This window comes from Micromys minutus (genome assembly GCF_963924665.1).
Source record: "Micromys minutus genome assembly, chromosome: 13".
NCBI lineage: Eukaryota > Metazoa > Chordata > Mammalia > Rodentia > Muridae > Micromys > Micromys minutus.
The window spans coordinates 5,340,767-5,411,439 of NC_137982.1; the positions used below are offsets into that span (position 1 = coordinate 5,340,767).

At 51.7% G+C, this 70,673-nt stretch overlaps 1 protein-coding gene across 11 annotated transcripts; it reads right to left on the reverse strand.

Moving 5' to 3' along the window:
• Nucleotides 1-582: 582 nt before the first annotated feature.
• NTNG2 (netrin G2) lies at nucleotides 583-59,036 on the reverse strand. Of its 11 annotated transcripts, none has more exons than XM_080928063.1 (12): nucleotides 58,566-59,036; nucleotides 54,840-54,974; nucleotides 53,914-54,606; nucleotides 33,875-34,518; nucleotides 13,042-13,214; nucleotides 10,742-10,768; nucleotides 9,755-9,892; nucleotides 6,652-6,726; nucleotides 4,977-5,078; nucleotides 3,163-3,330; nucleotides 1,966-2,100; nucleotides 583-1,427 (listed from the first exon to the last, which is right to left on the reverse strand). In XM_080928063.1, exons 3-12 carry the CDS (start codon nucleotides 54,124-54,126, stop codon nucleotides 973-975), a joined length of 2,130 nt encoding a protein of 709 aa, XP_080784189.1. In that variant the 5' UTR covers nucleotides 54,127-54,606; nucleotides 54,840-54,974; nucleotides 58,566-59,036; the 3' UTR covers nucleotides 583-972. The 11 variants fall into 11 exon arrangements, with proteins under 11 accessions (XP_080784189.1, XP_080784193.1, XP_080784192.1 ...); XM_080928067.1 differs by lacking the exon at nucleotides 58,566-59,036 and adding an exon at nucleotides 57,963-58,066; XM_080928066.1 differs by lacking the exon at nucleotides 58,566-59,036 and adding an exon at nucleotides 57,422-57,536.
• Between the last annotated feature and the right edge of the window lie 11,637 nt (nucleotides 59,037-70,673).

The window sequence follows — 70,673 nt, forward strand, 5'->3', positions numbered from 1 at the left end:
CAGTGACTTGTTGGGTCCTCACATACCAAGGCAAGCAGGTGTAGTGCCAACCTCAGGAGGCACTGGCCAGGCGGGCAGCAGCTGGGAGTTCTAAGTAACTCACATTGGGCCTGAGGCTCCTGAGCCAACACATTTATCCCAGACAGCCACGGAAGCAGGTTACAAATCAGCATGGAGTTCAGCAGAGAACTCTAAGAATTCTCCCTGAATTATCTTCCTGGGGCTTCCTCAGCAGATACTCTGGATTTGGAGGAGCTGTGGGAAAGTGTGGGACACCTCTGTTTGGAGAACAACCTACCAGACTGGGAAGAGTGGTCCCAATAGAAAGTCTTTCAAGCTTTTTTGTGGGCTCCGTTTTTTATCCAAACCTTTGGCGTGTCTATCAAAGCAGAAAGCACACAGGCAGAGGCAGCTGTGAAGTCGCTTTACTGTGGGCTTGTACACCATCAGCCACGCTCGGCGACCAGCTCCCAACCAGTCCGTCCTCACAAGGGACAATGGATACAAACAAAATAGTTCTCTAGAAAACAAGGTTTCCACCCCTCCCCGCCCTTTGTCCTACCCCTCCCCCAGACAGTGAGTTCCTCTGTCTCCAGGCCTCCTTGGGGGCCTGGGGTCTGGTGAGTGCAAAAAAAAAAAAAAAAAAAAAAGATACAAAAGAGAATCAAGTCAGCGACTAGAGTTGTAGGCAACTGGAGTGTTCCGGGTCCGCTGGCTAGTGGTGGCAGCCAGGAACAGGCGCTGGGGTGTGCGCAAGAGTTCTCTGTGTATGTGTGTGTTTGTGTGTGGCAGGACCTGCGGGTGTTGGGATGAGCAGCGTTTCTCCCCAGTCCCTGTCTCACCGCCAGCAAAAGAAAGGAGGACGGAGAGGAGAAGGGAGGAGCGGGAGGGGGGAAGAGGGAGAAGAAGAAAAAAGTGGAGAGCAAAGAAAGAAACGTGGGAAAATGGAAAAATGATGGAGACATTAGGTCATTAAAAACGAAAATCGCAGTCCGCCGGGCCAGGGCTCCACAGCGCCCCCTGTGGCCGGCGAGGGCAGTGCCGGGCGGGGCTGGTGTGCGCGGGCGGAGCAGGGAGGGCGGGAGGACTCTGCGAGTAGCACCTGGGAGCAGCTCGGCCGCACCCGTGTCGCCGCCGGGCCCGGGACCCCCGGACCCCTAGAACGGACTCAGCAGGCCAGACGGGCGGCCAGCCCGAGCAGCAGCAGGCATCCGAGCAGGGTGTCGGGGCGCGGGACGGTGCCTGGCGCGCGGTCACAATCCGGACCAGCGTCGTCGAGGTCACAGCGGGGCTGCTCACAGCGTGTGCCGATGTAGCCGGGCGGGCAGGCGCAGCGCTGGTTCTGCTGGCAGGTGCCGCCGTTCTGGCAGAGCAGTTGGTCATCGTCGCACACGTTGGCTGCGGGCCGGAGGGGGCAGTTGAGGCAGCTGTGGGGATGGACTGAGTTTCTGCCTTAGGGAGCAGGGACACTCCCCACCCCCGGGTGGGGGCGGTACTTAGGACGTATACCGTGAGAAACATCCCTGCAAGGACCTGTCCCCGGCTTGTCCCCCGCCATTGACCCCCATTCTCTTCCGTCCCTCCCCGGCAGTGGCGCGGCTCTCCAGAAGCATCTGCTATCTGCCCCCAGAGTTCTGCATACTCTGCTGCGGCTACCTGGAGCTCTTCGGATCTCCCCAAGCCTCCATTTCTTGAGCATAGTCTACAGCGTTCCTAGCCAACTTTAGTCAGCTCCCTTTGAAGCCCTAGCTCCCCTCCTCCCTGGCTCCCACTTGCCACGGACTCCATTCACTGAAGACCCGGCAATACTTCCCACCCCACACACACAACCAATCAGATCGTTCTCACTGCAGTCACGTGTTCAAAGCCCACGCCCAGGCAGCAACAGGCCCACGTAGGTCCCTCCCACCATGCTGGACCACGCCCCCAGCCTAAAGGTTCTGCCATCAGGGCGAGTCTACTCACGGTAGCATCCTTGGCGCCAGTAGTGCGTGGGAAGGCAGTCGTCGCACTTGGGCCCCACCGCGCCCTCCCTGCACTCGCAGAAGCCTGTCTCGTTGCAGCGATCGTGCACGGAGCCGATCTGGTTACAGTTACATTCTGGGAGAAAACAAGAGCATGGTGCAGCCAGAGTGACCATGAACACCTCCAAGTGGGTCCTGCCCCAGGCCCAGCTTCTAGAACCCGCCTTTATATCCTTTTCAGCTGGGTATCTTGCCCTCCCTGAAGATGCTCCCCACAAGGTTGGCTGTACTGGGGACTGCTGGCACATTCACAGGGCAAGAGAAGGCTCTGTATAGCTTTTCCTCTCTTGGCATCCAACACTTTTTCTAGTTCCGCTGTGAGGGCTGGGCCAGCCCCATTCTTCTTTCTGGCTACCAATACAAAGCTATGAGTGTGATAGGTGACGGATGTCTGACCAGGAGACTATAGTGTGTGTGTGTGCGCGCGTGTGCGCGTGGGTATGCGAGTGTCCTTGGCCCCCAGTCCTTGAAGCCCAGTGCTTGACCTAAGATGGAGGCACAGACAGACAAGAAGGGGCACGTCTAATCAGATCCATTGGCCCTGCCCTGTCACTGCAGCTGGCCCTGTGTCACACTGGCAGCACAATTCTGCTTGATCACTTTAGAGTTGATGGAATTATCTGAAGGCCTCAGCTGTGATCCAGAGTGACAGCTCCAGCTTTGCAACCGGTCAGGTGGGGGGTGGGGTGGGCGGTGGTTCTGCTGACTGCCGGCTAAGACCTGAGACCTGCCTGGCACTTGTCCCCTTTCCAGGCCCAAGGAGGTGCCATGGGGTGTCTCTACAGAAAAAAGCCAACGCTGGACCAGAACACTGAAGAGTGGGTGCCTATGAGAGCTTTAGCCGGCTGGCTCTGAAGCTTTGAAGGACAGCTTTAACAACCGAGGAGAGAGAGAAACTGCTCACCTAGTCTTCTGCCAAGCTTTCTATGAGCCCAGAGAGGGCAAGGGACGGGCCAACTTCCCAGAGCAAGCCTTCAGCTCTACCTAGCACCTATGTTTCCAGTGTCTGCACAGTTGGAGGTCACTGCGTGGATCAGAGGGCTTCTGTCCCCTTGAGATGCTCAGATGGAGAGGCCTCCCTGTGGGTGTCCCCAGCTGACTCTGTGGGTCTGAGGCCCACCCCTGCTCCTGTGCTCACCAATGCAGACGTTCTCGTCATCCAGCTCAGCAGAGCCGTTGCGATAGTAGCCCAGGCGACAGTGCTGACAGTGCTGGCCTCGAGTGTTGTGTTTGCAGCTGACACAGGTCACCACGTTCAGGAAGTCAATGTAGCTGCAGCGGTTGGAATGGCCGTAACACTCACAGTCTGGACCAGCCAAGTGGGAGAAACAAACACCCGTGGTCAGTGAGCGTGTGTGTGGTGGGATACAGAGAAGGACATACCCAAGAATATAAAGGGAAGGTGACAGGAAGCATCTTTGGAGGAGGATCTGGAAGGGGCTTCAGGTCAGGGACACTTCTGTAGCATGTGGATAAGGCTCACCCTGTCAGCTTTGAGTCCCCGGGAGGCCTGTGGGCCGACGATCAGGGAGGGAGGCCAGGACATGCTAGCTTCTGACTGGGTCACAGGGCGAGGTGCTGTCTGAAGGATGCCCACATGCTGGGGCTGATTAGGCGGGCAGGGTCGTGCTACAGCCTGCATTTACGGGCGGGGGGGGCGGTGCAAGGGACCCATGCTTGCTATAGTGGTCTCAAGGGCTTGTGATGAATGGAGTCACATACAGAAGGGGACATGATGGAATGGAGCAGAACCTTCCTCCCATGCTGCTTTGGAAGAGGGAAACTGGCTACTGTCTCTGCAAGTCCCTATAAGACCCTTCTTACCAGCTGAACGTCTCCCAAATTTGAGTGGCATTGAATTGCTAGTTTCGGTAAGACTCTGGGCACCTATCTCCTGGTTTCCTCTGGTCTCAGCCCAGCTTTTGAATCTCATTGTTCAGTTGAAACCAAGGAAAGCCATCCCTGGGCCATTGTGGGACCTTTTACTCTCCTTCCCACAAATGTTTTTGCTTTTGTTGCTTTAAAACAAACCAAAGGAAGTTTCAGGTAGCTCAGGCTGACCTTGGACTCAATAATTGGCCAAGAATGACCTTGAACTTCTGGTCTTCCCACCTCTACCTCCTGGAATTACAATCATGCAAGTCCTCACCCAGTTAATGCTGTTCGGAGACTCTGGCACAGTTTCTTTCTGTGTGTCAGACAAGCACTTTACCAACCAAGCCACATATTCAACCCGCCACACATGGTTCTCAGGCTGACCTTTCGAACGACTCTGTCAACTCCCATGACTGCCTAAGTCAAGGATCTGCAGTAGCAGAGGTCAATGTGGAGGGTCACTTTTCCTTCAGCAGGATGGACCATCATTGTGTCCCTTCTAAGGGACTCTATACCCCCTTGCCATTGCACATGAAGGCTGGTCACCCTCTGAGCAACTATCCCTTCAGCTCTCTTTCTCGTGATGAGCAGGGTGGTGCTGACCTGGTCTCCATATGTTCAAAGACACAAGAGAGCTAGAGAAATACCTTTGCGACACATCTGGGAGAGCTGGTGGATCCACTCATGGGTCTGCATGACTCGACTCTTTACCTTGGCCCTCCAGAGACACCAGGAAGCATCCTCCAAATGCCCCCAAAGAGCATTGCTAGTGACCCGGGTGTCCTAGATTCCATTCCAACCAAGACAAGCCCCTGGGCCACACCTCCCAGGGGAGCCAGGACAGGCTATTTGTGGCAGCTGCTTCTCCTGCCATGTGCCTGCCCACTGTGCCTGAGTTGGCTTCTGACTCATTCCAGCTTTTAGCTCCCTTGGGGCTGGAGAAACTCAGCTTAACCTTGACCCAGCTATTCTGGGAGGGTTTTCTGAGTGGGTTCCGACTAGCTAGCTCTGTCCTGCATCCTCTTTCTCCAGTGAACTGGGGAGGAGGAGGGAGGCTGACTCAGGCCATCTCCTTACCTTGAAATTCTTCAATGGGTATCACCTGAGGAGATCTGGGTTTGAGCTGGAAAAGTGTAGAGTCCTTGGCTTGGGAAGGGACGGCGACAGAGATAGCCACAGCTTAGAGAGATGAGAAACTAGTTCTTATACCTGCCACAGTCCAGCTACCAGGGAAGCCATTTGTACTAAGGGAGAAGCTAGACCAAGGTTTGAGAGTGACCTGTTACCTGTTCACATCTGAGGTAGGGAGGGACTACATGGCCCTCAGGTGTAGGGTGTGGCTCTTCTCAGAGTCCCAGTGAAGCACCTTGTAGCCATGACAGTGGGCACGTACTGCCTCTGGTCCCCCAAGGACACCTACACATCCTCTGGTACAATTTCCAGGTACTTTCTCTATCTCCTAACACCCTCTACCTGCTGCCAAAACATTTGCTGACACTGAGAGATATGTGGCTGTTTGAAAGCAAATGACACCACACTTCTGCCCTTTCCATCTCCCAGTCTCCCCTGGTCAAACTCCCAGTTTGAGCCTGGCATTAAAGACTGCATCTTGGGGCTGGAAAGATGGATGGTTCAGTGGTGAAGAGCGCTTGTTCTTAGAGAGGACATGGATTCAGTTCCCAGCACCCATGTGTTGGCTCATCACGGACAGTTCCAGTGTTGTTCTGACCTCCGTGGGCACCAGGCACACATGTAGTACACAAACATACGTGTGAGCAAAACATACTCATAAATATGTTAAATATTTTTAAGACTGCAGCTCTTCCCTTCAGAGGACATCCTTTTGCTCTAGCTATGATGGTCTTTTGCTATCCTTGAAGTGCTATCAAGCCAAGAATGTATCAGCAGTACCCTTCCCTGCCTGGAATCCTGCCAAGGCCCAGCTCCATTCTTTAAGGCAAGCTCGCTATTATCATAGAGAAAACAGGCTTCCCTCTAGGACTCTTGGCTCTTCAGCAGGCTCAGGGCAGGAGATGACTCGTGTACTCGTCTCTAGAGAGGATGTGTTGTTGATTGAGGAGCCTCTAGGATGCTAAAAGAACTTCTGACCCCACTAGTTGTTCAATCATTTGCCAGTAGAGGGCGCTCAAAGCCTGGCTCGATGCTCATCCATGGGGAAGGGTTTGAAGGGGAGCTTTTGGTGTTGGATGGGGTGGGGCAAGGACAATAGGACAGAGAACAGGTCAACTGGGGACAACTTAGGACAATCTTCCTCTCTGAGGAGTTAAACTATCCCAGGTACATCCACATCCATCTATGGCTACTACATCCTGGGTGTTTCCCCACAGTGGGAGAATAATTACTTCTCTCGATCCGGTCCTGGGGGGCTTCTACATGGCTCACACCCTCACTTAAGTGGTTAGGCTGACAAGTCTTTACCTCAGGCTTCCTCTGCCACCTTCATTTACTCATAGACCCTCTCTGGGCTCCATCAGCTGCCTAGGTATCCCATGTGTGACCCAGAGAAGGTTTAGAGGTGTGACCTATAGGCTTCCAGTAGGGGCAGAGTTGGGAGAAGGTGAGGCTAGCTACAGGTCCTTCACCTCATTGCTTTGACCCTAACTTCTGCCTCCCCACTCCATTCAGTTCTTGGGTCCCCGTGCCATATAAGCCCTGCTACATCTACTAGAGGGGGAAGGTCTAAAATGGAGCTCCTGGAGTCTCAGGCCTGGCGTTGGCCCTGCCCCCATACCTTCTGCACTGGAGGACACCTGGGGCCAGACGGAGCTGTCCCCAAGTGGGGCCACAGTAGGTGGTTTGGTCTGTCCTTGGGAAGAAGAAGAGAAGAAATCAAATCATTTGAGGGTTGATGTCCCTACCCTTCAGAGGCTCCTGTAAGAAGCAACACTACAGGCTCTGTCTACACTGGCCTTGAACCAGGGTCCAAGCTCACTACAGAGGCAGCATCTATACTACCACAGCAGCTGCAGCGGATATGCACACACTTGAAGCCTGAGGAGAGGGGGCCCCCTGCCGGAGGCTCTGTGGGCTTTGGACATTTCTTCCTTTATCCGGCACTGCTTTCAAAAACCCTTCCCTCGTGTGGTTTTTGTTCCAGTTTAAGAGCCAGCCAGAACAGGTCCTGTGTGTGAAGCCTCAGGCTAATGCTGTACTGGGGGATGATGCCCTGGCCAGGATGCCAGACACATTGAGAAAAGTTCTAGAAGGCTCCCCAGCGTGTTCTCGGAAGTCTAATTAATTCTCCTTTTTGATCACTGCCCTTCCACCTCCTGGTCCTTGGCTTGAGTCACCAACTGCCTCATTCCCAACATTCAGTTCCCAGAGCTTGACACAAGCAAGACGCACAGGCAGCAATTGCTGTGCCAAATTCAAAGGACAGAACTGGGAGGGGATTGTGGGGGTGGGGGTCGGGAAGTTGATGTCTTCCCCTCTGGAAAGGGATTATTCGTGGTGGTTGATGGAAAAAGAAATAGAAATTCTACCAGGTAAAAAATGGCAGGAGATTCCCAGCTGAAGCCTTTGGACATCAAATTGATACTAATATGGTATTCAGCGAAGAGACAAGACCGAAGGACCCAAATTGGCAAGGGCTTAATTAGAGCCCTGGTAAAACCACCCCCAAGGCATCTTGCTTCTGAGCTTGCTTCCCCCACCCCCCCACCCCCTTGAGGAGGCTGGGAAGGATTAGGCTCTCTAGCCTGGCTTTCAGGAAAGCACTGCCTTCCAGACAGCATCTGGGGCTGCGGTTTCAAGGCCCAGCTGAGCTGTGGGTAAAAAGGCCCGAGAACCTGGTAGAAGGCACTGGGTCCAGGAAGAGAAAGCTGCTGGCTGTGGTTTGCTAGGACATGCTTGGGTGTCCTGTGTTGTGTGCCAAGACCAGACACGGAGGGTCTTTTGGAACCAAGAAGCCATGCTAGCTAGGTTTTAATGGTGGGACCACCTCTAAGCACTAATACTTCAGGACAGGATCCCTGAATGGCAGAGGGGGCAGGGAGTGAATGGAGCAAGTCAGCTCTTGGACTTTGGGTTTCCTGGGAAACTTAGGAAGCTGTCTCTCTGTCTGTCTGTCTCCCTCCCTCTCCCCTTCTTAAACAACTGCTTTATTGTGGTATAATTCACATACCATACATGCAGCAGCTTCTTCCTAAGCCTTCATCCCCTCCCCAGTAAGACTAGGAAGATAACACTGTCCAGCCAGCTGAACACTTGCATGCAACTGGGATCTGACCAGAGGTATGCCAAGTGTCCCGGAGACTCTGGGCACAGGCCACACAGGAGCTAAGGATGTCCTAGATGCAAAGATGCAAGCTGCTGGCTGTTACTTTGAAGCCACCTCCTTCCCTTAATGCTCAGCCATCCAGCACAGGGCTCAGAACTGCAGATCTGAATGTCACTGTAAGTTTGTTGTTGCTGCCTGGAAGATGAGCATGCCTCCTGCTCACTAGCAAAGTCCTGGAGTCAGCCAGTCCTGTACCCCAGGGGGAGTTTCAGACTACAGACCCCCATTTCCGGAGAGAGCTCTCTGGACTTCCTCTGCCTTCTCTGAGGCACTTACACACTTATACAAAGACAGCTTCCAAGTGGGTCCAAAGTTCCTCAGTACCTGACAGTCAGAGCCTGTCTCCCACCCTGATGGACCACTGGTCAGTGGCAGGTGGAAGACCCCACCTCTCCTGCTTATTTCTGCTCCCCTCTGCCCATCACAGGTTCAGTAAAGTCCAAAGGTCTCTGAAGGAGGCCCAGGATGCTAAGCCTCAAGCCCAGATTCCTCCACCTCAAATGGGGCCCCATACACAGAAGTTTCCCCTAAAAGTCTTCATCTCCTGGTCCAGCTCCCTACACAATTCCCCACAGAGAGGTCATGGAGAGTCCCTGTGGTGTGGCCCTGGGAAGGTGACTTTCTCAAGGCTGTCCATTGACCTGGAGAGGTTACCCTGTGAAGCAGAGATAGGATAGAGTGTGGAGTTGATCTCTTCCCCAACTGCTAGAGGGATCTTTAGCCTCAGATGTCACCCACTATGGGGCAAGGAGTGTCTGGGCAGGGACAATGAATGAACGGGAAGAAAGGTCAGGACTATCCAAGGAATAAGGAGCCTCAGCCACATGTCCCCTGAGAAGGTTGGGGAGGAATAGGCTGCTGGAGCCAGTAGCAAGTTACTTGGCCACCATCTTCCTAGTACCCTCTGGCAGGAAGAATCTTTTTAGATTCCCAACATCTGCAGTGGAGCAGGCCCTGGCAAGACTTTCCCAGGTGAGTCCCAGAGGGCCACATCAGGAGCCCACACCACTTGGAAGCACAAATCCTCTTTCAGGAAGGCAAACAGCCAGTCAAGTCTGTAGGCCTGTGTGTATCTACACATGTAGTCCTTCTGTAAGGCAGGAGTTTGCCTGGGCCTGTCTCTCGTCATGATCTCCATGAATCCAGCCCTGTCTTCCCACTGGCCAGCACCTGGACAGAGATCCCAGTAGGTGACCATCTGGGGACAGATCCTGAGCCAGCTCCATGGACGAACAACAAACCATGTCTGAGTGACACGGCACCATCTCTGGCTGAATGTCTGTGTGCACTGGCTGTCATGGGCACCCTTCCTACAAGGTCCCCTGTATCCTTGGCTACACTGGCCTCCAGACCCTTCTTTACAATGCTTGGAGGGACAGCTGGAGACAATTCTGGGAGCTTCATCCTTGGCTAGGATTCCTGATGGAATGGTTTCTTATGGCCTGGGGACCCCCTCAACTTATAGGGCTTGCTGCTAGCAGTTTCTACTCTAAGAGGCAAGCATCTGCTCTCCCTGGGTAAGGAAGGCAAGAGGGGAAGGGACAGGCATACCTACCTGTGGGCTGTGGGGTGCTTAGGGCTGTAGGGACTTGGATGGTGGACGTGAAGGGGATAGAAGTGATAGGACCCCTCCTTGTGGCCTCAGTGACCATAGGGGCCTTGGGGGCAGGGTTTTTTCTGGACCTGCTGATACCTGGCAAGACATGGAGAAAGCAAGAAAGAGTAGGGTGGAGCATCCCAGAGAATCCTTCCCTTACTCTGATGTTGGGGCCAGTGTTGCTTACGAAGTCCAGTTTCCTTCTGCCCACTAGCATCCCAGACAGGAGTCAGCCTGGCCGAGACAACATGATGAAGTCCCTGGAAGCATCCTTAAGGGTTGGGGTCTGCCACAGTTTGACACTGACGGGCCCCTTCCTGCTGACTCTTGGGAGTAGAAGATCCTTTGGGGTAGGGGCTGAGTTTACATGTTTAGACGAGATGCTACCATGCATGCCCTGCACAGCCACCTGGCCCCTCTCCATGCTTGGGAGGACCAAGTGGATGGGAGTCAACGGGCACCCACATCAGACACCATCCTCAGGATTTCTATGACACCTACACTCTTGCAGATGCCCCTCCCCAGCCTGACATGCCCTAGACGTCCAGAGGGTAGGCATCAGAGTTTGTCCCCTCCAGCCTTACAGCAGAGCAGACCGACTTTGGAGGCTGCCTGGAGGAGATACCAAATGGTCAAACTCAGGGGGCAGACATTGCTCTAGTAGAAAAGGCCCTGGCTGTGTACAAAGGACAGAACAGAGTGTGATGGGACAGGGGAGTCTGTTCACATGGTCAGGGAACCCAAATCACACAAAAAGCCCCGTCCATCTTTCAAAGCAGCGTAAGAAAGCTCCCAGGAGACCTGAGATGAGGTGGAGAGGCCGATGCGTGCACTTAGGGAACACGGAGAGAGACAGAGAGATAGAGAGATGGTCCCAAGAGATAGCAGCCCCTTTATGCCCTATCTCCAGGCCTGGCCGCAGTCTTTTCCGAGCGAGGTACTTACTGCCAAAGGCGGAGCCCGCAGCTGCACCTGTAGGATCACAAGAGGGTTACAGTGTTAGACACGAGGCCTGGCTGCCTCCACCCAGCACAGGCAGTGCACAAGGAAGGGGGAGCCACAGAGGTGTCCTCCAGCCTCGCTAAAGAGAAGGAGGGCCGGAGACTGGTCACAGGGGCAATGGGACCATACCTATGGGAACTCTCACCGCTGAGTGCCTGAAGGCTGCTTTTAGTCCATTTTACGGATGGGATACAGTAAACTGTCTCTTCCCCCAGGACACTGTGACAAGCCCTCCCCCCTCCCTCCTGTTTAACCTCAACCCTCAGGCTCCTTAGGGCAGTAAAACGCCCTCATGGACAGGGTCATCAGCATGGAGTTGGGGTGTGGCCTGCTGGGAGATATGGTGATGGGGAGGCTGAGTTCAAGTCTCTAGGTGTTCTGGGCCTCTGTGGGACAGGGAGCCTGGGTTGTGTTTTGACCAAGGATGTCACCGTCCCAGAGTCACAGTCACGGAAGGAAGGGGTGAAGGAAGGTCATGGCTTCACTCTAGATGGTTCTGAGAAAGGCTTTACTATAATAGGAGGGGACAGTGGGCTGGGTGGTAACATGGCTTCCTTACATCTATTCTGGTCTTACACACCTCAGCAGGTACGCATGTGACATGGACAAGAACTAGGGAGTGTGAGCACTGAGAGCAAGGACTCATAGATGCTGGGAGTGCCACGCAGAGGCAAGACTCTCTCAGAGTCTGCCCCCTCAAGAGACAGGGCATAGAGGATTTTGGCTTTGGGGATGGGGAACATGGAGGGAACAGGTAGGGTGATCTCACAGAGGCCTTGTACTTGGGGGAGGGGGGCTGACAACTTAGGGTTTCATCCCCAAGGCTTTCGGTAGTGGGCACTAGGAGGGGGTGCCCCTGTGATTATGAAGCAGAGGTCCCTGAGAGGAGGTGGGTAGAGGGAAGTGGCGGTGAAGTAGGGGGGGCAGGCTCTCACGGCAGGGGGGAGACAAGACACATAAAAGCCACTTGTCTGCTGTTTAGGCAGGGCCTGGGGACCTGGAGGCTGCAATAAGTCCATTTTACAGAGCCCTAGGTGTTCTGCAGGTTGGAGTCTTGGTCTGTGATGGTGGAGGTGACAGTCAGGAAGCTGAGGACGGAGCCAGGCAGAAGTGCTGGCAGTTGGGTCTGGCCTTAGGACGGAGGGAAGGGAGACAAGCCCACCAGTGAGAGACAGCCACAAGGACTAAAGGAAGATTCAGGATACAAAGAGATGTAGAGTCACCCAGGATGAGAGAGCTAAACAGGGGGCAGGCCAGCAGCCCGCCAAGCCCCTTCTGTGCCTTTGAAGACCCTTGAGTGCCTGGAGGTGCCAGGCAAGCCACCTCTTCAAAGGCTTGTCACACTGCTGGCTGTAGCCCACGCACACCATGCCTGTCACTGTCTGCCTTGCTAGAGCTTTTAGCTTTGATCAGTCTAAAGCCTCATGAATCTTTTAGGGGTAAGGGAGGGTGCCAGATGGGACAGGTGGTTTAGGAAATATGTGGGCCCTGGTTTTGTCACTGGGTCCTGGAGCCAGGAGGGCACTGTGCTGTCTGGGCCTCAGGGTGCTCATCTGGAGGGTGGGTTTGTCATAACACTCCTGTGGTATTGTAAGGACTTAGGGAAGCGACATATGGCATCTGGTGCAGCCTCAGCCTGGAACAGGTCGTTTGGTGTGTTTCATGTGCTAGCCTAGGCTCTCCTCTGCTCACAGCCTAGAGACTTGTGGGAGCGGTGACTTCATGAAGCATGTTCTGAGGAGGGGAGTCTCTCAAAGGGTGCTCACGATGCAGACATGTGTGGACAAAACACGAGCAAAGGGGAACAAGACTGGGCTGGGAGCAGGGGCTCAGACCAAGAGTCTCAAAGGACATATCTACAAAATGTGAAGATTACACTGAGAGCTGGCAGCTGGGCTGGGGACACAGTGCCAGATGTGACATGTGGCATACACCCTATAAAACTCATCCTTAGGGTGCATTCACCATACCCCCTCTTCTGCATCTCCACGGGGTCCTTGCCCTACCCCCAGAACAAAGAAGGGTGGCAGACAAGATGCTGAGAGAGGTTGGTCTGCCTGCAACTAGGGCTGAGTACAGCCTAGAGACATGGAGGAGGAGAACTGGAGGGGAAACGTGTATGTATCTATGCCAGCTGTCCCCTCCCCTCCTCTGTGTGTGTGTGTGGTGTGCGCACGTGCACATGTGAGCTGCCGTGCTGGGGAACAGAAGGAGGACTGCAGCCGGCCAGGCTACATACGTACAGGCGTTGGGAGAACCATGGGGCAACGGCAGGTAGGAGCCAGCTCGCCAGGCGCGTGTGCGGAAGTTCTTCTTGCACTTGCCACAGTCGGGACCTGTGGTGTTGTGTTCACACTCACACTGCAGGCTGCCCTCACGCACGGTGCACAGATTGGCATGCAGGTTGCACTTGCACCTGAGGAGAGCAGAGGACGGGGGTGTTGAGGAGGAGGTCAGCAAGCTTCAGGGCAGGAATGGGCAGGTCTGTGCTGGCATGTCCTATGAGTGAGTCTGGAGGCCAGTGGTTCGTTGCACACTTAGACTCTCCTTCTGCACAACGAGTTCAGACTCCCTCTCCCATGGTTTGGAGACCCTTCCCAGCCATGGGAGCTCTGGACGCCCCCTGAGGTTGATTCTGGCTGTCGTCTAGCTGGATTCCTAGACTTCTGCTAGGAGAGACTCTCTGATCTCAGATGTTTCAGCAACCTGACCACCTTAATTCCTTCTTATTTTTATTTTTATTTTTATTTTAAAAGAGATCTCACAAAGCCTGGGCTGGCTTTGAATTAGCTACATAGCCAAGGATGACCTTCAACTTCTGATCTTCCCACATCTACTTCCCGAGTGCTAGGAGTACAGGTATTGGTTATCACATGCATTTTAGAAAGTTTGTGTGTGTGTGTGTGTGTGTGTGTGTGTGTGTGTGTGTGTGTCGGTGTGTGTGTGTGTGTGTGTGTGTGTGTGTGTGTGTTGGAGATTGAACCCAAGGCTCTGTGCACACTATGTAAACTCTTGACCCACTGAGCTACACCCCCACACTTCTCTCTTAACTGAGGTGGGCAGACAGGTGATGGGTCGTGAGCCATGCCCTTGCGTGTACTGTACCTTCAGAGTCCTGGCTGAGAGCTGCAGACCCAGGCACTGGGGTGACAGAGGAAACCCCAGCTTCTCGTCCTGTCAGTTCACCCACACATGCATTATTCATCATTGTGCAAGCTGGTAAATAAAGGGAAAGGAACTTGCACAGGTCCCACCTGTCTTGCACAAGTTCTACCTTGTGGAAACCCAAGATCGATGAGGGCACATTTAATAGAAGCATTTCATGGTAGAGTTGGGGACCCCTAAGACTGGAGGGCTCCAGGCACTGAGCCCTGACAGCCTGGAAGATCAGAGATAACACAACCAGAGCGGGGCCTTTCTAGATCGCTCACGCTGGCATGGGACTTGAATTAGACCAAATCTGGGCCACCAAACGCAGAGGTCGGAGCAAACACTGAGTAGTACCAAGTGGGATGCAGCCCGTGCGGTGCTGGGGGGCACCTGGCTGCTCAGAGGTGGATGCCGGAGGGTGCCAATTGCTGCAAAGGTGGGGGGGACCCCAGTGGACCTCAAAGGTGTGTCAATCCAGGGCCAAGTGTACACTTGGCTGGGCCTTGGTGGAAACACACCCAAGAAAGCCAGCTGTCCCATGGCCCTTGATACTAAGGTGTTTATCACATTAGTGCAGCCAGCTGTCTCGACGCTGTTGCAAACTGGCTCTTAGGAAAATCCAGAAATATTTTTAAGTGCACTTATGGGACAGTTGAGAGGTGCTTTTTGGTGAGACAGGACCACACAGCAATGACACTAAGGAAAAGAGGACCCCAGATGGTAGTTGGAACAGGAGGCACTCTTTGTGTGTGTTTGTGTGTGGGGAGAATGTGAAGTTCAGAGCAGTCCAAAGTTGGGGGAAAGACCTGGACACAATTGCCTACACCTGCAAGGCCTAGTGTTCAGGAGGCTGAGACAGGAGAATCTCAAGTCCCAGGTCATCCAGGGCTATAGAAAGTCCCTGTCCAGAAAACGAAACCAAATTCACAAAATTAGTAGGGAGTGGGGGAGGCAAGCCACTGTGTGTGACTTTGCCTCATTCTGAGATGGGCAGACTCCCAAGTTATATTGTCAATATTTGCAAAAAGCAAATTGTGACTGGTATGCTGAGTGAAATCTTATTTTTATTAAAATATGCAAGGAAAATCTTTATAGGGCACCGGTATTGTAGCAGGCTTTGAGCTGGAGGTTTAATGAATTAGGTAAGTTTAATGGTTGGCGAAGAAGATGGGCAGAGCTCTGCTCTCATGGAGCTCCAGGGAGAACTTCTCCAAACCCAGATCTGCAAGACAGCCTAGAAGCAGGGAACCTTCTAGAAAGAGCAGGAGTGTGAGGAGGTTCCTGCGATACAAAGGAGGCTCAGATGGTGGCAGCTGGCAGCACCCTGCTGGGACACAATGGGTTGGTTGACATTTTACAACAGCGTGGTTTCTCTGAGCACATGGGCTTGTCTGGGGACAAAGCCCAGGCAGGGTACCAGCAGATATCTGGAATCCCTGTCATACCTGGAGAACAACATTGTCCCCAAAAGACTATTGCTGGGATCTGGGGAGTAGCCTGCCAGGCCCGAGGTTCTACCCCCAGCATGGGGTTGAGGAATATGTTTACTGACTCCTTTTCCACCCCCATGGCTCCCCGACCAAACTGCTGGGTGATGTTCTGTGTTCCCACAGCACGCTCCTTCTATCCTCCCAGAAGGTAAATCGCTACTTGCCTCCTCATGCTCACATCATGCATAGCTAACACCCCTGTCACCTTTCATTATGTCTTGTCTCTGCCTCTCTCTTCCTGTGCCTGTGTCCCCTCACTAGAAACAGTCTCAGCAGGGGACCCCTTTTGGGGCAGGAATATGGGAGGCAAACCCCACCAAATATCCACCATTGCTGGATTGGCCAGGTTGTCTGCCCTCCACGGCCTCCTCCTTGTTTTCCTGATACATAAAGGAAATTAAGGGACAAAACACCCCACTTATAGTCTTTCCTCACCATCTTTTGACTTTATGATGGTGTAGAAGCATACCTAGGTAGCCATTCTTTTTACTCTCATACAGAACAAAATAAACTACACCAGCTGGGGTTTTCTAGAAGATAAGCCACTAAGTGTGGCAAGTCTATCGAGCCACAGGCTAGTCAGTGGGAATGTTAGGGAAGTGCTTAAGGTAGGCTGTGATTGGTAGATGAGGATCCATTGTAAATTAAAGTGCTGTACATCCAATCACTCAGTCATGAACGCACATGCCAAGGAATGCTTCCAGCTGCCAGGAACATTTTGAATGTGGGGCCCAAAAGCCACAGTTCCCGAATGTTCTCTTCAGAGATTAGAACATGGGTCCAGACTCCAACCTCTGAGGTCACAAGGCTCACACAGCATGTCGAGCATGGAGAATGACAAAGGAAGATACCCGAGTGGACACAGTGAAGCCCTCAGTTCTATAGCCCAGTGGGGAGCTCACACCTGTAATCAGCACTGAGTCAGGAGGATTGCCACAAGTTTGAGGTCAACCTGGGCTATGAAGTGAGTTTCAGGTCAGCCTGCACTACACTGTGAGACGCTGTCCACCTTCTCCCAAATTATACACACACACACACACACACACACACACACACACCGGTACCCTAAAGAAAGGCAAGTGGTAGAGAGATGGGTAGCATTACAAATGATTTTTACCTTTTTCTGTGTCAGATCTTTTTCCTGACACAGTCCTGTGCATCCCAAGCCTCCAACTCTTTAAATATGTCCCTGAATTTTTATCCTCCTGCCTCTACCTCCCTCCACCTCTGGAGCGCTGGGATCACAGGACAGCACCAGCACCTGGTCTGTGCAGTGTGGGGAATGGGAGCAACAGTTGAGCACTATACTCACTGGGTCACATCCCAGCTTTTAGGGTCCCTAGGTTCACACTGACACACTCTTTGGCAGAGCAGAGGATTTGGGGGGTGGTATGGTAATGGCTTTCCAAATGATCATACAACATGAATCACACGTGACACATAGGTCTAACTCCTTCCAAGGTCGAGACTGGTTTATAACATGGAGTGGGGATTGTCTTAAATGTTAATGGATGCAGAAGGCTCCATCTATGGCGGACAGCACCATTCCCTGGCCAGGCAGTCCTAAGCTATATAAGGAAACTAGCTAAGTGTAAGGTGTTTGAGCCAGCAAGCATCCTCCTCCGTGGTTTCTGCTGAACTCCTGTTACTGTGTGTGAGTCCTGGCTAGAGGTAATGTTGTGTGAAATAACAAAGCTTGGACTCTCTTAATGATGAACTGTGACCTGAAAGTGCAAGCCAAATAAATCTTTTTCTCCCCAAGAGGCTTTGGGTCTCAGTGCTTTATCACAGTCACGGAGAGGAAACCAGGACAAGACACTGTGATAGTAAAGTTAACTGTCAACTTGACAGGATCTAGAATCACCTGGGGGCTCTGGGAATTCCTGCGGGGTTGATCTTGATTGCATTAATTAAAATGAGAGGACCTGCCCACTGTGGGTGGCGTCATTCCCTGGCTGGGATCCTGGTGAGAGGAAGCTGAGCTGCAGCATGCTTTCATATTATTTCTCTCCGCTTCCTGACTGGATGTCATGTGACCGGTTGCCTGACTTCCCTGCCGATCAGGATCAGCCTTCCCTTCCTCAAGTTGCTCTTGTCAGTGTGCTTTCAGGGCAGCAGAAAAGGCACATGGACAGATGTCATTACTCATACTGTCCTGCAGCTAGCTTGGCCCTGTGGGTTCTCACTGTAGCTCTGAGCTATAGGGTCGAGTTAGAAGAAGCCAGTTCACCCCTCCAAAGGCACAGAGGTGGATGGCAGGCATTAGCTGGCATTGTAGATTCTTCTTGGGGACACTGAGCCCTAGGAAATCCACGTAAAGGAAGGTCTTATGCCTGAGCCTCTTTGGCCAAACATGCAATGGTGCCCTGATACCCTAAACAACCCAACTCACAGTGCACACAAGTGTACCAAAGTCTCCTACAAGTCCTCCAGGAGAGAAATCTGTTTGACTTTGGCAGAAATTTGTTTGCAAAGTGTATCTGTCTTCCAAAGCTTTCTTTTGTTTCTTTTTAAAATTCTTGTGAATTTTTATTTAACACCCTGCTGAGCTAGCTGGAAAGGAACACCCAGTTGTAGAAAGCCAGGAGTATATTCCACACCTCTGGCCTGAGGAGCGGATATTTTTAGACATCAGCCATGTAGAGAAAAGACTGCCATCAACTTTGGGTGACAACATTGACCTTGGCTTATTAAAAATGCATAAGAGATCAGCTGGATCTGAGAAACAGATTGTGTCCATGCTAACAGGAAGGGTGGCTGTTAGAGCCCGGTGGCCTGGAGGGGAGTGAGTTGTCTAGGGCCATGCAGTGGGTCCTTCCCTGACCTTGGCTCTGCTCAGGCAGTCCCAACCTTTCCCTATCTTCTGCCAGAACATGGAAAGCATCTAGGTCTTGTCAGTTCCATGAAGGACTGGAGAACCTTGGCTGGTGGAAGGGAGGCTCCCCAAGGACTAGTGGCCCACACCATCCCAGCTAATGGCAGAGGTTTTTTATTCTCTTGACTTTGCAAGTACTTCTGGATGACATTGCCTCTCTGTGTGGGGGTGCAGTGGGGGAACTTCACTGGCTCCTCTTTTTCTTCATTCTCTGTGGTGGTTTGTATATGTTTGGCCCAGGGAGTGGCACTATTAGGAGGTGTGGCCTTGTTGCAGTAGGTGTGGTCTTGTTGGAGGAAGTGTGTCATTGTGGACATGGGCTTTAAGACCCAGTCTTCTCCTAGCAGCCTTTAGATGAAGATGTAGAACCCTCAGCTCCTCCTGCACCATGCCTGCCTGGACTCTGCCATGCTCCTGCCTTGATGATAATAGACTGAGCCTCTGAACCTGTAAGCCAGCTCCAATTAAACGTTGTTCTTATAAGAGTTGCCTTGGTCATGGTGTCTGTTCACAGCAGTAAAACCCTAAAACACATTCTCTCTACCTTTATCTAGCCTAAGATCTGACCTAGCTATCCTCTGGGCTTTTGTGCATGCTCTTCCCTCTTCCTGGCCCCTGCTGAAAGGCTCTTGTACCTTTTCCAAAGCTGATTCTTTGAGGCAGAGGTGGCAAGTTGAGCAACAATGTCACTTCTTCAATGAGGTGCCTGGCAGCCATGTTTCCTATCAGCCTGTTATGCCTCTCAATCACATTCTCCAAAACACAGAGTCCTTTCCTATGGTTGTGTGCATGAGTCAATTCAGGGAGATAATGCATAAGGCCTCTTTGCTCAAGGATACCCGTGCAAGAGAAATTGAGCCTACTTTTGAATTTCTGTACCCCAAAGTTGTGGGCCTTAAGAACAAGATACTAAGCAAAATAAGCCAAAAACAATGTATAAGCCAATTGCCACCAACTGTCCTTATCAGCCAGCCTGGGCAGTCAGAAAGCAAAATAGTGGGAGTTGCTGGGCTGATGGGGAAAGGGGAGCCTGTTGGGCAGTGGTATTTCTTCCTAGGTGGTGAAGATGTCCTAAAGTTGTCACATTGTGAGCTCTAGGTCAGCCTGGGCTACATAGTTACACAGCAAGTTTCAGTCCAGTCTGGGCTAAGTAGAGACCTCAGGGGTGGTGGGGAAGTGTTTCTTTTTTTTCTTTGTTGTTTCTCCAGACAGGGTTTCTCTGTGTAGCCCTTGGCTCTCCTCGAATTTGCTCTGTAGACAGGTTGGCTTCAAACTCAGAGTTTGAAGCCTGCCTCTGCTTCCTGAGTCCTGGGATCAGAGACACGTACCCCCACTGCCTGGCTGAGTGTTCTTTTTGAGGGTTTCATATAACCCAGGTTAGCCTCAAACTCCCTATGTTGCTGAGGCTGAAAGGCTTAAAATTACATTTATTTTGTGTATGTGCAAACACTATGGAATATATGTGGAGGTCACAGAGCATGTGTGGAGGTCAGAGAACAGCTTTTAAAAGCCGGTTTTCTCTTTTCACCATGTGCAACCCTGGGATCAAACTCACGCTGTTAGGCTTAGTGGCAAGTGCCATCTCACCAGCCCTGTATGAATTTACTTCTTTGTCAGATTTATTTACTTAATGTAGTACACTGTAGCTGTCTTCAGACACCCCAGAAGAGAGCATCAGATCCTGTTACAGATGGTTGTGAGCCATCATGTGGTGCTGGGAACTGAACTTAGGACCTCTGGAAGAGTAGTCTGCTCTTAACTGCTAAGCTATCTTAAACCTGTTTTTCCTCTTCTTTTCTTCTACTTTTTTCCTAGACTTCTACGAATCTTAAGGGGCACTGACGCCCACTTTAAATGGGCACCTGCATGTAGGTGAGCTCCATTCACAGAGCTCAGGCCAGTGAATGAACAACGCGTACATGGGTGGGTCGGGGTGTGGCGGCAGCCCCAGAATAGGCTCACTGGCAATGTCTGCTTCATTCTCCCCAGCCTTCAAAGTTTTGGGCAAAGACAGCTGGTCCTGAAGCTCCCACTTTGTGTGAGAACCATCCTATAAGCTCTTGCAACCTGCCCCCACCCAAATATGCAGATGGGGAAACTGAGGCCTGGGAAAGCCACAGAAGCTCTGAGGGCTCGCCCACAGTGGGACAAAGATGGTACCAGGCTGGAGTACGAACATCAGCCACACCCACAGAGCTCCTCATGGCTGATCTCCCAGTACCTTAGAGGCAAGGTAGACACGGGGAGCACGGCAGTGGGCAGGGCTTCTGCCCAGCACAGGTGCAGGTTACCAGTCCATCTGAGTCTCTATTTGCTCATCTGTATGATGGGAATACAAATCTGCTTTATGTTTGGGTTGTCAGGAGACCACTCTTGAGGGAATAAATGACACAGTGATGGGCAGGAAGCAGGTGTCTGTCCTGTGGTACATGCACACATTGGAAACGCTGGTATGACACAAAGCCCTTTGCACACAGTAGGTGCCCATACATCGGGGCTAGTTTCTTTCTCTTCCTTTCACAGAGCCTGGGAACTGGTGGCCCTGACCCCTGGGTCCTACTAGCCACTTACTGTTATGGCCATAGGAAAGAATGCACCTTTACTCTGCCTCAGTTTCCTAATCTGTTAGGCTCTGCAGAAGGTGGTGGAGAGTAATCCCAGCCCTGAGGGCGTGGAGGCAGGATGATCAGAACTTCATCCTCAGCTACACACAGAGTTGGAGGCCAGCCTGGTCTACATAAGACCCTGCCTCAAAAGAAGACATGGGAGGGAGTAATTTTAAGACGTGTACAATGGAGATTGATTCCATTTCTGACATCTGGGCTGTGGCCCAGGGTCTAATTGGCTCTCAGACAGACACAAGCTCCCAGAAGTGCCCGCCTCACCCCAGACACAGACACAATCTTTCCCTAGCTCAGGCCTCTGTCCTGTGATTTTCCTTTTCTAATCTAGAAGACCCTGAAGTAAACAAGCAAGCGTGTGAGTAACTTGAAGCCTTGCTACCCACCAGCACCTGAATTATTAACCGAATCTGGAGAATACCCACAAGGCCCCACTCCTCCCCTCTCCTGTGTGAGAAGACAGGAACTCCATAGGTCAAGGCCATAACTCAGGTCTCTGGGGGGCAGCAGAGGCCTGTGGAGGAGTTGTGAGTCCTGGCCTCTCTGAGCTGGACCTCCAGGAAGGGCTCAAGTCTAGGCCTTGTGGGTGGCCCTGGGCCCCTGGTTACACTCAGATGTCTCTCCTTCATGGAGGAATCATTTCTCCCAAGGGTCTCTTCCCTGATTTTGACCTTGAAAATCAGTTCACCAGAAAACTCTGGCCCAGGCTGCTTTCCCCTACTACTAAGTTCTTCTCAGCTTAGCCATCAGAATACATTATTTAATCATGAAGAAAGGGGCAGTGTGGGGTGGACCAGCCCACACTGCCAGGGGCAGATGGGCACAGCATTCTCATCTTCTCCACTAGGATGGCAGAGATTAGGGGGAGGAGGGCAGCTCTCTCAGTGCTGACTCAGCAGCTACCTTCTGGCCCAGATCTTGGGGTTGATTTGCTGCATGACCTTGAAGAGTTATTTCTCTGGGTCTCAGTTATGAAAGGAATGGTTAGATAAAACCTTGGATTTTCAGTCTTGTCATTAAATTTTACTAAGTGCCTAACACACTGTCTAGCTACTCGGGAGAGGGAGAAGGGTGGAAGGAAAGGGAGGAGGGTGGGAGGGGAAGAAGGAAGAGGGTTGGAGGAGAGATGGAGGAGTATAGGAGTGGAGAGGGAGGAGGATGGGAGTGGAGAAGGAGGAGGATGGAAGTGGAGAAGGAGGAGGATGGGAGTGGAGAGGGAGGAGGATGGAGTGGAGAGAGAGGAAGATGGAGTGGAGAGGGAGGAGGATGGAGTGGAGAGGGAGGAGGATGGGAGTGGAGAGGGAGGAGGATGGAGTGGAGAGGGAAGAGTATAGGAGTGGAGAAGGAGGAGGATGGGAGTGGAGAGGGTGGAGTATAGGAGTGGAGAGGGAGGAGGATGGGAGTGGAGAGGGAAGAGGATGGGAGTGGAGAGGGAGGAAGATGGGAGTGGAGAGGGAGAAGGATGGAGTGGAGAGGGAGGAGGATGGGAGTGGAGAGGGAGGAGGATGGGAGTGGAGAGGGAGAAGGATGGAGTGGAGAGAAAGAAGGATGGGAGTGGAGAGGGAGGAGGATGGGAGTGGAGAGGGAGGAGGATGGGAGTGGAGAGGGAGGAGGATGGAGTGGAGAGGGAGGATTATAGGAGTGGAGAGGGAGGAGGATGGGAGTGGAGAGAGAAGAGGATGGGAGTGGAGAGGGAGGAGGATGGGAGTGGAGAGGGAGAAGGATGGAGTGGAGAGGGAGAAGGATGGAGTGGAGAGGGAGAAGGATGGGAGTGGAGAGGGAGGAGGATGGGAGTGGAGAGGGAGGAGGATGGGAGTGGAGAGGGAGGAGGATGGAGTGGAGAGGGAGGATTATAGGAGTGGAGAGGGAGGAGGATGAGAGTGGAGAGGGAGGAGGATGGGAGTGGAGAGGGAGGAGAATGGGAGTGGAGAGGGAGGAGAATGGGAGTGGAGAGGGAGGAGGATGGGAGTGGAGAGGGAGGAGGATGGAGTGGAGAGGGAGGAGGATGGAGGCTCAGAAAAGAAACACTTCCTGTGGTTGACAGCCTTCAAGCACAAAGGCCAGTGGGGTGAGAAAGCTGTACTTTCCAGTCTTTCCTAGTGGTCCTAAGGGACAGCCCCATGTCTCAGTGGCTAGCTGACAACAGAACAAATGTGACTGGCTTGAGGCCTCTAGGGTCCCCTATGGGGTGGAGGACATAGCCTCTAACCTCTTGAAATCACTTCCACATGGAGCCTTAAGACAGCGAGTGAAAGGCACTGGTTACTGGCTGGGAGCCGAGGCATGCCTGTTCTTGCCATCCAAGAGGCAAGAGGTCGCTTCAGTCAAAGGTTTGAGGCCAGCCTCGGCAAAAACAACAAAAATACAGGATTCCAGGTTGTATTTGAATTTCACATAAATAATGAATGCTTTTTGTTTACATAATTATGTGCCATGAAACTAAGCACTAATTCCTGTTCATCTAAAGCTTGAACCTGAGATGTCTTGTAATTCACCTGCCACCCTTGCTTACCATGTGGCCAAGACATGCCCTCTGCTCAGCTGTGCCCACCCCCCCAGCTTCCTGTGTGGTGCACCCACTTATCTGCTAAATCTAGCTTCATGTCTCCCATAGGCTGCAGGGTCTCTGTGGTCTTACCTACCTCATCCTTTTTCTGGAGCTGACAGTCCTAAGTCAGTCCCTGGAGAACATAACATTTCCAAGACAGGGCAAGGTTCACCTCCCAGGGAAGGCTCACACCAGACAAGCCTAGCTCTCAGGACACGTGGCAGGCCCAGCTGGGTGTCTGACAGCCACATGGAGGACCGTAGGGGCTCTAGCTTGTGCCAGGCTGGAGCGTGCCCTGCCCAGCAGGGAGGGGCAGGCGATGCCCAGGAGTTACCAGTAGGGGCACCATCTGGGCCTCAGCCTGGCATCAGTGTGCCACAAAAATCGTGAGCCGGCCCTTCTCTCCTCTGGGCAAGAGAAGCGGGTGTTGGAGCAACTCCCAGACAGGAGGGCTGTGAAATGTAGGTCAGCTCCCAAGCCAGTGAGTGATGTCACCTGCTCCTTGGGGCAAAGAGGAGGCTGCAGGAGCTTGGGTGAGCATGAAACAAGAGGTGCTGGAGATAGGCAGGATGGAGACCCAGGTCTGGCTCCCCACAAAGACTGAGCCCCAAGGGAGTCACGCACAACTACATCTAAAGTGGGGTACCTATGTGGGAAGCAGGGGGAGCCCATCCTGTCTCCTTCTGAAGCAACTCACTACAGAAAGGGTTCTGCATAACTGGCCTCCAAAACCTGTTATCTCCCCCAAATGACCACCTGTTGTCACACAGTAGGCCAGCCAAGGCCACAGTTACGGGTTCTGACCCTTTGGATAATAAAGTTGGAAACAAAGCTAGTTCTTTACGGCAGCTAGCCATGCCTTCCTCTCTATCACCGAGAGGAACTTTCCTCTTCTATTTGGGAAAATCTTGATGAGCCTTTGGTTACCACAGGGCAGACTCCAACTCTGCATTGGCTGGCTAGGTATCAGCTCTGAGTGATAAAGGAAGAGTGGTCATCAGGACCCTTCCTTCCTGAACAGGGGGTACGGCTGCGTAGAGGGTGGGGTAGGCCTCAAGGTGTGTGTTAATTCCTACCGAGGCCCCATTTGATTCCAGGATAATGAGAGCCATGACCTGTGGCCTTGGGCTGTTTGTGGGTGAGAGTCTGAATATTTGGTGGGCTCTGTAATATTGGGGACAGGCCACCTGCACAAAACGCAAGAGAAAAGTCAGGAGAGAAGCTGAAGGACCAAGTGTCCAGAGGACATAACACATCTGTGACCATGATTACAGGGAGATAAAGAACCAGGCAGAAGTCTCAGGGCTGGGGGACTTGAGACTGGGTCCTAAGCACACTGCCAATCAAGACCTGAGCTCTCGTGGAGGAGGGGAAGTTACAGCGCAGGATGAGGGGTTGCCGTGAGCAGACAGGCTGGATGATGCCAAGGTAATGGGGACAGATGTGGGCTGCAACTCCTCCTGGAGCTGATGGCCAGCAATTGAGTTAATTGGCTAAATCAAATTTGGGCTTCTGTGCAAGCCCTTTTCTATTAAGTGCCCTGATATACATCACCTCTGCAGGCCCACTGATAAATCCTGTTACCCATTAGGAAGCCATTCAAAGCCTCCCATGCTCAGATGACAGTTCCTGCAGCTGCCAGGACTCCTTCCCTGGAGCCCAGCATGATCGGCACCAATGAGGGCTAACCTTCAGGCTCTCAGATGGTGAACCTACCTTGGTCCGGTTCCCTCTGGGACCCCCTAACTACCTCCACACCTCTGTGTTTTACCTTCCCCTTAAACATCTCATTTCCTTCCTTCCCATACTCATGTGTCTCCCCTCTTTAACACAAGGCCATATCCATACAGTGTACATTTGTGCATACTCACACACACGTTCACACACACACCTGCAGATGCGTGCACACATACATTTTTAAAATTCCCTCCAGGAACTTCTTCCTTCAACTGTTCTTGTTTGACTAGGTAAAATCTTCTTCATCCACACAGCACCTCAAGTCAAAAACCCAGGAGTCTGGGAACCCCCTTTCTTAGCTCACTCCCACTCTTTGAACCCAACAGAAGCTGTCCTGTTACCTGACCTCCATGACCATCTTCTACCATTGGACTCGGTCATAATGACCGTCTTCTACCATCGGACTCGGTCATAATGACCATCTTCTACCATCGGACTCGGTCAGAGCTGCCATGAGGCTTGGTCTCACAGGCTCTCTGAGTCATCCTCTGCCTTTCACTAAGATCAGAAGCCAGGTCAGGCCTGCTCACAGCCCCATCCTACCTCTCCTCAGACTAAAACCACTGCTCCCTGTAGCTGCAGGGACCACAGCCACCCAGCTCTGTCGACAGTGCTACCCTCTTGTGCTCCCTCACCACATCTCAGCCACTGTCACTGAATCCTTGAGTTCTTAGAGCAGCCTCCTGCACCGTCTTAGACAAGGTCTCTGCACCTACCTCTTTTGCTGGGAGAAGCCCCCCTCCCCCATTTAGCCTCCAGTTGATACTTGGAGGCCACTCTCTGACTACCTTGATCCCAGCGTTGTCCTGTGTCTTTGTTGGTTCAGCTTTGGTTGCCCCCAACACTCGTCCTTTTAGGGTGTCAGCACCACCTGCAGTTCCTGCTCATATACTGCAGGTTGTAGGTGAGAATGTGGGTTAGATCCTACCACCATTACCCCACAGATATGTGACTTCCATGGACATGTGGTCATCTTAACTAATTAAGACACTGCCATTTTGGATAGGGTTGGCCTGAGCCCTAAGTCCCATGCTCAGGATATCTTTGACAGGACAGAGGGAAAAACCAGGCAAGACTCAGAGAGAAGCAAGGTAGAAGGAGGGGGCTGAAATGGCATACAGACTGCCAAGGCTGCCCCAGAGAAGCTGGCACCTCAAGTGTCTGGTTGGAAAGGTAAGATAGAAGTGAAAGATGGAAAGGTAAGTTGGAAGTAAGATGGAAGACTTCTTGGGGTGTCAAGGTCCCAGGGTGTGGCACTTTGACACAGCAATGGATGGCAATGCTGTGCCTGAGAATCTGCCAGTTAATTAACAAGGAGTGAGAAAGGTCAGAGGGGAACTCCAGAAACAAGGGACCAGGGAGCCGACAGTTACAATGTACACAGCCCAAGAGGCCCATCCTCAGAGCAACTGTGAGGCTCTCAGATGTCCTGATATCTCAGCCAAAAGCCAGGCTTCCAGTTCTCCCCCGCAGAACCCACCAACTAGAGGGCCTCGGGGCCTTCAGGTCCTGTACACACGACTCAGTCTGGCTCTGCTACCCAACTCTTATACACATCAAGGAGGGTGTTCGAGAGACAGTTGAAGATAAATGACTGCCTGTTGAGTGCTGTCAACTTGACAGAATGAAGAATCACCCATGACACGAGACTCTAGGCACCTATGGATTACCAAGACTCTCAATAGCTTCAAGGTTGCTTGTGAGGGATTATCGTTAATGGGGGAAGACCGTTCTCGATTGCAGGCAGGACCACTCTGGGCAGGGATTTTGGACTACATAAACAGCATGAGTTCATCTTTCTCTGCGTCCTGACTTTGGTGCCGGTGACTGAGCTTCTGTGGACTTCCCACTAAGGTAGGCTGTAACCTTGATCTGTGGGCTAAAATAAACCCTTCTCTCTCACGCTACTTTTATCAGGGTCTTTTATCGAACCACATGCACACCAAGTGCATAAATAAATAAGTGGAGAATGTGAAGCAGAAGTCAGATTGTCTGTCCAGAGATGGACCAGAGGTTTGGGGGCCATGGGTCCTTTTAATATGGGTTCCATGTGGGCCCTCTCCTGAGCAGACATCACATGCAAACTCTGTTTGGAGTCTTCAGATGCTCTACCCTCCTAAGAGCCCACAGATCCAGGTAGAAAACCTTTCGACTCCCTGCAACCCAGGACTCCTCCTAGTTGCCCATGGCAGCTGGTTTTGACTCCCGCCCACTTCTACACTCCCTTCATGGACAAGCTCATCTAAGCCTCATCTCCTGTCTCCATTCTACAGAGGTGGGAAGAGGGCGTTCTAACGGGTCATACCAGACACTAGATGTTCACCTGTATAGTGCAATATGGAAGCCAGCTATCCATCCACTCACCCACCCATCTGTCTATATGCACAGATATCTACCCACCTACCTCTCTCTATCCATCCACTCACCCACCATCTGTCTATATGCACAGATATCTACCCACCTACCTCTCTCTATCCATCCACTCACTCACCCATCTGTCTACCTACCTACCTGCCCATCCATCTGTCCATTTACCCACCCATCCATTTGTCTCCATTTACCCATCTGTCATCTGCCCACTCACCCATCCATCTACCCATCTGTCCACCTTTCCATCCATCTATCCATTTATCCATCCATCCACATCCATCTGTCCTCCCATCCATCCATCTACCCAGCTCTCCATCTTTCCATCTATCTATCCATCTACCATCAATCCATCTGTCCATCCATCTACCCATCTGTCCACCATCTATCCATCCATCCATCCACCCATCCATCCATCCATCCATCCACCTATCCATTTTCATTTTTGTAATGTTCTGAGGATAGAATTCTGGTGGTAGGCAAGTGTTCCATCACCAAGCTGAGATTCCAGCCTACACACACACACACACACACACACACACACACACACACACACACACACTTAGAGAAAGAGAGAGAGGGTCCCACTACAGAGCCCAGGTTGGCCTTAAACTCAGAATCCTTCTTTTATCCCCTAACTCAGTGTGTAGAGCTGCTCCACTACACGCTGCCCTTGCCTTTTATAGGACTGTGCAATAGTCCATCACATGTCTAGACTGCCTGGCATTTATCTATTTTCCAAAAGACCCTTGGGCTGTTTGCATCACTGGCTCTGGTGAACCTGCTGTTGTACCATGGTGTATAGGCACCTGTTAGGCTATAAGTTTTTTTGGTGGATCAGCAGGAGAACCACTGGCTCACACGTTAATTCTGTATTCCACATTTTCAGGTGCCACCATACTGTTCTCAGCAGAGTTGGCATTCCCATTCCCATCAGCAATGCAGATTGTTCTGTCTTCGCCAAACACTTAGGAGTTTCTATTTCCCGTATCCAAACCCTTTGATGGGTACATGCAACATTTCTTTGTATTTCTTACTTTTTTTTTTTTTATACAAAGTCTCTCTATATAGCTCTGGCCGTTCTGGAACTCATGCATCCCACGCTAGCCTGGAATTCAGGGATTGACCTGTTCTACCTCCTGAGTGTTGGGACTAAAGGTGTGAACTATCACACCCAGCCCCATCCATTTCTTAACATCTAAGGCTCAGTTTCCCATTTATGTAATGGGGACAAGGATTTTCCTGGGGCAGGCTCAATGAAGAAACCCTAGAAAGTGTCAGGGGGGCCACCACCCTTGGAGACTTGCTCTGTAAGTGATGGTCACTATTGCTCCACCCTCCACAGCCTCCCAGGATACTCTTCCCATCAGCTTTGCAGTGGGGAGTCAAGGGGGACAGAGGCATGGGGTGAGTGGAAAGGCGCCTTCCCTCCCCACCCCCACACCGCCTGCCCCCAACAGAGGTTTGCTTCTCTCGGACATTGCTATTCTTGTCCTGTGACTGCATCTCCAGTTACTGGCAATCAATAGGGACAGGAGGTTTATGAAAAAGACAGTGAGGCAAGAGAAGGGGCGGGGTCAAGGGAGGAGAAGACCAGGGTGGCTGTGGCCCAGAGCCCACAGAGAGACCTGCCCACAGGTTTAGTGAGGACCCTGGGATCAAGCAGGTCCCCTCCTCAAGGGTTTTGGCCCCCTTTAGGGCAGAAGAGGACAGAACCCAGCCAACAACCTGGCACTATGATCGCTGAGTCAGGAGCCCTCTCCCTTTCTGCTTCTGGTATTTGAGGGCCCAGTGTGGCATTTTCTTTGGAGCCTTGAAGAGGTTTCTGGGTTGAAAAATCTGTCTCCAAGATAGGTCCTGGTAGTGGAAATTGGGTGGTCCCCTGCTTCCTTTTGACTCTCAGACTTGGTGGGTAGCAACCCCCAGTGTCTCAGCCCCGCCAAAGGCCCGTGTGGCTGCTGTCACAACTACAAGGAGGCCCTGGGGGGCTGTCAGTGCTGGACTGCAGGGAATCAAAGACTTTGGGAGGCAATGCTGGTATCTTAAAGTTCAAGAGATCTCACACACGTGCCTGCCATGCGTCTGTTCGCTCTTTTGCTGCTGGGTTGCAAGGGCCTGACTGTATTTCTCCACAGGCTCCTCTCTTCCCTACTGCTTCTGAAGACACTGCCCCTCTCTCCCAATGCTTCTCCCTGGGGGCCATTTGGCTTGCAAACCCTGATGGTCCAAAGGTACAAAACCTGGGGCTCAGGCAAGTTTCCATTTTCCTGGAGACTCCCCTCTCCCCAGTTCACTGAAGGGACTTTGCAAGAACTGCTCTGATACCTGCCAGGTGACAGCCAACTCGTGGTGGGCCTTATCATATAAAACTCCCCTGGAAATTTAAGATGAGGCTTGGGTTGCTTGGACAGGCTGTATATCCTCCTCCAGTGCGGGGTTTTTGGCCCACATTTCCTGCAGTTTCAAGCCAGCCTCTCCTGCCCAGACTCTGTACCTGAGCTCCCCCACATGCAGGAGAAAATAGCTCCCACCTCCTTCCAGCCTTCTAGCCTTCCAGGAATGGGCCCCTGGAGACAGGGCAGCAGGGAGGTAGAACCCCAGGGTGCTGGTGGATGGATTTCACTCTTAGCTACCCATGCAATTCTTCCTTTGCAGCTCTGGAGCTCCTCTTGTGCCCATCTGCATTAGCTCTTTATACCCTGAGACCACACTGCTGGGTGCCTCTGCCTCCTGATCCCGCCCTCCTGGCCATCTGGGCCCTCCTTGGAGATGTGATTGCTGACATGTGCAGAGCATGGGACCACCCGCAAAACAAAAAAACTCTAGACTTGGGAGAGGAGGTGGGGACATTGTGGTGTATACTGCTTCAGCACCCAGGGATGACATCAGAGCTAGGATGGGAACCCAGGAGACCATGAGGCTAGGGCCTCACTAGAGAAAGCTATGTGAGGCTTGCTTGACCTTGGACTAGTCTGGACTGGGATCCTTGCTGGCTGACATTTAGCTCAGCTGAGAAAACAGGAGGCAGAGAGCACAGGCTGAGCACCATGGGCCAGGATCAAGTGCAGCTTGCTGGATGCTCTAACCTCAATACCAACTTGCAGATAATTTATTGTTATTGTGTTGGCAGGTTGGGGAAGGAAGGCAGGTGCCATGGGGTGAGAAAACCCTAGAGCCTGAGACCACTGGAAACTTCAGGGGCTCCCTCTGTTGGCTCACACACTTGCCTCATGGCATCTAACTAATTAATCAATAACCAAGCTGCAGCTTCCCTGCCAACCAGCCACCTGAAGAGTACTTATTCTCCCTGTCAATTGATTGCCACGCTCTTACCACCGTGACAGAGAATCCCTGCGCCACAAAGACTGCATGCCAAAAGAATGCCAGGGCTGCCCTGTCACCTCACCTCCCTGCCACCATGCCAGTGGCTTCCAGTGGTCTTGTCACAGATGGAAGAGAGAGGACTAGAGAGGAGTGTGGAGGGGCAGGGCTTGAACCTCAGGTTATAAGAGACATGGCTGCTACCCTGCTGGGACTCTAGGTGTATTCCCGTCCTGACTGGCACCATCACAGCCCTCTAAGGCAGAGTCTTGGATATACTGGACATGAGGGTCGCTTGTAGCAGTGGACAAAGAAAGCAGGCCAGGGTCCTGAGGACCTGGGGACATGGCTGCTACAATAGTGCTAAAATGTGTGGGCCTGTGCTTCCTACTACAATGGCTTTGATGTGTTCAGTGACAGCTTGACAACATCTAGAATCGCTGGTGTGAATTATCTTTTTGTTTTGTTGTTTAAGACAAGGTCTCTCTATGTACAGACGAGGCTGGACTCAGACTCATGGAGACCCGTCTGTCTCTGCCTCCTGAGTGCTGGGATTCAAGGTGTGTGTCACCATGAACACCTAGAGGAATTATCTTGTTCATGTCAATTGAGATGTCATTATGAGTGACAGCCACTCCTTGACTGAGATGCTGGACAGTGTAAGTGGAGAAAAGGAGCTGAGAGGTAGCCTGCATCCATTGCTTTCTGCAATGGGTCTCTAACTGGGGCATGACATACAGACAGCATTGGTGCTTACTCTGTGGATGGCGATCCCTTTGGGGGTCGAACTCTTTTACAGGGGTCACCCAAGACTACTGGAAAACATAGATGTTTACACCATGAGTCATAACAATAGCAAAAATACAGTTATGAAGTAGCAAAGAAAATACATTTATGGTTGGGGTTCACCACAATAGGAGGAACTATATTGGAGAGTCACAGCATTAGGAAGGCTGAAAAGGTTGATCTACCTTTACTCTTTCCATCGTGATGAACTGTGCTTAGAACCAAAGTAAACCTTAAGTTGCTTTTGTCAGGGTTTTATTTTTTTTAATTTTTTTTAGGTTTATTTATTTTTATGCATACAAATGCTTTGCCTGTTTATATGTATGTGTTCATGTAGGTCAGAAGAGGGCATCAGATCCCCTAGAACTGGAGTTAGGGGTGATCATGAGTCATTGTGTGAATGCTGAGAACCAAACCTAAGACCCCTTGCAAGAGCAGCATGTGTTCTTAACTCCTGAGCCACCTCTCCAGCCCTTTTCAGGGTTTTTTTTTTTTTTTTTTTTTTTTAATCACAGTAATGGGGCTGGAGAAAGCCATCTTTCAGTAGCTTCCAGCACATTCTAGATTTGAAATGCTCTGTCCCAAGTATGTAAAAACCATGAATTACAGGCAGCCACAGTACAGGCTGCAAATTCCCACCTGTCTCTGTCTTTCTGCAGTTTTGAACCCAACTCTACTTCTTGACTGGATCACCTCTGTTTCCATCCCTGGAATCCACATATGGTATTAACAAAAAGGACTTAAAGACACAGCCTCAACAGAGTGCCACCCACCCCATCACACCTGGCCTTACCCCACCCTACTTACTTCAGCACACCCATCTTACCCCACCTTACTCCAGCACACCCCACCCCACCTCACCCCAGCACACCCTACCTCACCCCACCCCACCCCACCCCACCCCACCCACCTCACCCCAGCACACCCTACCCCACCCTACCCCACCCCACCCACCTCACCCCAGCACACCCTACCCCACCCCACCCCACCTCACCCACCCCACCCCAGTCCACCTCACCCCACCCCACCTCACCCCACCCCACCTCACCCCACCCCATTGGGCCATCAACAATCCAGGCAGAGGGAGGGAACTGGCTCCAGGCTGCCTCACTCCACACCTCAGCACCCTTCCCAATCCTGGTCGAATATGAAAATACATGTTTTGCATGTTGTGTCTTTTATAAAAGTGGGATATGGGGAGAGATAAATGGGGCAGAAATGCTGCAAATACAGTCTCCGTGTATAAAATTTCTCAAAAAAAAAAAAAAAAAAAAAAAAAAAAAAAAAAAAAAAAAACCCACAAACTCAAAACAATAGCAGAAAGAAAAACCACCCTAATCAGACACATGGGGCAGCTAATGCCTTTCCCCCCATGTCGGGAGCTACACCCTAGGCAGCACAGCCTGCAATGGAGAGGCACACAAAGGCCCCCCAACACCCCCAGGCCTCACACTGCCCCTGCCAGTCTGCTCCAGCCCTCTGGTGCCATTCCTTTGGCCAGCATTCATTTTTATTCAATACTTTTTAAGAAAACATTTATTGCATGCTGGGCATTGCTGTGAGCTCTTCGAGAAATCGGACTCATCTTAGCACCCCGAGGTCCAAAGGGAAGCAGATTCAGCCTCCCTGTTCCACAGGTGGCTTGGGAATAAGCACCTCTTGTAAAGCCCGAATGGTGTCTATTAATGGTGCAGAACTTGTCCTTTCAGACATTTAACACCCACACAAGCTCCCCACAAAGCTTGGGTATCTTGACTGCACAGGCAGTCCTTTGATGTAGCACCAGGTAAAATCTGAAGCAGGTGACTTCTTGAAGCCAGGTGACATCCTGAGAACAAGGTGCTACCTAGGTACCAGGTTCACATAAACATTACAGAAATCAGGTGACAATCCAGGTATCAGGAGACATTCAGGTACCAGGTGACATCCCGGGAAAGAGGTGATCTCTAGGTACCCAGGTGACTTCCCAGATATCAGATAACACTCTCAAGAACCAGGTGACATCCCTAGAACCAGCTGACATGCAGGTCACAGGTGACATGTCTAGAACCAGGTGACATCTCAAATATCATATAATACCCCTCAAAATCAGATATTCCTAGAGACATCCAGGTGCCAGGTGACAATATTCCAGGAGACAGCTGACATCCCTAGTGACATCCCAGTGGCCCTGGGCCTTACCTGCCGATGACTTCGATATTGGAGATAGCATAGAAGTACTTGTAGAGGTTCTCTCGCTGCACGTAGGTGCCGCCCAGCGCAGGACGCAGCAGGCGCATGCGCAGGTCAGTGAAGGTGAAGAACTCCTTGAGGCCCTTGGCGCTCTCCATCCTCGTGTACAGGTTGTCCATGTTACGCAGGTCAGGGCCAGCAAAGATGGCGAAGCGGTCCCTTACCTCAAAGCGCACATGCTTCTCTTTCTTGGACCCTGCCCAGCGTGAGTACTCCTCGGTGCAGAGCACCCGGTGGGCGCTGGAGGGTGACATGTCCCGGGCGCGACGGGCAGACATGCCGAAGGCCTCCATGCAGTCCTCTGCATAGAACTGGTAGGGCTGCCAGGTGCGGCCATTGTCCAGGGACTTCTCGAGGACCATGACCGTGGGCCGGCCATACTCGAAAGTCATCACCACGTCATCTGTCAACTCCACGCTTTTGTTCCACGAGAGGGTGATGTTGGCCTCCAGTGGACTGGGGTAGCGACTCCATGTGACGCTTTGCCAGTAGGTGGCCAGTCCCTCATCTTCCCTGTCAAACATAAGCCGGGGTGGGTGGGCCAGGTCGGGGTTGGAGGCGTCACACTCGTTACTGCACAGGTAGGGGTTCTCCTGCAGAGGAAGGGAGTCTGTCAGGAAGTAGATGCTGATCAATGGACAGGGCATGTGGTGTGCTTGCCCTGTGCCTAGGCTAGACATCTGCTAGGCATCGCCAAGCCCTGGGTGCAGGAGTAGAAAGCACCTGTCCCGCACAGACAGCAGATGCACTGTAAGATCATGGGGTGGGGGTCTTAGGTATTCTGCACTTTCTACTGCCTGTTCTATAAGCCCATAACTGTTCTGGATGGTAGGCCTATTAATTAACAAACAACAGACCTTACCACTGACAGCCTCACAGTGCCTCAGGCCACATGGCCACTTTGATGAATATTTCAGGTGTCTGTGCAGAGACAAAGTAGCTTGGATCTGAGTTAAAAACCTCTCACTCTCTAATGATCCATGAGGCCCCTGAGGGGGGTGGACACATTGCCACCATCCCCTGGCCACCACAGCCAGCAACACTGCAGTCAGCCACTGGTCATGGGCTTTGATCCTCCACAGGCTAGAGCTGGTGTCCAGGCAGCCTAGGGGCTGCTCTGTGGGCACCTGGGCACAGCTAGCCCAGGGGCTCACTAAGGCAGGGTTCACAAAGCCCTGACTCACCAAAATAGCCCTGTCCTTCGCACCCTGTGGTGTCAGTGTCCACCCCACCCGCCTGTCCCTGAGGATGGGTGAGGCCTGAAACCTTGGGGTACAAGGAATTTCTCACCAGTATAGCACCTAATTGCTGAGTGGGAAACTGAGGCCCAGGAAAGGCAAGACAAACCAGGCCTCAGAGGATTTGGAGGTACTTTTGAGAAGAAGAAAGCCCTCTCCATACCCTTCTCTTTTTTCCTCCTCACCCTCCTTCTTCCCCACCGTCCTCTCCATCTGTTTTCCTCCTTTCCTCAGCTTCTTTCTTTCCCCTAACCTTACACTGACTGCCTCAGTGTCTGGCGAGCTTACAAATCACCATGACAAAGGAGGAGCTTTTTGTGACTTTTACTGGTGACTGGAGCCACCAGTGACTTCTGAATGGGGAGAGTCCTGACCCCTGTAGGCTCCATGACAAGCAGAGGCCAGGCAGAAGGCAACAGCCTGCTGACCAGGAGACCATCCCTCCACCCTTAGCTCCAGGTAGCAGGAGAGCTCCTGCTGGTGTTCTGGGTCGGCAGACACAGCCTTAGAGTTGTGCATGAATGCGGAGCTGGAGGACGGCTGGGCTCAGGCTGGGTACTCTCTGCTTACTTTGTTCTGCCCTGAGCCTCTGAGGCTCAACCGTGTCCCCTCCAATTCCTATGTTAATGCCTAACCCTCAGTACCCTCTAAAGACAGTCTTTACAGAGTTGGAGGGGGCCCTTGGGTGGTCCTTCTTCTGAGAAAGGCTCCTAAATAAGGACAGAAAAAGGGTACACACCAAAACACCAGGGGCACGTGCACGCGAGTGTGCTGAGTGCACACGCGCCCACAACACCTTGGTCTTGAATCTGTGCCTTTAGTGGAGATGTTCGCTCCTGGCAGGCTTACCCCAATGAGCTAAGAGGGAGGGGAGGCAGATTAGAGAGGTGTTCCTGACCCTGGGTTTTCCAGGGTGTTCTCAGAGACACCGCTTCCATAAACTTGGGTTTTTGTTTGTTTGTTTTTTGTTTTTTTGTTTTTTGTTTTTTGTTTTTTTTTTTTTTACACACCTCACTTACCTCCAAAAATCCATGTCCTTTCCCAAGCCTTCCGGTCCCCTGGTAATTTTATTAATGTTTGCCCATCATATATTGACTGTCAATTTTCCTGTCACACACACACACACACACACACACACACACACACACATACACACACACACCACCTCGGCAGCTCTGAGTCACCATATATCACCTTTTGCTGGATCCTTTTCTAGCCCCCTGCCTTACCTGCCTGCTACTGGCCCTTTGGCTAGGGGGTGGGGGACACATGGTTCTTCAAAGCCATGAGCTATTCCCAGGTTCTTATCGTTGAGAATATGGGTGCAGGGGTTCTGCCAGGGGCTGGGGATTCCAGCCGGATTAAGGATCCTTGCTGCCCAACTTGCAGGGCCCTGCCAGCCCCTACCCCAGCCCCTGGGAAGCAGACGGCGAACCAGTAATGAATGAGCCTGTGTATTGACCAGCCTCATACCTGCAGCGGAGGAGGCTTTGCCAGCCACGAGCACAGCAAATGATCCCAAGCCATGGCTAGCACAGTCATCCCAGCTTGGCACACACACAGCCACCCCAAGATCTCGGAGTTCTGCACCACCGAGGAGCCATGGACTGTGTGTGTCCTCACGGAGCAAGCTCCTTTCTGAACATGAACAAGCTCCGGCCCGGGCTTGCTCTTTATACCGCACTGGGGAGACCTCCAGAGGAGTTCCAGCCGGCACTGTCCCCACCCAAGAGGACAGCGGAAGGCAATAGTGGCTTTGCCAGCCTTCTGGGTCTCTAGCACCCAAGACTACAGAGCAGATGACACGTTAATGAAAAGAGCCAGATGAGGTAGCCTGACAAGGGCAGCCAGTGCTGGAGTGTGGGGCACACTTCTACCTTACAGAAGGAAACCCAAGCTAAGCGCTGGTGCTGTCAAAGCTAGCAACTGCTTCTCTGAGCATTTAATGATTAGCACCCCAAACAAAAAGAGTTCGTATAACTCTTATTTTAAACGCCTTAGAGGGGAAAAGCCTCGGGTTCTTGGAGCATGGTTCAGTGCTTGCTGCAGAGACTTAAGTTTGAGCCTCATAAGCCAGGTGACCTTGCTCACTATGACACCGAGTGAGCTAGCCTGGGACAGTACTGGAGAGCTACAAGTCAGCCACCTCCCAAACCCTGACCAGGGCTTTGAGCTGTCCCACCACAACATCTACCCCATCTACTATCTACTGGAGTGTGTGAAGGGGCTGTTCCTGCAGATCCAAAGCTGCAGGATCTCCATGACACATGGCAACATTAGGATGTCCAAGAGGAGTTCCTGTGAGAATCCAGTGCTGATGGCGTAGCAGAGGCCAGAGGCCTTGAACAAGATCAATGATTCATTGCAATGAATCTTTTGTTGGGGAGGGACAGGGAGATGAGTGGGATTGGGGTGCATGGTGTAAAATTCACAATCAATAAAAAGTTAAAAAAGAAAAAGCAGCCAGATGAGATGGCACACTTACAACTCTAACACTGTGATGTCTGAGGCAGACATGTTCACAGGGATTACCCTAGCCAGTGAGACACCTTATCTCAAAACCAAGGTGTATGTATGGTACCTAAGGAATGAAGCCTAAGGCTCACTGGCCTCCATTCCTATATGCAAACAAAAACATGCGCACATACACAAAAGGCCTTGGTGTTACCGTTCCCCTCGCCGCAGTCACCCACCACATACATTTCCAATATAATTCCTAGGGGCCTCTCTGGACAAGGGTTAGAACTCCCTGTTTAAGTCTGGGGCCATTAAGGAAACTGGTTCTATGGTCTAAAAGCCCTAAGCTCAGCTCTACCTTCTAGAGGCTCTGTGACCTTGAGAAAGCCACATGACTTTTCTGAGCCTCTATTTCCCTGTCCTGTGTTCTGTGAGATAGTGTTTGAGAAGCTGGGGAGATGTCACCATACAGCAGTGACAGCTGCACACGGCTGATCCGTGCATGTCGGCTGGAGTGGCAAGGAGAGGAAGGTAGAGGCTGGGAGATGCCGAGAACCCAGGGACTCCATGACACAGAGCACCTTGAACACAGACTGCTTTAGTGACAGCTAGCCCAGGGGAGTGCAGTAGTGGTGGGGCCAGGGGCAGATGCTGTTGCTATGGTCATTGAGGATATACTAGCCCAATGTCACTTCCCCAGGATATGATGGGACTGACCTTGGAGAATCTGGGGAAGCTGAGCTCAGCATCTCTGCAGTTGTCCTGTTGCCACACACCCCAAGCCAGTCACCTGGAAAGCTGGCAGTGCAGCAGCCCTGAACCAGAGCACAGGTACCAGGGTGGGGTAGGGTGGCGTGACAGATCTCTCTAAGTGGGACAGTCTGTGGAGAGACTGTTCTGTGGCACACTTAGGCACTTTTGTCTCTTTAATGATTAAGCTCCTCTGTTATTATTTCCAGGGCAGGAGTCAGAGGCCGGGCAAGCTCCAGGTCAAAAGCATCACGGAGCAGGAAGTGAACTGTCTTCCAGCAGAGCATCCCCTCAACTGGGAATGTTCAGCCATGTGAGTCCCCTCACAGGCCTCTCAGGACATAAGGAGCCCATGGGCTCATCTTCTTTCTCACACAAGGAACACCAGCACAAGAAGGCATTTGTCGTGCAAGCCTGCTGAGTGGAACTCAAGCTCCAGGACCCACGTGAAGGCCTAAGGCGAGAGTAACTCCATGATGGTCTTCTCTGACCTCGCCACAGAGCACATCCCATCCCCCAGCCCCCAGAATACACAGATTCATCCTGTTCTAGTCTTTATGAAGGCTCATATGTCACATAAAACCTAAGCTAAACATATCTTTTCTCTTTTTAACTTATGTTTTTCTTACTTTTTCCCTTCCTCTAACCTCCCTTCCTTCCTCTGCTCCTTCTTCCTGGTGCTGGGGATGAACCTAGAGACTTGTGTACACTACGCAAGTGTTCTAACTCTGACCCACACCTCCAGTCTCCTGATGTTTTCTGTAAAATTCTTTGTTTGTTTATGTGTATAAATGTTCTGACTACATATATGTCTGTGTACCTTAGGCATGCCTGTTGGAAGCCAGAAGAACACATCGACACCCTAGAATTGGAGTTTCCGATGCTGTGAGCTGCTGTGTGGTGCCAAGAATCAAACCTGAGTCCTCTATAAAATCAGCCAGTGCTTGTAAGCCCGAAGTTGCCTCTTCAGCCTTGTATCTTTGTTTATTGTATGGGTCTCAGTCAGGAACACGGAGTGAGTGAGGAAAAGGCATTGAGGGACCCCAAGCCAGCCAGGACCCTGTGTGTATACCACAAGATGAGAGTCTGCGTAACGTATGCTCAGAGATGCTGGATGTAAACAAGATGTCCATTCTTGGGCCACCATGTATGCACTTGTCCCAACCCAGTGGCTCAATTACCTGTTTGCTTCCCAGGGATCAGATTCTCCAATGCCAAATACCCAGTTCTAAAACAAGTCAGGAAACTGCCATTTGCCAAGAGGGAAAGGACACAGCCACCCCCAGCCCATGCCACGCATACAGCACCCAGGAGGCAGACAGCCCATGTTTTTGCCTCCGAGTGTGTGGGCAGGCCCTGAACAGTTCAGCAGCTGACAGATTCTTTTTGAACTTAGCTGCTAAGCTGTCAGCCTCAATGGGGGGCTGGAGATACTTTCTGTGTCTCAGGTGGGAGGCAGGAGACTCCCAAAGAGTAACCCAGGATATGGGGTGTTGAGATCAGGGGACACAATACCAGCTACTGTTCTTGGGATAAGACTTGGGATTTAGGGGTGAAGTGAAGGTCAGGGGGGTGGAGAACCCAAAGGCAGTACAGTTAAGCCAGTCTTTTCCTTCTTCCTGGACTTGGGGAAAAACTGTCCTGGCCTGGACAGTCTGGAAGGCAATAAACACATTGGCTTCCTGGGTGACTTTCCCCCAGCACCAGTGCTGTGCAGTCTTGGGCTGAGCCTGGCTCTCTGAACCTCAGTCTCCTTACTCAGAAAGTGCCAGAGCAGGAACAGACAGACCAGCTGTGCAATCACTATCCTAAAGTTTCAAGTTCTTCATAGTCCTCACTCTCCTGGTGGCTTGGAAGGAAGGGAACAGAGCCATGGCCTCCTCCCCAGTGGCAGGGAGAAAGCCAAGTGCTGAGGGAATTCGCCCTAACAAATTATTTCCTATTTCTTGGTAAGAAAAGTTGCAGCGGTGATGAATTATTAACAAGATGGAAAAGGAGATTGTGTTCGCTGCTGGTCCTGATTCGGATCGCCCTGTCTCCCTAACTCCCTCCTCCCTTGCTGAGCTCCTCCTCTGGCTACTCTCCGTATCTTTCTGCGGGTTCATTGATTGATCCTATCTTCTTCCTCTGCCCCAGTCAGCAGCAAGGTCACCTGCTTTACTCTCACAAATCAGCAGAAACCCACTCAGAGTGACAGCCATCCAGAGAGACTTATTCTTTGGGGACAATTCTCCCATGTCCCATCAGTTCTCCAGGCATGGAGGACAAGCCATCCATGCTGGGCCTGACCCTCAACCCTTTATCCTAGCAGCGTGCCATCCAGAGCCTTAGTAATTGTTCTCTTCTCTCAGACCCACCTCAGTGGCCATGTCCAATGCAGAGGTCTGTTTTGGACCGAGAGTTTCAGGCCACCTCCCAAGCCTGTTTTGGCTGCAGCCCAAGTCAGCAAAAACACTTCTTGGTCCTTCACCATGCAGGGAAGCTTTGGAGGAAGACAACTGGAGCCCTTTCATTTTAAAACTGCCCACCACTGTCCTCCTTCTAGAACCTTCTATGTGCAAGAGTAAAGGTCCAGGAGAGCAGGGACCAGGTAGCCCCATCTTATGACACCATCCAGCAGTGGCTTTGTGTGTTGCTCTTGAACAACCAACCAGGGCCTCTTGTGCATGAGAGTTGTATCCAGGTAGGGTTGTGGGCTTAAGTGGCAGCTGAAGAGATGCCAACCCCGAGAGACCTTCATTCGGTTTGGGGTTGCTGGCTTTAGCAATGTTTTCACTTTCTCTTCCCTAAAGACCCCATCAACAACCCTTCAGACCTCAGGGCACAGGGCTGTGCATATGGCTGAGACGTCCAGAAGAAGGTCTGCTGGCTCAAGGTGGAAAGCCCAACCCTGTTCAGACTTGCCCTGCCTGCCTGCTGGGACACAGCCCAGCATGGCTGGCTTCCTCCATCAACAGAGCAGCCACAGGGAGTGGGGGCGACAGTTTTGCCAAAGCAGTGACTACATGAAGGTTAATCTCTCCAAGAACTCAAAATTGTCTTAAAAAAAAAAAAAAAATGCCCCATTCTGCTTTGCCCTGGGCATATGTGAATCCTTCCCACAGCCAGACTTCCAGGAATGTTTGGGATGGGAAACACTTTCCCAGTTCTGAAGCGTGCCTGGCACCCAGCCGTACAGCCCCCACATGCAAGGAATGTGCTCAGGCCCTCAGTGCACCACCTACCAAGCAGACGCATGTGAGCCCCTGCCTCCGAAGAGGATGGTCCTCTACATTTACAGATATGTAGGCACAAGGTACTCACTACCACACAGAGGCAGGCCTCCTGACTGGATTGCTCTGTTCAGAGACACTTTGGCTGTCTATCTTGCACATGCTCTAAAATGTCTGTTCCAGGACCCCTTTTATGGTCCTATTTTCTCTCATTATGCCATCAAAAATTTCCAGTTCATTAGAAGAAGGTCAGAGAGGGGCCTCATGAGACCAAGCTTGGCCCTCCTGACTTTTTCTAAGAGAGGGTCTTGCATATCCTAACTGGTCTCAAATACCCTATACAAACACAAAGTTCAGGTTGACCTTTGACTCCTGATTCTCTGGCCTCTACTTCTGATGACAGGTGTGTGCCAGCACGCCCAGTTCATGCGGTGCAGGGGATTGAACCCAGGGTCATGTGCATCTTACGCAACCTGTATACCAACGAATAGAATCCCAGATCTGAGCCTGTCCCCTTCTTCACCAGGATCTCGGCAGGCTTAAAGGTTTCCCTCTAGCATCTGCACACCTCATCTCTGAGCTCAGACTCTGGGTGCTTTGCTTTCCTACCCACCTCATCCCCCCATTAGGGTCTACGCTCAGTGCCTGAGTAGTTCGAGATATTTACTTAAATTTTTTTCTTAACAAGTAAATGAAAGAAAAGGAGAGGGGGTGGGAGGAGAAAAGAGAGGAAGAGGGAGGAAGGGGTAGGCTGGGAATAGAGCTTGGAGAAGAGGAAGCCACTGGTAGAGTGCATTATTGATTGGAGACTTAGAAAATGCTTAGAGGGTAGGAAAAGCATCCCGTTCTTTAAAAGCTTGTGCAAGGCGTAAGCTAGACTCAGGCAGGCAGCCTTTCCAGAGAGGGCCTACTCTGCTGAGATGAATATTTCATCACCAGGGGAAAAGGCAGGCTGTGAGGATTCCAGCGCAGGGTGGGGTGAGGGCAGGGCAGCATGGCCCCTCCAGAAAGCCCTGGGGACTTCAGAGCCCTGCTCCTTCTGCTTGCTGGTGGCAGCTACTCTGGGTTTGCTTGCTGAAGAGTAGGGCAATAAGGCTGGGGCCTGGGACAGACATGGTAGTGAAGGGTAAGGCACTCACGGGGACAACATACCCAATCACTAACTAGCTGGTAACTCTGTCCCAGCCCTTGGCCTGCTCCCATAGGAGACCCCACCAGCCGCTTGGCTTCCTCTTCCCAGCCCATCCTCCATCTGACATCAGGCTCCTTGTGTAAAGTGTATGCCTTGCTGTCTTTAGCCTCAGTGCTTGGGATTCTCAGGAGCCTTGAACCCTAGTCCTGCCCATTTTCCCAACACAGCTCATCTCTCGGCTCTCCAGCCTCTCTCCAGCTTGCCTCTGCTTCCTTTTGGGGGATAGGGAAAGGGTTCTTCCATCTTGTGTGTGTGTGTGTGTGTGTGTGTGTGTGTGTGTGTGTGTGTGTGTGTATGTGTGTAGGTTGTAGAGGTTGGAGAACAACCAATAATCTCTCATTGGCCTTGAATTGTACAAATACAGCTACCAGCGGATCCTAAGTCTGGCCGGTGAGTCTCGGGATCCACCTAGCTCTGCGTCCCCATAGCCAGGATCACCAGCATGTGAAGGAGTTCCTGGACTGACTCAGTCCTCAGTTTCCTTGTCAAGCGCTTTGCTGACAGAGCCACCTCACTATCTTCTCCACTTTTCTCAGACTGGGGCACTTCTATCTGAGGGTGCCACCCAGTGGCAGGTATCTGAACAAGCACCCCTCCTTGAGCACTTCCCTGACCTCTCCCTGAGGACACCTCCTTGGCTCTGTCCCAGCTGCTGATTTGTACACTTGACCACAGTGTCATAGAATGATATCTTTGGTTAGTAGAAAGCTTTGTGACATCCTCAGGGTGCTCTGAGAAGACAGGACAGAGTGTGGCACATGCAACGTACTCTGGGCTGCAGAGCTAGAACCTCTCCAGTGGGTCTCCTCTCTGGGGATCTCAGCAGCCAGAAAAAAGTCTTAGGCGTGACAGAGCATTCAGACAGATTGGAATGGCCCCTGCAAAGGGCCATGGGTGGTTTCCTACTTGGCTTTGGGGAGTTAAGAGATGTGGGGCGCACCCGGGGAAAAGCTGTAGACTCTGAAGGTGAAGCCTCGGGTTGGGGTATGGTTGGGCCAGAGGTGCAGACTTATTCTTCTATTCATTCATCAGCTATTGTTAGCCATTCAAATGTCACTCTGCAGAAGCAGCTTCAGCATCTAATGAAAGGAAGGGATATGTAACAATGTTCATGTCTCTTAAGTTCAGAGATCTTCTGGGGGGTGGGGCAGGGAACTAACCAACTAACCAAACAACCAGATAGCCAGCCAACCAACAAATCAGTTAGCCAGCCAGTCAATTAACCAGCTAAACAATAAACCAATTAGCCAACTAATCAACTAACCAACTAGCTAACCAAACCAAGTCAAAAAAAAAAAAAAAAAAAAACAATTAACCAACTAATCAATTAGCCAACCAGCTAACCAACAAACCAATTAAACCAACCAGCCAACCAATAAACCAGTCACCCAACCAACCAAACAGCTGTGAGAATTAATCTTCATCATGGATTTAAGAAGATTTGAAATTTCCTAGGATATACCTTTCTGAGCATGTCTGTTTTCAGGAAAGTTTAACTGAAGAAGGAAGCCCCGTGTTCATCGACCACACCCTGAGTGTGGGTCCCAGTGTTGGTTTCAGCTGCACAGTGGATCAGGGACTTGAGTTGTCCTTCCTCTCTCTATGCTCCTGACTAAGGGGCAGAATGAGCAGCCATTTCACATTCTTGCCATATGGCTCTCCAACCATGATGATTGTACCCCAAACTGTGATCCCCAATATGTTTCTTTTGTCAGTTATTTTGTCACAGTAAAAAGAAAAGCAGCAGGGCTGGAGAGGTGGCTCAGTAGTTAGAGCACCGACTGCTCTTCCAGAGGTCCTGAGTTCAAATCCCAGTAACCACATGGTGGCTCACAACCATCAGTAATGAGATCTGCTGCCCTCTTCTGGTGTGTCTGAAGACAGCTACAGTGTATCTATATAATAAATAAATAAATAAATCTTTTTTAAAAAAATCGAAAAGAAAAGCAGCTAATCCACCAGATAAAGGAAGACCTATGCATGTGACTGGGTTTGGTCAGGAGCATAGCGCAGACACTCTGGCCCACCCCACACCCACAGCACAGCACAAATCTCAGGATTTTCCTGAGTGATGGACAGCTTACAACTATTTAGGAAGTTCCAGAGTGCCAAGGGCAGGGCAACTGTCTCCAGACCTCAGACGATGGGATGACTTCCCATCTGGAGGCGGGCAGCGGCTTTAGTGGGACCATCTGTCCCTCACTTATTCTTATACCTTTCTCCAGGCCGAGAGGATCCCAAGCACTGGGCTCAGAAGCTTAGGTGTGCAGGCTTGCCCAGTGCCAGACAGTCAGCCCCGGAAGCACTCCCCGCCCCCTGACGCTCCCTGCACCCTCTATTTTTAGGTCCATTACTGTCCACTGCTGGGTATGGTTTCACCACTCCATCCCCAGAAAGGCAGATCAGGTTCCTCTAAGCAAAGCCACCTCGCTTTTGCTGGAGCTGGTGCGTGGGAGCTTGCATGCTTCCAAATAGACGCAGAGCAAGTGAGTTATCAAATAAGTGGATTAGCAGGCTCCATCTCAGCTCAAAGAGCAGTGGGCAGGAAAACACAGCATTACCCCTCCTCAGCCTCCTTCCTCCAGGGCTGAGGATTCTGCTCAAAACACACACGCGTGTGCGCAAGCGCAAGCTCGAACACACACACACACACACACACACACACACACACACACAGCTACCTCCGGCTCACTTTCCTTCTGAGACAATCAGAGAGACTCCCATCAGCTGTGGAACCGGGGCAGACACTGAGGTCTACAGTCCAGTAGGCTAGAAGCTGTGTGAGCTTGGGCAAGTGACTTAACCTCTCTGGACTTGAAGATTGCTGTACTGGCTGGTTTTGTGTCAACTTGACACAAGCTGGCATTATCACAGAAAAAGGAGCCTCAGTTTAGGAAATGCCTCCATGAGATCTAGCTGTAAGGCATTTTCTCAACTAGTGATCAAGGGGGTAGGGCCCAGCCCATTGTGGGTGGTGCCATCCCTGGGCTGGTAGAACTGGGTTCTATAAGAAAGCAGGCTGAGCAAGCCAGGGGAAACAAGCCAGTAAGTAACATCCCTCCATGGCCTCTGCATCAGCTTCCTGACCTGCTTGAGATTCCTTTGGTATGAACAGCATGTGGAAGTATAAACTGAATAAACCCTTTCCTCCCCAACTTGCTTCTTGGTCATGATGTTTTGTGCAGGAATAGAAACCCTGACTAAGACAATTGCTCATATTTAAAATAGGCTTATATTTAAAATTGCTCATATCTAAGATATTTAAAATATCCTACCATGTTTTCTATGTAGATTCAGTTGAACTAGTTTACCTTAACTGCTTAGCATACACTAGGCACTCAATAACTGTGTCTCTAAAGAGATAGAGGCGTGGCTTCATGATGGCTAGATAGTAAGAAGACATACCCTGACTTCCTGAGGTCAAAGCCCTGCCAAGCAGGATCCTCTTGAGTTGTACCAATGGCCACCGGGGTCCACAGGAAGATTCTGGGCTGTCCTACACAGGAAGTGCCCACAGAGTGTGCGGCCTTACACAAATGTTTGCACACATGCCCGGGTCCTGTTCCAGAAAGCCCTATAGGCTCTCAGATGGGTTTGTGGTTCCATAAGTCAGGAGCTCCATTGGAGCTTTCTTGCTAAGACAGGAATGGGTTTTGTCTTTGGTCCTCCTAGGTCATCTTTGGTGCCTAGGAGGAGGATGCTCCTCTCCGTCCACCAGTAAGTAGGACGCAGTGTGTCAGGAGTGCAGGGGACCACAGGGGTATGCATGCAGATTCCCTCATTTATTCCCCCTCTTTTGGGGAAGGTAAAAATGTTGCCCAGCTATTGCAGAGGGCAAACGTATCCCAAGAAGCAGGCCCAACACAGCACCAGCCACACAACTGTTAGTAAAGGTTCTGGATTGGGGGGCCCTTTGCCTCCTCCCAGCATCACTGAGTCCCCTTCTCCCCCTCCTCCTGCCAACTGCCTCATGATCCTCCCAGAGGGAGGGCACTCTGCACGAGCCTGCAGCATCCTGGTAGATGCCTCTTCCAGCCTCCTCTTCTTCACCTTTGCCTGGCAACTGTCAGTGTGCCTGGTGGCGGGAGGTACAGGGTCTTGGTTAATTTCCACTTATTTCCCTGGGCAGTGCTTCCAGTCAAGTGGACAGATGACTTGGCGGCAGGAGGAGATGCAGCGGGGCCTGAGGAGGTTTGAAGCATCCCCAGAGACATATGACAAACTATACTGGTTCTTCCTCGAAGGAGGGGCAGCTCCACACACACACACACACACACACACACACACACACACACACACACACCCCTGCCAGGGTTTAGATCTGGTTATCCAAGTGGAAGTTCAACTTTAGCCCCTTCCTAGCAGCCAGGTCTCCCTACAGCCACCCACTGTCACAATAGCCATTCAGACCTGTGCACAGAAAAAGGCTTGGGGGAGACAAGTGGGCAAGGCTCTGAGGAGGATCCTGGCTTTGGTTGTACAACTTTGGTTAAGTGTTTCCACCTCCCTAAAGGTCCCTTTCCTCGTGTGTGTGACAGTTTTTTGGAGAGGATGAAAAGGTTACATACATCAAATGTAGAAAGAGGTACAATAGGCAAGTATGTGGCACGGGGGCTGTGTTTCCAGAATCCTACTTCAAGGACCATCAAAGGTGCTGACTCCAACCATCATAACTGCTCCCACCACCACCAAATCCTGCCTCAGCCTGACTCTATACCTTCATGGCACTGCTACAGGAAAGCCATTGCTGGCAGGGTTAAGAGTGAGATCTCTAACTCCCGATGTCTTTAGGATGCAGTTCAGAGGGGTAGCTATGGTGACAGAGGTGACAGTTTGGGAGGCTCCAGAAAGTGAGCACATTAACCTGCCAACTATGCAGGAGCAGCTCTAGCCCTCAGCTGCTACAGGCGACCTCCAGCTTATGTCCCACGTGTCCTCCCTGTGTGATCAAATCCAGGGTGTGAATGGGTAGATGGAAGCCCAGGGTGGAGAGCCTTGTGCCCCCAGGGATTGCACTCCATCAGGAACCTCATACTTGCTAGGGATGAGGTGCATCTCAGGGGCTTGCGGACAGGGCCAGAGGGATACCAGCAGCTAGCTGCCAGCCACTGGTTTTGCCCTGGGTTAGCTCCACTGCAGTGTGCTTATAGAGAGTGGGTTCCTCTGGCCTTGGACAATGTCTGACTGTTCTTAAGTTCGGAGGGAGTACATAATGACTTAGTATTTACTATACAGGAGAACTAAGGTTTCGTGGAGAAGGAGAGGAACAGAGAGGGACTGGAGAGCTGATGGGGAGGGGCTGGAACACAGCCATCTCACCCACACAATGACCCCCCACAGAGAGTCAACAAACATCTGGCCTAAAGGATACATTAGGAGAAACTGGTCCCCTGTTCTCAGACCTTACCAAGGCACAGCAGCAGGAGCCTGTCCCTCTCCACCACCCATTTTCTCCTGCCCTTGGCTTTGGAATCTTCTAGGATTTCCATCTCTGACCATTGCTCCTATAACTCTGTCATGCACTTTGACTGAGGTGCCATCTTTTGCCTGTTGTCTCTTTGTGTTTATCTCATTGGCTCTTTTAACTAATTCTAGAATGGAAACGCCCCCCCCCCCGACATTCCTCTGATGCTGGCTTCTTGCCTCACTTCATTCCTAGAAACACAGAGTCTCAAAGCCAGCAGAGGAGAGCCCGCATGGCCGATTGTCCACCAAGTGCCTGCCCCACCTAAAGGCATAATACTCAAAAGGAAATTCTCAAAAAACTAGGGTAGGAGATGTGGACTTGGTTGAGTTCATAGAGTGCTTACCTAGCATGCACAATGATCCCCAGAATGGCATAAACTGGATGTGGTGACTCATGCCTACAACTTGCGAGGTGGAGGCAGGAGGATCGGATGTTTAAGTTCAGCCTCAGCTACATAGCAACTGCAAGGCCAAGTTTGCCTCTATGGGACTTTGTCTCAAAAAAAAAAAAAAAAAAAAGCAAATAAAAATAAAAATTAGGATGTGGGCAGAAAGGAAGAGCTCACAGAGGCAGTGAGTGAGCCCAGGGTCTACAAGTCCTTGGTACTCCGAGTAGGTATCTCTTCTAGGTCCTTTTGTGTCTCACTACTTTGAAATTCTGTTGATCACCTCAGGATGTCTGAACCCAATGCTTCCCACCAGAAACATCAGAAGCACCGATGACCTCCGAGGGCCTGGCACTCCGCAGCGGCATAGCTCCACTCTTTCCTGTCTGTCCACAGCAGGAGACTTCTCTGTGCTAGAGATGTCCTCCCAGGATCTTTTCTTGTCCTAAAAGGCTAAAGGCTGGTGCTGGCAACTCCAAGACATTGCAATTGAGCTAGGCAGAGAGTTTGGGCAATCCTATAGCCATGTGGAAAAGTGAGTGCCTCCAGTTGTCCTGGATCCTGACCGGAGCCCTGGGTCTTTCTCAAGGCTCAGCATTCATCCCTCCTCTTCCTGGAAGCCTTCCTGTACCATGACATCCCTCTGCCCATCCATCTGTCCAGCAAACCATTCTTAGGCACAAAAACAAGAGAAACGTGCTCTGTTGTTGTTTAGGTTTTTTGAGACAGTGTTTCTCTGTGTAACCCTGGCTGTCCTGGAACCCACTCTGTAGACTAGGCTGGCCTCAGAGATCTGCCTGCCTCTACCTCATGAATAAATTGAGATTAATTGCATATGCCATCCACTGCCTGGTCAGAGGCACTCTCGTTAGAGCCCTATGAAGTAAGTACCTGTGTCAGGCAGAGCTGGTGACAGTGTCCTGGGTGTGGTATCCTCCTAGCCCCACCCTGAGGACTCAAGGTTACATTTCGTGTTGAAGCTTACATGGCTTGGGACTGCAAACTGTCATGATCTCTGGATGCTTCTTAGACAAATTGAATGTTGACACATTTAAACATGGAAAATTCGAGATGATGGAGATGAGCTATAGGCTATTGGTCAGATCAGTTCTGACTAAGCACCTGAAGGCTTTAAGACTTGCTTCCTTATTCAGGAAGGGGATGAAGTAGGCAAGGCAGGCTCTTAGATGGAGAATCTGAGGTGTAGATGATGGTCCTTTGTTTGTTTGAGAAAGTGTCTGACTTTATAATACTGGCTGATCTGGAATTCACCTTGTAATAATTTGGTCTTGAATTCATTGAGATCCACCTACTTCTTTCTTCTTGGTGTTGGGATTAAAAGCATGTGCCACCAAGCTCAGCCTTTTCTTTTTCAGTTAAAAATTCTGCTGGGCACGGTGGTGCATGACTTAACCCCAGCATTTAGGAGGTAGAGGCAGGTGGGACAGCTAAGGGAGCACAGAGAAACCCTGGCCTTTGAAAAACAAAACAAAACAAAAAGTAATTTGTGTGCATGGGTATTTTGCATTTTGTCTGCATGTATGTCTCGGCACCACATGAGTGCAGTGCCCCCTGGAGGCCAGAGCATCAGATTCCTTGGAACTGGAGTTACAGATGGTTGCCAACCATGATGCAGGTGCTAAGAATCAACCCTGGGTCCTCTGCAAGCACAGCCAGGGCTATTAACTGCTGAGCCATCTCTCCAGCCCCACCTCTGTCTATTGAGACTGGATCTCATTCGGTCTTAGGCTGGCCTTGAACTTCTGCTCCTCCTGCTATGACAGCTGCCTGCAACTGAACCTTGAACTCCATGGATGTTATGCCCTCCAGCAGCTGAGCCACATCCACTGCCCAGTGGGGAGAATTTGAATGGCTTATTCCAGATCATGGAACCCAAAGTAGTAATGCTAAGATGTGATTCCAGGTCTCTAGCTGTCACCAAAATAGGTCTCTGCCCTAGAAGCAGGCACTGTCTCATTCCCACAGACCCTAGTCTTGGTATACTCCACCCAAATGGGTTTCAACCCAAATGACCTCTGCCTGACCTATCTTCCTCTTGGGACTCCCAGGTTCCTCTCTCCTCTTTCCTGAGCAGTGAGCAACACTCTTCTTAAGCTGCAGAGATCCCAAGGCAACTGCAGCCTCCTGAGCCTTCAGAATAAGCTTTCCCATCCTAGGCCAGACCCTGCCTGTGTCTGCATGCCCAGCTCAGCCTGTCTTGGGCAGGGCTGGAGTCTGTCTCTGGCAATGAGGCTGCAAGATGTCTGTGCACACTCAGTCCCTCCTCCTTCGCCCCTGTGTCTGAAGTCTCAGGTTCTGTCCCCTGGCACAGAGAAAGGAATGGTTGTTGCAGGCAGCAGGTGCTAAGACACTGCCCATCCAGGCTCCAGTTCACTGGTCTCATGCCAGGGGGGTCCTAGGAGCCGCCCACCCTGTAAAAAGTTAAAAGGGCCTTTCCAGCAAGCTTCCTCCTCCTCTTCCTTTTCTTTCTTCTCCTCCCCACTCCTTCTCCTATCTTCCTCCTTCCTTCCTTCCCCTCCCCTCTCCTCCTGGGGCTTCCTCTGTGACCCGCAGCTCTCATTGAAATTTCGCCCTTGCCCAAGAACCCTCTGCCTGCCGGAAGCTCATCCCTATTCATTTTCCTTATGCGTTTAGAGCCAATAGGTTTTTATTTATTCATTTATCTTGTCTTTTATCCCCCTCCCCTTCCTCACCAGGCTGGCATTTACAATTCAGTTCTCTGGTGGCCTTGCTGAAGGGCAGGAACCTGGGAGAGTAGAGGCTGCACCCTAGGACTGAAGAGGGCAACTGTCCTTTGGTCTGTCTTGTACTCTAGGGGTGTTCCAGGGTTCATGCTATGTCTGCAAGCTGGGACAGGCAGGCCCATAGCCATTTGCAGAAATGAGCTTAGAGGACTAAGAGGGCACTGGGTGGTCTGGCTGTCACCAGGGTGCCCTCTGGTGGCTAGTTGGCCACACCTGCTCTGGCTTAGGGTGTTAATCTACCGCCCACTGACTGTCAAGACGTGCAGACTGGGATGTGGTCAAGGCTGGAGTGAAGCAATACACTCCAGGGAAGCCACCGAGGGAGTAACAACAATGGTGACATAAGATAATTACAGCCATTGCACATTAAAGCTCTCCCCCGAGTTCGCTAGTGCCTGGCCCAGCTGTCTCCCTGCCAGCACAGTGATACACCTACATTATCATGTTTTATTGAAACAGGAAGAAAACCGAGGCTCAGAGAGGGAAACCACGGACCCTGGTGGGCCAGCACGCAATGTGCTCTGGCCACAGTTTCTGGCTTGCCTGCTAAGCTCCTTGACCTTGGCATGACTTAGGCAATCTTTCTAATCTTTAAAAAGGGATTAGACTGGGATGAAGGTGGAAGTGCCTTCTGAGGGCTGCCCTCCACCTGTTCCTGTGGCACTCCATTCTCCCTGGTCTCAGACTTGCAATCAAAGGCAAAGCCGGATCTGCCTGCCTTGGAATGTTTGCAGCCTGCAAGCAAGTGGTAAAATGCTGAGGGGTTCATCCTGGACTTCCCACCCATCCAGACCCCAGAGCTTAGCCAACAGAAGGTCAGAAACCAGGAGAAAGCTCTGTATTTGCTTCTGGTGGCCATCTGTAGCTCCCACACCTTTGAGTAGAAGCCGTTTCTGTGAGTTGTCTTCAACCCTGGCAATGATTAATATTTAAAAGACAAAATCATGTTGAGACTCCGCCTGGGAAATGTGTGGTTGAAGCAGCTCCCTCAGGAGCTGAGATATGGACCTGGAATGGAATTCTCTATAGCCTCAGCCCTAACTTTCATGGCTTTTGCCTGTCCTGTCTTGAGCCAGCGTGGTCTTTAGGTGCTCGACAATGTCCGTACATAATCCAATCTTGGCTTCTAGCCCTGGGCTGTCTTCTCTCTTTCTTTTTCCCTCACTCCCTCTCCTTCTCCAAGCTGGCCCAGGCCCAGCCACCACCCACAGTGACAGCCTCATCACCATTGACAAGCCCAAGTGGGGATCTACCTTCCAGAGCTAGCTGCTCTGCACAGTGACTGAAGCCACCCCAAGGGACTGAGACATTTTCAGGAGTCTAGGCTGAGGATACCAGGTTGACTGTGCAATAAACCCAGCTTTCCCCAAGGACACTCAGAGGCAGCAGCCACCTGCAGGGTGACATGGGACCCCTCCCTTGCCTGCTGCTCTGGCTGCTCTGCCCAGCCCCCACCAGGGACAGGATACTGCATCCAAGCCTAACTCAGCAATATCACCACTTTCTGCTATGTGACCTTGGCCAAGGGCCTTTCCCACAGCCCCCTACCCCCACCCCAGTCTCTCTGTTTGTATGACCAGAAGGAGCAAACATCTGGGACACCTTCTCTGTTCCCAGTCTGGTTTTGAACAAGTATCCACAGAGCCACTGACCCCTAATGTGCTCTGTTACTGCACCCATCCTACAACAGACAGAGCAGAACTCAGAGATGTGACACTAGTCTGAGACCTATTTCAACATTTTACCCCATTTCAACATTCTGACTTTGTTTAAGGTAGAACCAGCCTGGTGGAGCCCAGGGGGAAACGTAATAGAATAACACTGCTTGGGCTTTCAACCCCACATTCCAAGCTCTTGTCAAAGCTGTTGCTTGTTGACATTGCCTAAGGATTGAAGCTCCCAGAGCTCCAAGACCCCTTCTTCTGGGGCTCATGTAACAAGGCCTGAGCCCCTACCTCTTGACTAGGGGCTAGCGCCAGCTGAGATGCTACACTCTATCCAGCCTGATCCCCCCCCACCCCATCTTCCTCCTTCAACAATCCCTCCTGAGCCTCCAGAAACTGCCCTCTGCAAAATGCCTGGTTGGTGTCCGACATGAGCTGGGGTCATGATGCTGCTTGTGCACTAGATTGGACTGGGTAGGTTGGGAGGGTGCACCGCTGGGGTGGGGCGAACCCATGCGGGATGGGGGGTAACCTTGCAGATAGTATCCAGCTCTCTGGTCTGAATGCTGACTTCCTGCAAAGGAGGAGGGGCTGGCTTTGAGTCAAGGAACTAAGACTGCTGTGCAATTCCTGGCAGGAAGACATGCCAGGGTCAGCTGGCCAAGACTGCTTCCACCCACAAAATGTCACTCAACCCCCAGGGTCCTCAGGGAGACTTGGCTTTGGCACCTTTCCATGGTGGGACTTGGAGGTGGTCTTGTATCGGGCCCCCCTGGTTCTGCTCAGCCACCCCCAGGTCTGTCTCTGCACAGTTTCCCACCCCTCCACTCAGTGATCGAGAAGTGTGGGGTGACTTACATGGGAACAGAACCTTTCAGGGGGGTCTCCGCACGTGATGCCCGAGGGCTCCACTTTGACCTTGACATAATCCTTCAGGCGCATCACCTTGGGCTGGCAGGCGTAGAACTCCCAGGTGGGGCCCTCATCTGTGGTCACCCAGGATTTGCAGATGTCATAGTTCCCAGAGACCAGCGGGAGGCAGTGCAGGAAGAGGGCCAGCAGGCACAGCATGGCTGCGCAGTCCGAATGGGTGCGGCCCAGAGGGGCACTGGAGAGGTGGTGTTGGGGTCAGGGGGCACTTGGGACCTCAGCATGGAAATGCCATATCTACCAGGTGATGGTGGCTGGGATGTACCATTGACTTGAACAAGGCAGGTTCACCAACAGTGGGAGCTTGTGTTTTCCAAATGGCTGATATAGAAAATCCAGAGCCGGCGTTTCTCAGGCTGCTTGATGGGCAGATCACAAAGTTGCCTGTAACTTGGCGTTCTCCTAACCTTGGTGTCACACCTCCCCCAGAGGTGAAGCTGATCAAATCAAATCGGGCAGACTCTCAAATGGTGACAGTGGATGGAAATGGGATAAAGAGGAAATCCACAGGGATCCAGCATGGGGCTGGATCAGATTGCTTTTAATTTTTGCCCTTCCAATCAATCCAGGTCTTTAAAGGGCCCTTAATGTGCGACGTGCTCCACTCGACTGCATAACAGCCTGCATGGTGAAGATAACATGGAATCAGGAGGTGTACATGCTAGCTGGAAACCAGTCCCCTCTTTGGGACTGGACTTGGTCTCCCAGACCAATAAAAAAGATTTCTTTTCATATGGGCTGACAGTGACAAGGACTGTGTGACTGGACTATTAAAAAAGCCACTAAAAGGTTAACAGGAGAGGCCATTTGCCTCTTCTCTGGTGGGGAGCAGGCAGGAATGGGGGCCAGCTGACCTTGGCGAATAGCCATCGGCCACTTAGTGTGACATTCCAGAGACTTCAACTCTCACTTCATCCAGGTACCTGGGCTCTGGCTTGGCTTTCATTGTGAAGAGAGAAGAGAAAGGATGTGTTCATTAGCAGCAGCACCTGCAACAAATTAGTGATGGGGCAGTTAGAGAAATAGAAGAACAAAAGCTGTCTGGCAAAATGTTTACAAAAAAAAATTAGGTTGCATTAGTGCAATCTCCAGAGAAAGCTGGGCTATTTTTTTCTTATTAATAATCTGTTACATGTTTAGAGATGGGCACGCTATTAAAAAGGTGGTGTGTCTCCTCAGCATATGTGGGGACGTTTGTTCAGTGGAAGTGGCCATTCTTGAGGATCAGGAACTTCCTAAAGCATCCCCAAGAGCCAAGGTTTAACAGTTGCTTTAATACACTAGGCCAGACCAGTCAAAATGTCCAAATTGTTAAAGGAGGCCCCGAGCGTCGACTGAGCAGACTGCGCTCCTATTGCTGCAGCCCAGTGGGGAGGTCTGTGTGGACCAGCCGCAATCTGCTCCCTGTCACCTGCACCACGTGAAACCATGAACTGAATGAGTTAACATGGAGAAACTGGGGTGTTGTTAGCTTCCACGGGAGTAGAACACTTTGTTGTGTTAGGCTCTCTGGCCAAGGCCAACAGTTTGCAATCATTTTAGGAGAGTAGCATCTATTTTAAGCCAGCAGTGATCATTTAAAAGCGAAAATAGATATAGCTAATCGGAGTACTGCGTCTAGGAACGCGTGACTCTCAGACTCTAGTGTATTCCCAGGCGGATGCTACATGGTGGAATCAGAGTCCCGGCCGGCATGAGATCCCCAACAAAACCCCTGCCAACGGGGGGAAAAGGTTATTGCGATGGATGTAGAAAAGAAGTAAGTAATGTCTGTGTTATTAATTATTCTGGTTATAAGGCTACATTTAAATTCCCAAACTTCACATATGGCGGCCTGACTCTCACCTGAAGGAAGCCCCTGTCAGCCATTCTATACCAAAAGCCCCAGAGGAGTTAATTGTGTTTACATGAATTGCTGCTTACCCAGACACAGCACGTTCCTGCCGTCAAAGGACAAGCAGGAGGGTGGGACATTTTGGTCCAGTCAGGCTGCTTTCCTTCCTTGCTCAGGGGTGAGCCCCCGGCCAGTGCTCTGTGGCAGGCTGCAGTGGGCCTCATCCATCTAGCTTAAGACTGCCCCTGCCCCCTCTTGGGATGAAGGACTCCTAATATAGATGGATGAGAACCCAGCCAGACCACACTTCACACCTCTCCTCTGACCGCTTAAACAGAAACCTGCTTTAGACCCCGCCCGGGGCTCGAATCTTGCTAGAAAACTCTGGAAGAACGTGACCAAGTGTCTATTTTTTTTTTTCCAACCAAAGAAAATGTAGTAAAAATAAAGTAGCAGGCTCCGGCAATGGTGTGGACGTTTCCAGCCAAGCTCAGAGCTGCCCAGAAAACAGCATGCCCCTAATTAATTCTTCCAGCAGCCGGCTCCCGACTGTTCACTAACAGGTAGGGCGCTCCTGACGCCCGGGGACGACCAGAGCGCCAGGCTGCGGCTCTCAAGGAGGGCCCAGCTGCCGGCTTAATCTGCAGGGCCAGCGGCTGCTCCTGGCTGGGACAGCGTTGGATTCCGGCCCGGGTGGGGAGGCAAACGAGACCCCGAGGCCGGAGCCCCAGCGAGCAGCAAGCGGCGCAACTTGCAAATCTATTAATTGCTTTGCAATTTTGTTGGCTTAAGCAGCACACATTCCCTAGAAAATGGGGGTGGGGAAGACAACAACAAAATCTGCCAGGGGAAAATGTGTTTACAACCCGTCAATCAGCTGGGCGTTGCTGGCGTCGAGGGGGCACTGTGAGCTCCGCACTCGAAAATTACCGTAGATTTTTGCCAAAAAAAAAATAAAGGGCGCGGGGGGGGGGTGACTCAGGCAAGAGTCCGCCGGGGGGAAAAAAAACCCCGAGGTTGATAGCAGGGAGCGAGGAGCCGGCAAGGGAGAAATTCCGAGTAAGAGGTTGCATCCTCTCGGATCGTTTTCTCCTTGGAAAATAAATCTTCACCTGATATTATTAAGAAACTGCAGCTCTCTGAAACAAATGGAATCAATGCGCTTTATTTTCTTTTAAGAGTCCTCAGGAACCGGGGGGGGGGGGGTGGGTCTGATAGTCTGGGCATTAAAACCCGAAAATTAGATTTTATCAGGATTTCTGAACTCAGATTTCTCAGTCTTATTGAATTAGCGCCTTTCCGAGCTGGCCCGGCTGCCAACAGGCTCTTGCCGGAGTCTCGAGCTGTGCGCTCTCCTTGTGGGAAACTTGACTCTGCGGGGCGCAGGGTCCCTAGGGATGGTGGGGGGGGGTAGGAATGGGGACGGGGGTGGGGTGGGCAGTTCACCAGAGGTTAATTCTACCCAGGTTGGACAAAGGGTAGAAGGGTGTGTGAAACTTGCTTTCGGAGCCGTAGGAAGGATCCGGAAAGACAGGGGAACCCCACGGCCGGCGGTTACCTTCCCTCCCGCCCCCACCCCGTCCTGGGTTGCCCCGCGCTCACCGCTGCCTTGGTGGACGTTCGGATTCGGACGTCCCGGTGTCCCCAGTTCTAGAAAGGGAGCTTTGTCCAGATTCTGGTTTCTCCCTGTCACCCTCACAGCAGCTGGAAAGGGGCCCCCAAAAGTTGGGCTCTTGGAGGCGGGGCAGAGCACCCAGCTCTGAGGACGTGTAGCTGAGACCGCCACGTGTAGGTTCCCCGAGGACGGGCGGGGCTAGCCTGAGACCCGCAGACACCCAGGAGTCTGGCTGAGTCCGCGCTGAGCTTGGGGCGCGTAGACAGTGGCGTGCACCGCACACAGAGCACAAACCGCCACTGCATTTTGCCTTTCCGAAGTTCGGTGCAAGCCACCGGCGCAATTAATAATCACGCCTTTAATAAAGGCCAGGCCAGCATCCAGGCTGCCCCCTCATTTGATATCTACTCCCTTAATGAAAAGACACCGAGCAAAGCTCTTGGGAATTATTTGCATCCTTTTTCCCCGGCGCCACTGCTCCTCGGAGACCCTGTCGCCGCCACCCCCCAGCCCAGAGCCGCAACTTACTCCGAAGCGGACGGACCCGAGATCCGGAGGTCCAATTCCCGCCTTCCCGCTGCCTCTGCTCCCCCTGGAGTGCGGCTCTCCACGGTGGTGGAGCCCCCTCTCCACCTGCCGACCCCCTCCACAGCACCGAAGGAAGTTTCTAACCCGCCTGGCCAAGAGTTCTCCTTGCGCCTTTAGAGCCGGGAGGCTACTGAATTAGGGAGGGGAGCGCCGGCGGAGAAGGGTTAATTTACTTTTCATAGACACGAGTAAGCAGCGTTATTGCAACGGCCCATCCCCTCCCCACACAGGCGCACAGGATAGAAAAAGACGTGCTGGGTGGCGGGGAGCCCAGAGAGAAGACTAGCTACTCTACTTCTTAAAGATGCTGCACCCGGCGCGCACACACACCCCTCTTCCGCGGCTCCAGCCCTCCTTTAGTAGCAGCCGCCACCAGATAACTTTGCGTCCGAGCCTCGGCTGGGAGGCTCAGAGTGACTCCACGACCCGGGGAGAACTGGCACCGTCACCGAAGCCTTTTCAAAATGAAAGCACCCTGGCGAAACTGCGGCGCCTCCGTCCCCGCCCGCCGCCCGTCGCCCGGGCGCTCCCCGCTCGCCTTACCCGGGCTCGGAGCAGCTTCCCGGAGCGAGCCCCGAGAGGCCGGAGACCGCCACCCTCTGGCGGGTGCTGGGTGGGCGCAGGAGCCGAAGGGTTGAGAGTCGGGTACTCCTGCCCCACGCCGCCGTTGCGGTGGCCACCGTCAGATCTGGGCTGGGGAACCCTGGGGCCGCCGGGGGGCCCTCCCGCAGCCGTCCCGGAGACGCTGGCTCGGGAAGGGGGCCAACCGCGCCGCTTTCATCGCCCTCCCGGGCCGATCGGGAGGTCGCAGCTAACAAGTGCAAACTTTTGGGGCCCCCTGGGCAGCCAGGGGAGAACCTGCACGCGCGCCCCACTCAGCCCCCGGCCTGGGTGGGCTTCGCCGCTGCTGGTCCAGGCGCCTGAGCATCCCCCTGGCACGGCGCCGGCCAGATGGCGGGGCGCCTCACCGCCCCCCTGCACTCCGCTCCAAGTTAATGCCGAGGCTAAATCCTCTTGCCATCACTCACGGTCACCATCGGGGCTTTTATCTCCCGGTCTGATCCGGGCTGCGTAACTTCCTCTGTGTGGCTTTAACACACCATCCCACCACGGAGCAACGGTCTTCTTAAAGGTGCAGGAAGGAAATACTGCGAGGCTCCGGGGACGAGCTCGGCCCAGGGAGGGGCGCGGCGAACAGGGGTGTCCCGGCGGGCCCGCGGCCAGGGTGGCCTCAGCAGGCAGCCGCCGGAGTAAGCCTGCTGTTGGGGGTCGCTGCCTACACATCGCCTGTCAGCCTGAGGACCAACCGGTCCCTGAGCTCGGGGTGCATCCTTAGCGGACTCGGGTCAGGCACAGCGGAGCTGCATCTCCCTTCTTCCAAACTGTGGGGCCTGATTCGGTGCCAGCTCCCAGGGGTGTGGGGGCTGCCCCATCGGCACTAGGGAGGGGGCCAAGTGAGTCAGCCCCCACCCCCCACAGCCAGGGCTCTAGGCTGCGGGCTCCTCGGGTTCTGTCTCTTTCTCTCTGTGTGAAGCGCTGCCACCCAGAAGGCCCTGAGCAGTGGGTAAAGGGGTGGGTGGGTGGATTTGGGGAGCTGGGGAGGGGGAGCGCTCTGAGCGCACAACCAAAGCCTGAATACCAGCTGACACATCGCCGCCTCCAGCCTGATGGGCCCTGCTTTTGACGGAGAAGCCAAGCCAGCTCTGCAGGGAGCGCAGAGTAGGGGGGCAGGAGGGCCTTTGCTAAGGAGCTCTCTGCCTCCCTGGGGCAGGCCTGGGAGGACCACGTGGGAGGACTCCAGCAGAGGCTGGGCAGAGGCCACTGAGTTGACTGTGCTAGGGCAGCCCTGTGCTCTCTCCATCCCCCTGGAGACTTCCTGCCAGGCTGTGTCAAGGGCTGTAGGAGTGCTTCCTGGTCTTTCCAGGGGTGCGTTGTGGGTCTTTTGGGGGTGCTCCTGGCTTCCTTTGGGTGGGTTCTTGCTGCAGCATTTACAGAGATGTCATTTGGATGCATCAAGAACAAAGGACCTGGAGGGGATGGGTGTCGGGGGGGGGGGGAGTTGGGGGGAGAGGCGCTGGTCCAAGGTCACAGAGGGTGTCACAAGGTAGGCTTGGACCTCAGTACTCCACCCTACTGCCACCGCTCACATCCTGTTTAACCCTTCTCTGCCCCCAACATCTCCTCCTAAATCTTAAAAGAGGGCTGTTGTGTTGGTGAGAACATTCGGACTTTAGTGACAAAGCTAGCGGAAGACGCATAATGATGACAAACATCTATAAAACACCTTTCTTGTCAGGCAGCATGCAAAGCGGCCTGTGTGCGTTGGTCCCTAGTCCTTCCCCAAGCTGTGTGACTTAACCCCTGTTAGCAAAACCTCAACCTGGAGCTTAGAGACCTTAAGTAACTTGGCCAAGGTCACACAGCTAAGGAAGATTTTGGTTTGAGAGACAGATCTCAGGTTCTTAATTGGATGCCCCCCCACCCCCCGCTGGCTGGCTTGCTGGATTATGTGAGGTATAACACAAGTTCTTCCAGAGCCTCAGTTTCCTCATCTGTCAAGTGTGGATGGCAAGACCTACATTTTCTGTGTGCCACCCCACCAAGCTGTTTAGGAGAACCGGTGCAGGCCAGTGCCCCCTCTCCCAACACACACATGCTCCCATCCTGGCCTCAATGCCTCCAGCTAGAGGAGGCCCCTAGGAGGAAGGAGACAGACCACAGCCTCTTGGACTGTAAGCATTTGTACCTCAAGCAGCAGTGAAGGACACACTGTGGGGCTTCTGCCCAGGGTGAGTGATGACCCTGTAGGCCTTTGGCCTGCTGTCTCCCCCAGGCAGGGCCATCAATCCCAGCAGTGCCCTGATGTTACATCATACAGTGTCTGGATGCCCTTAGGATCAGCGGACAAGGCATGGAGGAGAAAGCTTTTAACTCCTAGTTCTGATGAACTGGGACCCTGGGCTGGTCCTACTACTGAGTTTCGGGATGGCTCTTGTGACCCACTCATGCAAGGATGCTGCCACCAAAATTACAGCTCAGTGGAGATAACGGAATTTCTTGGCTCCTCGCCTACCTAGCTGTGTGCCTTCTGTGGAGACCCCTTCCTTGCTCTTAGCCTCAGTTTCCCTGTCTGTGTGAAAAGGGGATTTATCTGGGAGCGCAGCCCCTGGTTTTCCATCCTGAACTGGCCGGATTCCACTGCAGCCTCCAGGAAAAGGCATTCCTTTCAAAGAATATGAATAGGATTCCAGCCATGTAGGGACCAGGTGGCCCGGCCCCCGTTCATTTCTAAACTGCATTAAGGTGCTTTCTGACAAATGACCTTTCACTGGCAGAGAAAAGCAGCTGTGCACCAGGGACAGAAAAGTGTTAATGAACACCCCACCACCACCAGAATCATCAATGGCTCCCCCCTCCAGCCTAATCATCTTCATTGGTGGGACTCGGGCCCTCACTGTGCTGTTGTAATTCGAATTGTGTGAGTGTGAAAATCTGTCACTGAAAAGCATCCTAGAACAGTGCAGCGGCACGAGACACTGGCCTTTATTTATAAAAAGGGATGTGTGTCTAAGCATATATGTGTGTGCATATGCTTGTGTTACATACATAGAAACTGTACAAAGACTCTGGAGACATATATCAAGCAGGGGAGATGGGAGATGGGACTGGCTTTGTTTTCAGCTATTTTCCCAATGTCTTCCAAATCCTTTGCTATCAGGATATAAACAAAAGGGTGGAGGAGTAACAGGAAATTATAAAGTCACATGTGAACATGAGCTCTCCTAGCTCTGCAGTGAGAGGTCCTGCCCTCCAGGGATAACAACATAGACAGACAGAAGGAGGGACAGACCAAGAGAACTCCATAGCCAAGCTCAGAGCTGCCCAGCTCACGTCCTGGCCACGCCCACAGTAGCTGCAGTCTCTGTGCCAGACTAAAATTTGGATTCTTGAGAAACCCTTTGTCCCTTTGACCTTGACCAGTCAAGATGAAGAAGTGAACTGGTGGCAGCTGCCTGGGACACATTCAGGAACACTTAGGGGTTTCGAGAAACCCCAGGATCCCGGATTTCTACAGCCCAGGTTGGTGCAGGAGATGAAGAACAGGACTCACTCCCGGGGCATTCCCCAAGGTGCTGTCTCCAGGCAGCAGCAGCGGCTGCAAGCTGCATTCAGCTCCTCCCTGCCGGTTCTCAGCTGTAATCTCTAGATCATACTCCCATTAATTATTATTACCGTATTAATCATACATGTGATTAATTCAGTAATGGTGATTCATAATTGATTGCATTTTATATGGCGCCTTTCATCCACACATCTCTCAAGATGTGCACAGCCTACAAGACTCACATAGAGCAGGACGTGTTCTTAGCTCGTCTGCATTTTGTTGAATAAACTTCTCTTCAAAGAGGCAGGGGGCTAAATAGTCTTTGGGCAGACTGGGCTCGCCAGCCCTAGCTCCTTGCCCATCTCTCTGAGCAATGGCATCCTGCCTTACCTGGTGTTGGCTGTGTTCTGGGAGTTCCCGTAGATGACAGTCCTTTGGCGGACAAGTCCATATGTGCCCCCAGATGCTGAGCCAAACCAGCTTTCCTCTACAGAAAGCAATGCTGCACAGTGGTTCTGGGTCAGGGCTCTAGAGCTAGGCTCTCTGCTAATGAGCTGGGTAACCTTGAGCAAGCTCTTCCTTCCTGCCTCAGTTTGCCTAAATCACAGTGGCATTAATAACAGCCTCTCTAACTGAACAGCTCTACTGTGAAATCTAAATAGAACAGAGCTAATTAAATACCGAGAACCTACTACTGTACAGGAACCTTTTCTCATCATTAAAATGGGATGCTGAGGGTCAAAGAGATGGTCCAGTAGTTATGAGAAGAGTACAACTGTTCAGAGGGCCTGAGTTTGGTTCCCAGCACCTACTTTAGGCAGCTCACAATTACCTCTAATTCCAGGTCCAGGGAAATCCAGTGTCCTCTGTAGGTAACTGCACACACACACACACACACACACACACACACACACACACACACACACTGAAGTTATAGCAAGCATTTTCAGCCCATAAGCTCATCATTTCTCTTTCATTGAAGATTGTTCCTGCTGACCATCAACCTGGGGAGCAGAAGCTGGCCTGGCCTCCATCTCTGCCATCTTCCTGCCTCTTGGAAGTTGTGCAGGACTCTCCTGGGGCTGCCCAGTTGGTGGTTGTAGAGCTGTTTGCAGATGATGCATTGTGGAGACAGCACACCAGCAAGGTGGGGAAGAGCCGGAGGAAAACCACAGGAGGGATGAGCAGTCTCACTGGGTACATGCTGCTTCCCACACACCCTGGCCCGGCCCCGGCTCCATACCTAGAGGAAAGTGGGTTTTCCCCCATGGAGCAGGTGATCTGGGCTAGGATGGCACAACAGATGTGCCCTACCTCTCAGACATGTGCCGATCACAAAATAATCGACCCAGTTATAGAAACACCAGCTCTGCACCTTGGCCCTCTCCTTCCTCCTCTGCTGCCAAGGGCCCACAGCCCATTCTCCCTAGTCATTGGCATTGTCTGGAGAGCCCCAAGCAGGCATCGAGCACAAAACGAGCAGAAGAACTTCTTGAGGTGGAGCAAGCTGGGCAACTGCTGAACAAAGGAACAAACAGTTAGGAAGGCATCCTCCGGCAGCCTTCCTGGCCTCTCTCAGTCACTCATTCACACTATCTGTCCAAAGCAACAATTTCCCCATTAAATTGTCTACTATGAGACCACCCCTAGCTCTTGCCTCCTTTTGCCTTGGGCCAATCTGAGAAAGAGGTAGAGATAGAACTTCCGAGAGGGTGGCAGGGACCATCTCTCTGGAAGTTTTACTGATTCATATTGGATTTCTCACTTAATGGCCCTTGGCTTAATGGATGAAGACAGCTCCTGAAACACTTGTCTCTCTCTCTGCTGGCTTCGGTGGCCATTACTCGAGAGCTGGTCCACATTTAATTCACACTACCTCTGTTTCCATGTGTGTGTGTGGGGGGGGGTGGGTTTCCTATCCTTGGAGTCCTTATTGCCTCTCCCCGTGGCTGGGGTTCCTCACTGACTCTGTTTCCCTTTGGTTTTCACACACACCCTTGAGTCCCCTTGAGTAAGGAAATCCAGGTGTAGAGGCTGGCAAAGAGCCGACTGCCATCTGACAAAACACGTCTGAAGGACACGGATCCGGATATTTCCCTTCCCGTCCCTGTGGGAGCTTCTCAAGTTTTGTTAATGTGGGAACAGGAAGCTCTGGGCTTATACCCCTTTACCCCATTCTAGGTGACGAAAATCTATGACCATACTTACGGTAAGCCTGGCACTGATGGTGGGGTTCTGGGGCCAGAACCTGGTCGGAATTCCTGCACTTAGCTCTGGGATTTCAGGCTGCCTGCTGCACCCCAGTTTCCTATGGCTGCTATGGGAACCACAACAAGCCCCACTTGCCAGGAGGATCAAACCATGTACTCCTGTGCTCCAAAGGCCCCCCCTCCAGTACAATCAAGCTGCACACAGGCTGCAGGCTGACTCTTTGTCTCAAGGGCATGCCCAGCCTGTGCGGGAGACTCCGTGAATTCTCTCTCACCACAGAGGGGGAAAGCCTCTGCCTCAGGAGTTTAATCTTCAGGCAACAAGCTAAGACAGTGCCGGAAGCCAGAAGCAGTTGAAGCCATTTGGTGGAAAGTAGGGTGAAGAGCTTGCCTACCCACACGAACTCAGTGTCCCAGGACATCTCGAATCACTGGGATGTCAGAAGCCACTCCCTTTCCTTCTGTCCCCATTCCAAATAACACACTGAGGACTAGACCTGGAAGCCGATGTTAATAGTCAGTCTCACTTTATAGGTTGAAAAACTGAGGTAAACACATGCCCCAAGTCCTATACTGAGATTTACCCCCAGGCCAGTGACCCACAGTTGTTACCCTGATGCCCCTCACTTCCTACAAATACCACATGAACTTCAGGGTTTCCTGTTCCAATCTACACCCTGAAGTTGTTAGGCCCCTGGCTGGGTCCCTGGCTCCCTCTGAGGCCTTGGATCTTTGTGGTCAAGGAGGGGGGTGGGGCAGAGAGGCCTGGGGTCCTCCCAGCTTAATGTTTCTGGATGGTCTGACACTTCCTGGGGCTAATGTGAGCCAGCTCGGAGTGGTTTCCTCAACATCAACAGAGTGACAGGTCCCCAAGGAGCAGAGAGGTGGCATCTGGAGCAGGCTGGTTAGAAGCCTGACCTCAGTGCACCAGCAGCTCAGCACAGGAGAGGTCGTGGTGGTAAGAGCAGTGGGGGAGGCCACCAGGGACACTGAGGCGCCAGGTAGGCAGGCCTGAAGGTCTGGTTGTGGCTTTGATTTCTTATTTTTTTAATTGTTAGCTCCAGAAAGATCTTTTGGGGATCAGTGGCCAAGCATGCATCACAAGACCGCCACACATCTATGAGGGCTCAGGAACCCGAGGGTGAGACTGGAACTCCTCAGCCAGGTGCTACAGGACATTTTGCAGAAAGAATCCACTGTTATCAGCCATTCACACACAAGGCTGCAGCTTTGCTGGCATCCAATAGCAATAAATAAACATATAGAGCATCCCAACATTTCAGCACACCGAGGGCCGTATGCCAGGCTCTGTGTTAGGCTTGAGACTCAAACCCATGTCAGTTCCAAGAGCTCAGAGCTTTAGAGGCATGCCTCTGTATAGAGACACAGACAAGGTTAGTGCAGCAGGTGCAAAGGCTGCTGGGTAGTCACTGGAAGTCTGTGGAGCCCCACTTCATAGCCCTGGCAGAGCCAGCCTCCCAGACTGGCCAGGGCTATTAATAGCCTGCTGAGTCAGGGGGCTCTTGAGTTTCAGCTTAAGATGCACAGAGAGCATGTTAGATATTCTTGACTCCTGACCTGCCCCGCCCCCTTTCCACCTCCCTTTTCTGCCGGCATCTAGAGAAAGTCAGTCGCAGGTGCTTATGGACAGTGGTGGGGCTTTGGGACAGGAGGGGTGGGGGAGGGTGAGAAGTGGGAGCTAAGGAGTCCCACACTGATTCACCGGGTGGGCTGAGTGAGGAACTTCTCCGCTTTGAATTTCCTCCTAGAAAGGAGACAGGGCAACGTGAAACAGGCTGTGACTGTCAAGGGCACTGCGTTTGGTAGCCCCTGCTGCTGTGCAGCAAATATCTGCTTGGAGTGTGCCATGGGCCTTATCCTGGAGAGAGGCTTCAAAGGACACTGGATAAACCTGCCCTGGGACTCTCGGATGGGTGAGGAGGCAGCAGCTAGTCAGATGTGACCTCTGGGGTGGATCCTGGACAGCTTGGTTCCATGCGTCCCCTGTCACACTGTGCTGTGGAGTTCTGGTTGCAGCTGCCCCTTGTGCTGCTGGACAGTCAGACTCCTATGGGAAAGCTCGTCCGGGACAGCTGAGTGTAGACCTGGGCCCAGCAACTATGCTGACAACTGGGATATTTAAGATCAAATTTCCATCTAGGTCTCCCGATTGTCAGACAACTCATTTCTCCTGGAGAGTTGTCTGGACTATCAACCATCTCCAGGCATACACGGTGCCCACCACCCCAGCTCTGAAATAGATACACTGTTCTCCCGGGACCTGGGAAGGCATTGTGCAGGCCACTTGCTCTCTTACTCAGAGCACTGCCAACATGCCTGGTTTGTGACGTGCCGAGGAATGAACTATAGCCCACAGTCACCTGGCTAGTTAGCAGTGGACTCAGAATCCTGCACATGTGGTCTGCCATACAAGTGACTTCAGGGATGTTCACCATATTGTATCCTCTGGGGTGGGGGGTTCAAACCCCACTTTTCTTCAACATTTTCTAGGCCAAGCCTCCACAGGAACCCAGGAGAGTGTTTTGAGGACCCCATCCCGTGGAGAACAAGAGTCCATTGATCGGTTTGCTGGGCCCTTCTACTCTTCACTGGGATACTGTTTCCACCCACAGTGGGAAAATCTCCATTTCCTTCCCTCCCTGCCCAGGAGGGGCAGTGTGAGCACACAGGGAAGGGAAAGGGAGAGCATTCGAGAGTGCCTTGCCGCTCACTAATGAAGGTGTACCAGTTTTCCACACAGACTGAAATAAAACCACTCTCAGAGGAAAATGGGACTCAGAGAGAGGGAAAGGCAGTGTAGTGGCTTCCCTTCCTGGTGATTCCTGCTCCCTGGACACAAGGCTGCGTCTCATGGCAACAGCATTCACACTTTGCTAAAATAAAAGCTCCCACCAGCTGGACCCCTCATTAAAGTGGAGCCCCAGGATTAGTGTTTTCTCAGTGAGTGGCAGAGGGGTGCTGGCTGCCCTCCAAGATGACCTCACCTCCTGGGCACAGTAGCCCCCAGGTAGATTAAAGAGTGGCCAAGGGCAGGTTTGGCCATCCTATCTGACTTTCTCCACTATGATACATCAGAATGTACCAGGGCTGTGGGGACCTTAACCTGGAGAGTGAATTTGCTCTTGTGGGTTGGTGACAGAGAGAACTGAATCCAAATCCTCACTGCGGTTTAGTGCAGGTTCTTTCTAAGCTATGTCAGTTCTTGGGGACTCCCACCGAGCTATAGATGAAGGCTGTACCATTGGCATGTTACCCCAAGGCTTCTCCCAAATTATTTCCTCCCATGTGCTCCCTTATCTCTTTTCTCTTTTGATGCAGGGTCTCATGCATCCTAGGCTAGTGTACAACTCATGATGTAGCCCAGGCTGGCCTTGAACTCATGGTAATTCTGCCTCAGACTCCTGAGTTCTGGGATTGCAGGTATATACACCATATTTGGTTAATTATATTATCCTTTAGAAATTGTATAACGCCTGCTAATATCTTATTTCTCCCCATCTTCATCATCTTTCTTCTTTTCTCTTTTTGGAATGGACAGAATCTCACTCGGTAGCTCAGGCTGGCTTTGAACTCACTGTGTAGACCAGACAGGCACTGAATCCATATTCCTTCACCTTGTGAGTGCTGGGATTAAAGGTTTACACAGCCACACCTGGCTTTATTTTCATCTTCTTATTTATCAATTCATCTTGGCTTCCTTTCTGTGACCTGCCTTCTATAACTTACAACACTGTATGATGATTTTTATTTTAGAGAGTTCTTCTGGTTATGAAGTATTGTCACTGCCACAGCTTCAGGCCTAAGCATCAAGAGCCCACCTGGAGTCATGGAGTGGCAGCAGCCATCTGTGTGTGAGGACGCCCTCTGAGGATGCCCTCGGATGCTCCCACAAGATCCCCTCAGCACACATTACCCAGGACATGTCTCACTGTGTGAAGAGCTAGTCTGCACCAAAAAGGCTTAAAGAGGCTCAACTGGACAAAATACAGGCGGCCTCAGATTGAGTCCTCAGAGGTCAAGAGAAAAACAAAATTGTTGAAAAGATTAGTGTTGAGGGCCAGGAAGATAGCTCAGTGGACTAAGGTGCTTGCTGTTGAACCTGATGACGGGGTTTGATTTTCACCCAGATTCACATGGTTAGAAGAGGAAAACTGATCCCTGCAAGTTGTCCTCTGACTTCACCACACAAAACAAATAATGTAAATTGTTTTTTAATCAATATTGAGAAAATTAGCCAATGCACACACACACCATAAATTATTAAATTTTCTGAATCTGACTACGGTGGTCTGACTGAGAATTGTCCCTCATAGGTTCATGTACTGAAACACTTGGTTGATGGCTGTTTTTGGGAAGGTTCTTTGTCATTGTAGCAGACACACAACAACACAGAGAATTGTAGTGTAGAGCTATTGAAACATTTCCTTCTGGAGGGAGGACAGAAGCTTATAAGACTCTGGAACTAGAGGAAACTTAAAGGGCTCAGGAAATTCCTGAAAATTATGGGATTCACAGGGACCGCTCACAGTTATAAAAACAGTAACAACTTGGGAGTATTTGGAGGGAGCACCAGGGATGTGGCTTTCATGAGCCCTCACGGGTTGCAGTGGGCTTTTTGCAAATGCAGTTGTCTTTCTTGAAGGAAACTCCATCAGCTCACTGGTGTGCTAATCTAGACTTGGGTTGAAACTTGGCTGTCTTCAGTGCTCATCTGTGGTGAAGAGATGTTTGCTCACATCTGTTCAGGAAGATTCTCATAGCAACCCACCATCACAAGGCTGTCCAAAGACAGCAGCCGTTCACAGGCAAGTCGTTCATGGTGAAGGACCCTGAAGCCAGTGGCTCCCTCTCAAAGATCAAGGCAAAACACCCACCGTGATAACAGAGAGCCTACCCAAAGAAAACGAACAATGGGCAGACTGTTGGCAGTTGGCAAATCTAGGGAACTGGTACAGAGGAGTTAACTTTACTCTTCCCAAGTAGGTTTGGATAGTTTTCAAATTAAAAAGTGAAAACAATCAGATTTCATTTCAGAGAAATGGGCACTGCTACATGGGAACCTCACACAATAAGGAGTCACATGGAATGAGAATTTTATCTTAATAGCTATTTTTATCCTCATCCAGATGTTTCAGCCCTGCTCTGCAAGGGGCTCAGAGCTTGGCCCTGTGTTAGCGGGGGGTAATGACTGTGCCCCTCACCCGTGACCAGGGGACACTGAGCATTCATCTTCTGAGTCCGGCTCCTGGTAGTGTGCTGGCACACTGAGGTACTTACTAGAGGTCCAAAGGATGAACACGCGAAACAGGGAGGCACAAAATGCACCAAGTTCTGTAGGGGCCACGTAGAGGTCCAGGCCCTGGCAGTGAGATGGGGATTCTGGGAGGGATGGAGTCCTTGCCCCATCAACTTCTGAGCCCCAGGCTGTTCATTATTTAGGGATAGCGACTGACTGACGTGGCACAGGGCACTGGGAATGTGGGCTTGGGCAGGGAGCAGGCACTGAGCCCCATTAACACCTGCTGGTCTGCACCACCAAGACACCTGTGTTAAGAACAGTAATCAGGTTAGGAGGACATAATTGGATAATTCAATTTTTATCCTTGGGGAATTGCTGTTTAATTAACAGGAACTGAAGGCAGATGTAGGTAGTGGAGGGAGGCAGGTCTGATCAGCTAGCAGCTAATGGGACTTGATACCCTTGCAAGGTGGGAGCCCTGAGCTCTACCCTACTTCCACCTGAGGGGCAGGAGTGGGCCATGTGGCACCAGCTGGTCACATGACACCAAATCAGCAGGAAACACTGTTCACTTGAGGAGAACATGAGATCCACATGAATAAACTTCTAGCCTTCAAATCAAAAGGCTTCAACAACATTGCCCCATAATGAGCCCATGACACCAGGAAGTTACTTAGCTTGTCTCTGTTTCCTCTCCAAGATCACAGGTAAGAGGTGAACTCACTCTTTCTCGTAGTATGCTCTCCCACACACGCACTGGTACAGCTGAGCATATGGGGGTAAGGGACAACTGTGTTTTATTAGGGACTAACCTGAATAAGTTGTTTTTATGGTACTGTGGGGCAGGTTGTCTATCAGACTTTCCTGAGGCCTGGACACACGCCCAGTGCCCCAGAAAGTGCTTGTTGCATTTCAAGTTTTATTTTAAAAAAGCACTAATTCACACATCTTGGACCCAACAACAAAAAATTCTTGGCAAATGCCTAATATCTTTTGTGAGTAAAAACTCAAAAAACCCAAACAGAACCCCCCCGGCAAAACACCCCCAAAGCAAATGTAGCTGTCCTGGGCATTTG

Excerpts from the sequence above, each read along its gene's own strand:
- NTNG2 (XM_080928063.1), bottom strand. The coding sequence starts at position 54,126 with ATGCTGTGCCTGCTGGCCCTCTTCCTGCACTGCCTCCCGCTGGTCTCT. Across the intron at positions 6,727-9,754 it reads AAGCACCCCACAGCCCACAG|GACAGACCAAACCACCTACT; the intron begins GTAGGTATGCCT and ends CTTCTTCCCAAG. Across the intron at positions 2,101-3,162 it reads TGACGAGAACGTCTGCATTG|AATGTAACTGTAACCAGATC; the intron begins GTGAGCACAGGA and ends GTTTTCTCCCAG.